Raw genomic sequence first — 70735 nt, 5'->3', positions numbered from 1 at the left:
CAGAGTGCAGATTCAGAGTGCAGATTCAGAGTGTAGAGTGCAAAGTGCAGAGTACAGAGTGCAGAATGCAGAGTTCAGATTCATAGTGCAGATTCAGAGTGCAGATTCAGAGTGCAGAGTGCAGATTCCGAGTGCAGATTCAGAGTGCAGATTCAGAGAGCAGATGCAGAGTCAGAGTTCAGAGTGCAGGTTCAGAGTGCAGAGTGCAGATTCCGAGTGCAGATTCAGAGTGCAGATTCAGAGTGCAGATGCAGAGTCAGAGTTCAGAGTGCAGATTCACAGTGCAGAGTGCAGATTCAGAGTGCAGTTTCAGAGTGCAGAGTGCAGATTCAGAGTGCAGAGTGCAAATTCAGAGTGCAGATTCAGGGTGCAGAGTGCAGATTCAGAGTGCAGATTCAGAGTGCAGAGTGCAGATTCAGAGTGCAGAGTGCAGGTTGCAGATTCAGAGTGCATATTCAGAGTGCATATTCAGAGTGCAGAGTGCAGATTCAGAGTGCAGAGTGCTGATTCAGAGTGCAGATTCAGAGTGCAGATTCAGAGTGCAGATTGCAGATTCAGAGTGCAGAGTGCAAATTCAGAGTGCAGATTCAGGGTGCAGAGTGCAGATTCAGAGTGCAGATTCAGAGTGCAGAGTGCAGATTCAGAGTGCAGAGTGCAGGTTGCAGATTCAGAGTGCAGATTCAGAGTGCAGATTCAGAGTGTGGAGTGCAAATTCAGAGTGCAGATTCAGAGTGTAGAGTGTAAAGTGCAGAGTACAGAGTGCAGAATGCAGAGTACAGATTCATAGTGCAGATTCAGAGTGCAGATTCAGAGTGCAGAGTGCAGATTCCGAGTGCAGATTCAGAGTGCAGATTCAGAGTGCAGATGCAGAGTCAGAGTTCAGAGTGCAGGTTCAGAGTGCAGAGTGCAGATTCAGAGTGCAGGGTGCAGATTCAGAGTGCAGATTCAGAGTGCAGAGTGCAGAGTGCATAGTGCAGATTCAGAGTGCAGATTCAGAGTGCAGAGTGCAGATTCAGAGTGCAGATTCAGAGTGCAGAGTGCAGATTCAGAGTGCAGATTCAGAGTGCAGATTCAGAGTGCAGATTCAGATTGCAGAGTGCAGAGTGCAGATTCAGAGTGCAGATTCACAGTGCAGAGTGCAGATTCAGAGTGCAGTTTCAGAGTGCAGAGTGCAGAGTGCAGATTCAGAGTGCAGATTCAGAGTGCATATTCAGAGTGCAGAGTGCAGATTCAGAGTGCAGAGTGCAGATTCAGAGTGCAGATTCAGAGTGCAGAGTGCAGATTCAGAGTCCAGATTCAGAGTGCAGATTCAGAGTGCAGATTCAGATTGCAGATTGCAGATTCAGAGTGCAGATTCACAGTGCAGAGTGCAGATTCAGAGTGCAGTTTCAGAGTGCAGAGTGCAGATTCAGAGTGCAGATTCAGAGTGCAGATTCAGAGTGCAGAGTGCAGATTCAGAGTGCAGAGTGCAGGTTGCAGATTCAGAGTGCAGATTCAGAGTGCAGATTCAGAGTGCAGAGTGCAGATTCAGAGTGCAGATTCAGAGTGTAGAGTGCAAAGTGCAGAGTACAGAGTGCAGAATGCAGAGTTCAGATTCATAGTGCAGATTCAGAGTGCAGATTCAGAGTGCAGAGTGCAGATTCCGAGTGCAGATTCAGAGTGCAGATTCAGAGTGCAGATGCAGAGTCAGAGTTCAGAGTGCAGGTTCAGAGTGCAGAGTGCAGATTCCGAGTGCAGATTCAGAGTGCAGATTCAGAGTGCAGATGCAGAGTCAGAGTTCAGAGTGCAGATTCACAGTGCAGAGTGCAGATTCAGAGTGCAGTTTCAGAGTGCAGAGTGCAGATTCAGAGTGCAGATTCAGAGTGCAGAGTGCAGATTCAGAGTGCAGAGTGCAGGGTGCAGATTCAGAGTGCAGATTCAGAGTGCAGATTCAGAGTGCAGAGTGCAGATTCAGAGTGCAGATTCAGAGTGTAGAGTGCAAAGTGCAGAGTACAGAGTGCAGAATGCAGAGTTCAGATTCATAGTGCAGATTCAGAGTGCAGATTCAGAGTGAAGAGTGCAGATTCAGAGTGCAGATTCAGAGTGCAGAGTGCAGATGTAGAGTGCAGATTCAGAGTGCAGATTCAGAGTGCAGATTAAGAGTGCAGATTCAGAGTGCAGAGTGCAGAGTGCAGATTCAGAGTGCAGAGTGCAGATTCAGAGTGCAGATTCAGAGTGCAGATTCAGAGTGCAGAGTGCAGATTCAGAGTGCAGTTTCAGAGTGCAGAGTGCAGATTCAGAGTGCAGATTCAGAGTGCAGAGTGCAGAGTGCTGATTCAGAGTGCAGATTCAGAGTGCAGAGTACAGATTCAGAGTGCAGAGTGCAGATTCAGAGTGAATATTCAGGGTGCAGAGTGCAGATTCAGAGTGCAGATTCAGAGTGCAGGGTGCAGATTCAGAGTGCAGATTCAGAGTGCAGAGTGCAGAGTGCATAGTGCAGATTCAGAGTGCAGATTGAGAGTGCAGAGTGCAGAGTGCAGATTCAGAGTGCAGATTCAGAGTGCAGAGTGCAGATTCAGAGTGCAGATTCAGAGTACAGAGTGCAGATTCAGAGTGCAGATTCAGAGTGCAGATTCAGAGTGCAGATTCCGATTGCAGAGTGCAGAGTGCAGATTCAGAGTGCAGATTCACAGTGCAGAGTGCAGATTCAGAGTGCAGTTTCAGAGTGCAGAGTGCAGATTCAGAGTGCAGATTCAGAGTGCAGATTCAGAGTGCAGATTCACAGTGCAGAGTGCAGATTCAGAGTGCAGTTTCAGAGTGCAGAGTGCAGATTCAGAGTGCAGATTCAGAGTGCATATTCAGAGTGCAGAGTGCAGATTCAGAGTGCAGAGTGCTGATGCAGAGTGCAGATTCAGAGTGCAGATTCAGAGTGCAGAGTGCAGATTCAGAGTGCAGATTCAGAGTGCAGATTCAGAGTGCAGATTCAGATTGCAGAGTGCAGAGTGCAGATTCAGAGTGCAGATTCACAGTGCAGAGTGCAGATTCAGAGTGCAGTTTCAGAGTGCAGAGTGCAGATTCAGAGTGCAGATTCAGAGTGCATATTCAGAGTGCAGAGTGCAGATTCAGAGTGCAGAGTGCAGGTTGCAGATTCAGAGTGCAGATTCAGAGTGCAGATTCAGAGTGCAGAGTGCAGATTCAGAGTGCAGATTCAGAGTGTAGAGTGCAAAGTGCAGAGTACAGAGTGCAGAATGCAGAGTTCAGATTCATAGTGCAGATTCAGAGTGCAGAGTGCAGATTCCGAGTGCAGATTCAGAGTGCAGATTCAGAGTGCAGATGCAGAGTCAGAGTTCAGAGTGCAGGTTCAGAGTGCAGAGTGCAGATTCAGAGTGCAGGGTGCAGATTCGGAGTGCAGATTCAGAGTGCAGAGTGCAGAGTGCAGATTCAGAGTGCAGATTCAGAGTGCAGAGTGCAGATTCAGAATGCAGATTCAGAGTGCAGATTCAGAGTGCAGAGTGCAGATTCAGAGTGCAGATTCAGAGTGCAGATTCAGAGTGCAGAGTGCAGATTCCGAGTGCAGATTCAGAGTGCAGATTCAGAGTGCAGATGCCGAGTCAGAGTTCAGAGTGCAGGTTCAGAGTGCAGAGTGCAGATTCAGAGTGCAGGGTGCAGATTCGGAGTGCAGATTCAGAGTGCAGAGTGCAGAGTGCAGATTCAGAGTGCAGATTCAGAGTGCAGAGTGCAGATTCAGAGTGCAGATTCAGAGTGCAGATTCAGAGTGCAGAGTGCAGAGTGCAGATTCAGAGTGCAGATTCAGAGTGCAGAGTGCAGATTCAGAGTGCAGATTCAGAGTGCAGATTCAGAGTGCAGAGTGCAGATTTAGAGTGCAGATTCAGAGTGTAGAGTGCAAAGTGCAGAGTACAGAGTGCAGAATGCAGAGTTCAGATTCATAGTGCAGATTCAGAGTGCAGATTCAGAGTGCAGAGTGCAGATTCGGAGTGCAGATTCAGAGTGCATATTCAGAGTGCAGAGTGCATATTCAGAGTGCAGAGTGCTGATTCAGAGTGCAGATTCAGAGTGCAGAGTGCAGATTCAGAGTACAGAGTGCAGAATGCAGAGTTCAGATTCATAGTGCAGATTCAGAGTGCAGATTCAGAGTGCAGAGTGCAGATTCAGAGTGCAGATTCAGAGTGCATATTCAGAGTGCAGAGTGCAGATTCAGAGTGCAGATTCAGAGTGCAGAGTGCAGATTCAGAGTGCAGAGTGCAGATTCAGAGTGCAGTTTCAGAGTGCAGAGTGCAGATTCAGAGTGCAGATTCAGAGTGCAGAGTGCAGAGTGCTGATTCAGAGTGCAGATTCAGAGTGCAGAGTACAGATTCAGAGTGCAGAGTGCAGATTCAGAGTGCATATTCAGGGTGCAGAGTGCAGATTCAGAGTGCAGATTCACAGTGCAGATTCAGAGTGCAGAGTGCAGATTCAGAGTGCAGATTCAGAGTGCAGATTCAGATTGCAGAGTGCAGAGTGCAGATTCAGAGTGCAGATTCACAGTGCAGAGTGCAGATTCAGAGTGCAGTTTCAGAGTGCAGAGTGCAGATTCAGAGTGCAGAGTGCAAATTCAGAGTGCAGATTCAGGGTGCAGAGTGCAGATTCAGAGTGCAGATTCAGAGTGCAGAGTGCAGATTCAGAGTGCAGAGTGCAGGTTGCAGATTCAGAGTGCATATTCAGAGTGCATATTCAGAGTGCAGAGTGCAGATTCAGAGTGCAGAGTGCTGATTCAGAGTGCAGATTCAGAGTGCAGATTCAGAGTGCAGATTGCAGATTCAGAGTGCAGAGTGCAAATTCAGAGTGCAGATTCAGGGTGCAGAGTGCAGATTCAGAGTGCAGATTCAGAGTGCAGAGTGCAGATTCAGAGTGCAGAGTGCAGGTTGCAGATTCAGAGTGCAGATGCAGAGTCAGAGTTCAGAGTGCAGGTTCAGAGTGCAGATTCAGAGTGTAGGGTGCAGATTCAGAGTGCAGATTCAGAGTGCAGAGTGCAGAGTGCATAGTGCAGATTCAGAGTGCAGATTCAGAGTGCAGAGTGCAGATTCAGAGTGCAGATTCAGAGTGCAGAGTGCAGATTCAGAGTGCAGATTCAGAGTGCAGATTCAGAGTGCAGATTCAGATTGCAGAGTGCAGAGTGCAGATTCAGAGTGCAGATTCACAGTGCAGAGTGCAGATTCAGAGTGCAGTTTCAGAGTGCAGAGTGCAGATTCAGAGTGCAGATTCAGAGTGCATATTCAGAGTGCAGAGTGCAGATTCAGAGTGCAGAGTGCTGATGCAGAGTGCAGATTCAGAGTGCAGATTCAGAGTGCAGAGTGCAGATTCAGAGTCCAGATTCAGAGTGCAGATTCAGATTGATGAGTGCAGATTGCAGATTCAGAGTGCAGATTCACAGTGCAGAGTGCAGATTCAGAGTGCAGTTTCAGAGTGCAGAGTGCAGATTCAGAGTGCAGATTCAGAGTGCAGATTCAGAGTGCAGAGTGCAGATTCAGAGTGCAGAGTGCAGGTTGCAGATTCAGAGTGCAGATTCAGAGTGCAGATTCAGAGTGCAGAGTGCAGATTCAGAGTGCAGATTCAGAGTGTAGAGTGCAAAGTGCAGAGTACAGAGTGCAGAATGCAGAGTTCAGATTCATAGTGCAGATTCAGAGTGCAGATTCAGAGTGCAGAGTGCAGATTCCGAGTGCAGATTCAGAGTGCAGATTCAGAGTGCAGATGCAGAGTCAGAGTTCAGAGTGCAGGTTCAGAGTGCAGAGTGCAGATTCCGAGTGCAGATTCAGAGTGCAGATTCAGAGTGCAGATGCAGAGTCAGAGTTCAGAGTGCAGATTCACAGTGCAGAGTGCAGATTCAGAGTGCAGTTTCAGAGTGCAGAGTGCAGATTCAGAGTGCAGTTTCAGAGTGCAGAGTGCAGATTCAGAGTGCAGATTCAGAGTGCATATTCAGAGTGCAGAGTGCAGATTCAGAGTGCAGAGTGCAGGGTGCAGATTCAGAGTGCAGATTCAGAGTGCAGATTCAGAGTGCAGACTGCAGATTCAGAGTGCAGATTCAGAGTGTAGAGTGCAAAGTGCAGAGTACAGAGTGCAGAATGCAGAGTTCAGATTCATAGTGCAGATTCAGAGTGCAGATTCAGAGTGAAGAGTGCAGATTCAGAGTGCAGATTCAGAGTGCAGAGTGCAGATGCAGAGTGCAGATTCAGAGTGCAGATTCAGAGTGCAGATTAAGAGTGCAGATTCAGAGTGCAGAGTGCAGAGTGCAGATTCAGAGTGCAGAGTGCAGATTCAGAGTGCAGATTCAGAGTGCAGATTCAGAGTGCAGAGTGCAGATTCAGAGTGCAGTTTCAGAGTGCAGAGTGCAGATTCAGAGTGCAGATTCAGAGTGCAGAGTGCAGAGTGCTGATTCAGAGTGCAGATTCAGAGTGCAGAGTACAGATTCAGAGTGCAGAGTGCAGATTCAGAGTGAATATTCAGGGTGCAGAGTGCAGATTCAGAGTGCAGATTCAGAGTGCAGAGTGCAGATTCAGAGTGCAGATTCAGAGTGCAGATTCAGAGTGCAGATTCAGAGTGCAGAGTGCAGATTCAGAGTGCAGATTCAGAGTGTAGAGTGCAAAGTGCAGAGTGCAGAGTGCTGATGCAGAGTGCAGATTCAGAGTGCAGATTCAGAGTGCAGAGTGCAGATTCAGAGTCCAGATTCAGAGTGCAGATTCAGAGTGCAGATTCAGATTGCAGAGTGCAGATTGCAGATTCAGAGTGCAGATTCACAGTGCAGAGTGCAGATTCAGAGTGCAGTTTCAGAGTGCAGAGTGCAGATTCAGAGTGCAGATTCAGAGTGCAGATTCAGAGTGCAGAGTGCAGATTCAGAGTGCAGAGTGCAGGTTGCAGATTCAGAGTGCAGATTCAGAGTGCAGATTCAGAGTGCAGAGTGCAGATTCAGAGTGCAGATTCAGAGTGTAGAGTGCAAAGTGCAGAGTACAGAGTGCAGAATGCAGAGTTCAGATTCATAGTGCAGATTCAGAGTGCAGATTCAGAGTGCAGAGTGCAGATTCCGAGTGCAGATTCAGAGTGCAGATTCAGAGTGCAGATGCAGAGTCAGAGTTCAGAGTGCAGGTTCAGAGTGCAGAGTGCAGATTCCGAGTGCAGATTCAGAGTGCAGATTCAGAGTGCAGATGCAGAGTCAGAGTTCAGAGTGCAGATTCAGAGTGCAGTTTCAGAGTGCAGAGTGCAGATTCAGAGTGCAGTTTCAGAGTGCAGAGTGCAGATTCAGAGTGCAGATTCAGAGTGCATATTCAGAGTGCAGAGTGCAGATTCAGAGTGCAGAGTGCAGGGTGCAGATTCAGAGTGCAGATTCAGAGTGCAGATTCAGAGTGCAGAGTGCAGATTCAGAGTGCAGATTCAGAGTGTAGAGTGCAAAGTGCAGAGTACAGAGTGCAGAATGCAGAGTTCAGATTCATAGTGCAGATTCAGAGTGCAGATTCAGAGTGAAGAGTGCAGATTCAGAGTGCAGATTCAGAGTGCAGAGTGCAGATGCAGAGTGCAGATTCAGAGTGCAGATTCAGAGTGCAGATTAAGAGTGCAGATTCAGAGTGCAGAGTGCAGAGTGCAGATTCAGAGTGCAGAGTGCAGATTCAGAGTGCAGATTCAGAGTGCAGATTCAGAGTGCAGAGTGCAGATTCAGAGTGCAGTTTCAGAGTGCAGAGTGCAGATTCAGAGTGCAGATTCAGAGTGCAGAGTGCAGAGTGCTGATTCAGAGTGCAGATTCAGAGTGCAGAGTACAGATTCAGAGTGCAGAGTGCAGATTCAGAGTGAATATTCAGGGTGCAGAGTGCAGATTCAGAGTGCAGATTCAGAGTGCAGAGTGCAGATTCAGAGTGCAGATTCAGATTGCAGAGTGCAGAGTGCAGATTCAGAGTGCAGATTCACAGTGTAGAGTGCAGATTCAGAGTGCAGTTTCAGAGTGCAGAGTGCAGATTCAGAGTGCATATTCAGAGTGCATATTCAGAGTGCAGAGTGCAGATTCAGAGTGCAGAGTGCTGATTCAGAGTGCAGATTCAGAGTGCAGATTCAGAGTGCAGATTGCAGATTCAGAGTGCAGAGTGCAAATTCAGAGTGCAGATTCAGGGTGCAGAGTGCAGATTCAGAGTGCAGATTCAGAGTGCAGAGTGCAGATTCAGAGTGCAGAGTGCAGGTTGCAGATTCAGAGTGCAGATTCAGAGTGCAGATTCAGAGTGCGGAGTGCAAATTCAGAGTGCAGATTCAGAGTGTAGAGTGCAAATTGCAGAGTACAGAGTGCAGAATGCAGAGTACAGATTCATAGTGCAGATTCAGAGTGCAGATTCAGAGTGCAGAGTGCAGATTCCGAGTGCAGATTCAGAGTGCAGATTCAGAGTGCAGATGCAGAGTCAGAGTTCAGAGTGCAGGTTCAGAGTGCAGAGTGCATATTCAGAGTGCAGGGTGCAGATTCAGAGTGCAGATTCAGAGTGTAGAGTGCAAAGTGCAGAGTACAGAGTGCAGAATGCAGAGTTCAGATTCATAGTGCAGATTCAGAGTGCAGATTCAGAGTGCAGAGTGCAGATTCCGAGTGCAGATTCAGAGTGCAGATTCAGAGTGCAGATGCAGAGTCAGAGTTCAGAGTGCAGGTTCAGAGTGCAGAGTGCAGATTCCGAGTGCAGATTCAGAGTGCAGATTCAGAGTGCAGATGCAGAGTCAGAGTTCAGAGTGCAGATTCACAGTGCAGAGTGCAGATTCAGAGTGCAGTTTCAGAGTGCAGAGTGCAGATTCAGAGTGCAGTTTCAGAGTGCAGAGTGCAGATTCAGAGTGCAGATTCAGAGTGCATATTCAGAGTGCAGAGTGCAGATTCAGAGTGCAGAGTGCAGGGTGCAGATTCAGAGTGCAGATTCAGAGTGCAGATTCAGAGTGCAGAGTGCAGATTCAGAGTGCAGATTCAGAGTGTAGAGTGCAAAGTGCAGAGTACAGAGTGCAGAATGCAGAGTTCAGATTCATAGTGCAGATTCAGAGTGCAGATTCAGAGTGAAGAGTGCAGATTCAGAGTGCAGATTCAGAGTGCAGAGTGCAGATGCAGAGTGCAGATTCAGAGTGCAGATTCAGAGTGCAGATTAAGAGTGCAGATTCAGAGTGCAGAGTGCAGAGTGCAGATTCAGAGTGCAGAGTGAGATTCAGAGTGCAGATTCAGAGTGCAGATTCAGAGTGCAGAGTGCAGATTCAGAGTGCAGTTTCAGAGTGCAGAGTGCAGATTCAGAGTGCAGATTCAGAGTGCAGAGTGCAGAGTGCTGATTCAGAGTGCAGATTCAGAGTGCAGAGTACAGATTCAGAGTGCAGAGTGCAGATTCAGAGTGAATATTCAGGGTGCAGAGTGCAGATTCAGAGTGCAGATTCAGAGTGCAGAGTGCAGATTCAGAGTGCAGATTCAGATTGCAGAGTGCAGAGTGCAGATTCAGAGTGCAGATTCACAGTGCAGAGTGCAGATTCAGAGTGCAGTTTCAGAGTGCAGAGTGCAGATTCAGAGTGCATATTCAGAGTGCATATTCAGAGTGCAGAGTGCAGATTCAGAGTGCAGAGTGCTGATTCAGAGTGCAGATTCAGAGTGCAGATTCAGAGTGCAGATTGCAGATTCAGAGTGCAGAGTGCAAATTCAGAGTGCAGATTCAGGGTGCAGAGTGCAGATTCAGAGTGCAGAGTGCAGATTCAGAGTGCAGAGTGCAGGTTGCAGATTCAGAGTGCAGATTCAGAGTGCAGATTCAGAGTGCGGAGTGCAAATTCAGAGTGCAGATTCAGAGTGTAGAGTGCAAATTGCAGAGTACAGAGTGCAGAATGCAGAGTACAGATTCATAGTGCAGATTCAGAGTGCAGATTCAGAGTGCAGAGTGCAGATTCCGAGTGCAGATTCAGAGTGCAGATTCAGAGTGCAGATGCAGAGTCAGAGTTCAGAGTGCAGGTTCAGAGTGCAGAGTGCATATTCAGAGTGCAGGGTGCAGATTCAGAGTGCAGATTCAGAGTGCAGAGTGCAGAGTGCATAGTGCAGATTCAGAGTGCAGATTGAGAGTGCAGAGTGCAGAGTGCAGATTCAGAGTGCAGATTCAGAGTGCAGAGTGCAGATTCAGAGTGCAGATTCAGAGTACAGAGTGCAGATTCAGAGTGCAGATTCAGAGTGCAGATTCAGAGTGCAGATTCCGATTGCAGAGTGCAGAGTGCAGATTCAGAGTGCAGATTCACAGTGCAGAGTGCAGATTCAGAGTGCAGTTTCAGAGTGCAGAGTGCAGATTCAGAGTGCAGATTCAGAGTGCATATTCAGAGTGCAGAGTGCAGATTCAGAGTGCAGAGTGCTGATGCAGAGTGCAGATTCAGAGTGCAGATTCAGAGTGCAGAGTGCAGATTCAGAGTGCAGATTCAGAGTGCAGATTCAGAGTGCAGATTCAGATTGCAGAGTGCAGAGTGCAGATTCAGAGTGCAGATTCACAGTGCAGAGTGCAGATTCAGAGTGCAGTTTCAGAGTGCAGAGTGCAGATTCAGAGTGCAGATTCAGAGTGCATATTCAGAGTGCAGAGTGCAGATTCAGAGTGCAGAGTGCAGGTTGCAGATTCAGAGTGCAGATTCAGAGTGCAGAGTGCAGATTCAGAGTGCAGATTCAGAGTGTAGAGTGCAAAGTGCAGAGTACAGAGTGCAGAATGCAGAGTTCAGATTCATAGTGCAGATTCAGAGTGCAGAGTGCAGATTCCGAGTGCAGATTCAGAGTGCAGATTCAGAGTGCAGATGCAGAGTCAGAGTTCAGAGTGCAGGTTCAGAGTGCAGAGTGCAGATTCAGAGTGCAGGGTGCAGATTCGGAGTGCAGATTCAGAGTGCAGAGTGCAGAGTGCAGATTCAGAGTGCAGATTCAGAGTGCAGAGTGCAGATTCAGAATGCAGATTCAGAGTGCAGATTCAGAGTGCAGAGTGCAGATTCAGAGTGCAGATTCAGAGTGCAGATTCAGAGTGCAGAGTGCAGATTCCGAGTGCAGATTCAGAGTGCAGATTCAGAGTGCAGATGCCGAGTCAGAGTTCAGAATGCAGGTTCAGAGTGCAGAGTGCAGATTCAGAGTGCAGGGTGCAGATTCGGAGTGCAGATTCAGAGTGCAGAGTGCAGAGTGCAGATTCAGAGTGCAGATTCAGAGTGCAGAGTGCAGATTCAGAGTGCAGATTCAGAGTGCAGATTCAGAGTGCAGAGTGCAGAGTGCAGATTCAGAGTGCAGATTCAGAGTGCAGAGTGCAGATTCAGAGTGCAGATTCAGAGTGCAGATTCAGAGTGCAGATTCAGAGTGCAGAGTGCAGATTTAGAGTGCAGATTCAGAGTGTAGAGTGCAAAGTGCAGAGTACAGAGTGCAGAATGCAGAGTTCAGATTCATAGTGCAGATTCAGAGTGCAGATTCAGAGTGCAGAGTGCAGATTCGGAGTGCAGATTCAGAGTGCATATTCAGAGTGCATATTCAGAGTGCAGAGTGCTGATTCAGAGTGCAGATTCAGAGTGCAGAGTGCAGATTCAGAGTACAGAGTGAAGAATGCAGAGTTCAGATTCATAGTGCAGATTCAGAGTGCAGATTCAGAGTGCAGAGTGCAGATTCAGAGTGCAGATTCAGAGTGCATATTCAGAGTGCAGAGTGCAGATTCAGAGTGCAGAGTGCTGATTCAGAGTGCAGATTCAGAGTGCAGATTCAGAGTGCAGAGTGCAGATTCAGAGTGCAGATTCAGAGTGCAGAGTGCAGATTCAGAGTGCAGAGTGCAGATTCAGAGTGCAGTTTCAGAGTGCAGAGTGCAGATTCAGAGTGCAGATTCAGAGTGCAGAGTGCAGAGTGCTGATTCAGAGTGCAGATTCAGAGTGCAGAGTACAGATTCAGAGTGCAGAGTGCAGATTCAGAGTGCATATTCAGGGTGCAGAGTGCAGATTCAGAGTGCAGATTCACAGTGCAGATTCAGAGTGCAGAGTGCAGATTCAGAGTGCAGATTCAGAGTGCAGATTCAGATTGCAGAGTGCAGAGTGCAGATTCAGAGTGCAGATTCACAGTGCAGAGTGCAGTTTCAGAGTGCAGAGTGCAGATTCAGAGTGCAGAGTGCAAATTCAGAGTGCAGATTCAGGGTGCAGAGTGCAGATTCAGAGTGCAGATTCAGAGTGCAGAGTGCAGATTCAGAGTGCAGAGTGCAGGTTGCAGATTCAGAGTGCATATTCAGAGTGCATATTCAGAGTGCAGAGTGCAGATTCAGAGTGCAGAGTGCTGATTCAGAGTGCAGATTCAGAGTGCAGATTCAGAGTGCAGATTGCAGATTCAGAGTGCAGAGTGCAAATTCAGAGTGCAGATTCAGGGTGCAGAGTGCAGATTCAGAGTGCAGATTCAGAGTGCAGAGTGCAGATTCAGAGTGCAGAGTGCAGGTTGCAGATTCAGAGTGCAGATTCAGAGTGCAGATTCAGAGTGTGGAGTGCAAATTCAGAGTGCAGATTCAGAGTGTAGAGTGCAAAGTGCAGAGTACAGAGTGCAGAATGCAGAGTACAGATTCATAGTGCAGATTCAGAGTGCAGATTCAGAGTGCAGAGTGCAGATTCCGAGTGCAGATTCAGAGTGCAGATTCAGAGTGCAGATGCAGAGTCAGAGTTCAGAGTGCAGGTTCAGAGTGCAGAGTGCAGATTCAGAGTGCAGGGTGCAGATTCAGAGTGCAGATTCAGAGTGCAGAGTGCAGAGTGCATAGTGCAGATTCAGAGTGCAGATTCAGAGTGCAGAGTGCAGATTCAGAGTGCAGATTCAGAGTGCAGAGTGCAGATTCAGAGTGCAGATTCAGAGTGCAGATTCAGAGTGCAGATTCAGATTGCAGAGTGCAGAGTGCAGATTCAGAGTGCAGATTCACAGTGCAGAGTGCAGATTCAGAGTGCAGTTTCAGAGTGCAGAGTGCAGATTCAGAGTGCAGATTCAGAGTGCATATTCAGAGTGCAGAGTGCAGATTCAGAGTGCAGAGTGCTGATGCAGAGTGCAGATTCAGAGTGCAGATTCAGAGTGCAGAGTGCAGATTCAGAGTCCAGATTCAGAGTGCAGATTCAGAGTGCAGATTCAGATTGCAGATTGCAGATTCAGAGTGCAGATTCACAGTGCAGAGTGCAGATTCAGAGTGCAGTTTCAGAGTGCAGAGTGCAGATTCAGAGTGCAGATTCAGAGTGCATATTCAGAGTGCAGAGTGCAGATTCAGAGTGCAGAGTGCAGGTTGCAGATTCAGAGTGCAGATTCAGAGTGCAGATTCAGAGTGCAGAGTGCAGATTCAGAGTGCAGATTCAGAGTGTAGAGTGCAAAGTGCAGAGTACAGAGTGCAGAATGCAGAGTTCAGATTCATAGTGCAGATTCAGAGTGCAGATTCAGAGTGCAGAGTGCAGATTCCGAGTGCAGATTCAGAGTGCAGATTCAGAGTGCAGATGCAGAGTCAGAGTTCAGAGTGCAGGTTCAGAGTGCAGAGTGCAGATTCCGAGTGCAGATTCAGAGTGCAGATTCAGAGTGCAGATGCAGAGTCAGAGTTCAGAGTGCAGATTCACAGTGCAGAGTGCAGATTCAGAGTGCAGTTTCAGAGTGCAGAGTGCAGATTCAGAGTGCAGATTCAGAGTGCAGAGTGCAGATTCAGAGTGCAGAGTGCAGGGTGCAGATTCAGAGTGCAGATTCAGAGTGCAGATTCAGAGTGCAGAGTGCAGATTCAGAGTGCAGATTCAGAGTGTAGAGTGCAAAGTGCAGAGTACAGAGTGCAGAATGCAGAGTTCAGATTCATAGTGCAGATTCAGAGTGCAGATTCAGAGTGAAGAGTGCAGATTCAGAGTGCAGATTCAGAGTGCAGAGTGCAGATGTAGAGTGCAGATTCAGAGTGCAGATTCAGAGTGCAGATTAAGAGTGCAGATTCAGAGTGCAGAGTGCAGAGTGCAGATTCAGAGTGCAGAGTGCAGATTCAGAGTGCAGATTCAGAGTGCAGATTCAGAGTGCAGAGTGCAGATTCAGAGTGCAGTTTCAGAGTGCAGAGTGCAGATTCAGAGTGCAGATTCAGAGTGCAGAGTGCAGAGTGCTGATTCAGAGTGCAGATTCAGAGTGCAGAGTACAGATTCAGAGTGCAGAGTGCAGATTCAGAGTGAATATTCAGGGTGCAGAGTGCAGATTCAGAGTGCAGATTCAGGGTGCAGGGTGCAGATTCAGAGTGCAGATTCAGAGTGCAGAGTGCAGAGTGCATAGTGCAGATTCAGAGTGCAGATTGAGAGTGCAGAGTGCAGAGTGCAGATTCAGAGTGCAGATTCAGAGTGCAGAGTGCAGATTCAGAGTGCAGATTCAGAGTACAGAGTGCAGATTCAGAGTGCAGATTCAGAGTGCAGATTCAGAGTGCAGATTCCGATTGCAGAGTGCAGAGTGCAGATTCAGAGTGCAGATTCACAGTGCAGAGTGCAGATTCAGAGTGCAGTTTCAGAGTGCAGAGTGCAGATTCAGAGTGCATATTCAGAGTGCAGAGTGCAGATTCAGAGTGCAGAGTGCTGATGCAGAGTGCAGATTCAGAGTGCAGATTCAGAGTGCAGAGTGCAGATTCAGAGTGCAGATTCAGAGTGCAGATTCAGAGTGCAGATTCAGATTGCAGAGTGCAGAGTGCAGATTCAGAGTGCAGATTCACAGTGCAGAGTGCAGATTCAGAGTGCAGTTTCAGAGTGCAGAGTGCAGATTCAGAGTGCAGATTCAGAGTGCATATTCAGAGTGCAGAGTGCAGATTCAGAGTGCAGAGTGCAGGTTGCAGATTCAGAGTGCAGATTCAGAGTGCAGATTCAGAGTGCAGAGTGCAGATTCAGAGTGCAGATTCAGAGTGTAGAGTGCAAAGTGCAGAGTACAGAGTGCAGAATGCAGAGTTCAGATTCATAGTGCAGATTCAGAGTGCAGAGTGCAGATTCCGAGTGCAGATTCAGAGTGCAGATTCAGAGTGCAGATGCAGAGTCAGAGTTCAGAGTGCAGGTTCAGAGTGCAGAGTGCAGATTCAGAGTGCAGGGTGCAGATTCGGAGTGCAGATTCAGAGTGCAGAGTGCAGAGTGCAGATTCAGAGTGCAGATTCAGAGTGCAGAGTGCAGATTCAGAATGCAGATTCAGAGTGCAGATTCTGAGTGCAGAGTGCAGATTCAGAGTGCAGATTCAGAGTGCAGATTCAGAGTGCAGAGTGCAGATTCCGAGTGCAGATTCAGAGTGCAGATTCAGAGTGCAGATGCCGAGTCAGAGTTCAGAGTGCAGGTTCAGAGTGCAGAGTGCAGATTCAGAGTGCAGGGTGCAGATTCGGAGTGCAGATTCAGAGTGCAGAGTGCAGAGTGCAGATTCAGAGTGCAGATTCAGAGTGCAGAGTGCAGATTCAGAGTGCAGATTCAGAGTGCAGATTCAGAGTGCAGAGTGCAGAGTGCAGATTCAGAGTGCAGATTCAGAGTGCAGAGTGCAGATTCAGAGTGCAGATTCAGAGTGCAGATTCAGAGTGCAGATTCAGAGTGCAGAGTGCAGATTTAGAGTGCAGATTCAGAGTGTAGAGTGCAAAGTGCAGAGTACAGAGTGCAGAATGCAGAGTTCAGATTCATAGTGCAGATTCAGAGTGCAGATTCAGAGTGCAGAGTGCAGATTCGGAGTGCAGATTCAGAGTGCATATTCAGAGTGCAGAGTGCATATTCAGAGTGCAGAGTGCTGATTCAGAGTGCAGATTCAGAGTGCAGAGTGCAGATTCAGAGTACAGAGTGCAGAATGCAGAGTTCAGATTCATAGTGCAGATTCAGAGTGCAGATTCAGAGTGCAGAGTGCAGATTCAGAGTGCAGATTCAGAGTGCATATTCAGAGTGCAGAGTGCAGATTCAGAGTGCAGAGTGCTGATTCAGAGTGCAGATTCAGAGTGCAGATTCAGAGTGCAGAGTGCAGATTCAGAGTGCAGATTCAGAGTGCAGAGTGCAGATTCAGAGTGCAGAGTGCAGATTCAGAGTGCAGTTTCAGAGTGCAGAGTGCAGATTCAGAGTGCAGATTCAGAGTGCAGAGTGCAGAGTGCTGATTCAGAGTGCAGATTCAGAGTGCAGAGTACAGATTCAGAGTGCAGAGTGCAGATTCAGAGTGCATATTCAGGGTGCAGAGTGCAGATTCAGAGTGCAGATTCACAGTGCAGATTCAGAGTGCAGAGTGCAGATTCAGAGTGCAGATTCAGAGTGCAGATTCAGATTGCAGAGTGCAGAGTGCAGATTCAGAGTGCAGATTCACAGTGCAGAGTGCAGATTCAGAGTGCAGTTTCAGAGTGCAGAGTGCAGATTCAGAGTGCAGAGTGCAAATTCAGAGTGCAGATTCAGGGTGCAGAGTGCAGATTCAGAGTGCAGATTCAGAGTGCAGAGTGCAGATTCAGAGTGCAGAGTGCAGGTTGCAGATTCAGAGTGCATATTCAGAGTGCATATTCAGAGTGCAGAGTGCAGATTCAGAGTGCAGAGTGCTGATTCAGAGTGCAGATTCAGAGTGCAGATTCAGAGTGCAGATTGCAGATTCAGAGTGCAGAGTGCAAATTCAGAGTGCAGATTCAGGGTGCAGAGTGCAGATTCAGAGTGCAGATTCAGAGTGCAGAGTGCAGATTCAGAGTGCAGAGTGCAGGTTGCAGATTCAGAGTGCAGATTCAGAGTGCAGATTCAGAGTGTGGAGTGCAAATTCAGAGTGCAGATTCAGAGTGTAGAGTGCAAAGTGCAGAGTACAGAGTGCAGAATGCAGAGTACAGATTCATAGTGCAGATTCAGAGTGCAGATTCAGAGTGCAGAGTGCAGATTCCGAGTGCAGATTCAGAGTGCAGATTCAGAGTGCAGATGCAGAGTCAGAGTTCAGAGTGCAGGTTCAGAGTGCAGAGTGCAGATTCAGAGTGCAGGGTGCAGATTCAGAGTGCAGATTCAGAGTGCAGAGTGCAGAGTGCATAGTGCAGATTCAGAGTGCAGATTCAGAGTGCAGAGTGCAGATTCAGAGTGCAGATTCAGAGTGCAGAGTGCAGATTCAGAGTGCAGATTCAGAGTGCAGATTCAGATTGCAGAGTGCAGAGTGCAGATTCAGAGTGCAGATTCACAGTGCAGAGTGCAGATTCAGAGTGCAGTTTCAGAGTGCAGAGTGCAGATTCAGAGTGCAGATTCAGAGTGCATATTCAGAGTGCAGAGTGCAGATTCAGAGTGCAGAGTGCTGATGCAGAGTGCAGATTCAGAGTGCAGATTCAGAGTGCAGAGTGCAGATTCAGAGTCCAGATTCAGAGTGCAGATTCAGAGTGCAGATTCAGATTGCAGATTGCAGATTCAGAGTGCAGATTCACAGTGCAGAGTGCAGATTCAGAGTGCAGTTTCAGAGTGCAGAGTGCAGATTCAGAGTGCAGATTCAGAGTGCATATTCAGAGTGCAGAGTGCAGATTCAGAGTGCAGAGTGCAGGTTGCAGATTCAGAGTGCAGATTCAGAGTGCAGATTCAGAGTGCAGAGTGCAGATTCAGAGTGCAGATTCAGAGTGTAGAGTGCAAAGTGCAGAGTACAGAGTGCAGAATGCAGAGTTCAGATTCATAGTGCAGATTCAGAGTGCAGATTCAGAGTGCAGAGTGCAGATTCCGAGTGCAGATTCAGAGTGCAGATTCAGAGTGCAGATGCAGAGTCAGAGTTCAGAGTGCAGGTTCAGAGTGCAGAGTGCAGATTCCGAGTGCAGATTCAGAGTGCAGATTCAGAGTGCAGATGCAGAGTCAGAGTTCAGAGTGCAGATTCACAGTGCAGAGTGCAGATTCAGAGTGCAGTTTCAGAGTGCAGAGTGCAGATTCAGAGTGCAGATTCAGAGTGCAGAGTGCAGATTCAGAGTGCAGAGTGCAGGGTGCAGATTCAGAGTGCAGATTCAGAGTGCAGATTCAGAGTGCAGAGTGCAGATTCAGAGTGCAGATTCAGAGTGTAGAGTGCAAAGTGCAGAGTACAGAGTGCAGAATGCAGAGTTCAGATTCATAGTGCAGATTCAGAGTGCAGATTCAGAGTGAAGAGTGCAGATTCAGAGTGCAGATTCAGAGTGCAGAGTGCAGATGCAGAGTGCAGATTCAGAGTGCAGATTCAGAGTGCAGATTAAGAGTGCAGATTCAGAGTGCAGAGTGCAGAGTGCAGATTCAGAGTGCAGAGTGCAGATTCAGAGTGCAGATTCAGAGTGCAGAGTGCAGATTCAGAGTGCAGTTTCAGAGTGCAGAGTGCAGATTCAGAGTGCAGATTCAGAGTGCAGAGTGCAGAGTGCTGATTCAGAGTGCAGATTCAGAGTGCAGAGTACAGATTCAGAGTGCAGAGTGCAGATTCAGAGTGAATATTCAGGGTGCAGAGTGCAGATTCAGAGTGCAGATTCAGAGTGCAGAGTGCAGATTCAGAGTGCAGATTCAGATTGCAGAGTGCAGAGTGCAGATTCAGAGTGCAGATTCAGAGTGCAGATTCACAGTGCAGAGTGCAGATTCAGAGTGCAGTTTCAGAGTGCAGAGTGCAGATTCAGAGTGCATATTCAGAGTGCATATTCAGAGTGCAGAGTGCAGATTCAGAGTGCAGAGTGCTGATTCAGAGTGCAGATTCAGAGTGCAGATTCAGAGTGCAGATTGCAGATTCAGAGTGCAGAGTGCAAATTCAGAGTGCAGATTCAGGGTGCAGAGTGCAGATTCAGAGTGCAGATTCAGAGTGCAGAGTGCAGATTCAGAGTGCAGAGTGCAGGTTGCAGATTCAGAGTGCAGATTCAGAGTGCAGATTCAGAGTGCGGAGTGCAAATTCAGAGTGCAGATTCAGAGTGTAGAGTGCAAATTGCAGTGTACAGAGTGCAGAATGCAGAGTACAGATTCATAGTGCAGATTCAGAGTGCAGATTCAGAGTGCAGAGTGCAGATTCCGAGTGCAGATTCAGAGTGCAGATTCAGAGTGCAGATGCAGAGTCAGAGTTCAGAGTGCAGGTTCAGAGTGCAGAGTGCATATTCAGAGTGCAGGGTGCAGATTCAGAGTGCAGATTCAGAGTGCAGAGTGCAGAGTGCATAGTGCAGATTCAGAGTGCAGATTCAGAGTGCAGAGTGCAGAGTGCAGATTCAGAGTGCAGATTCAAAGTGCAGATTCAGAGTGCAGAGTGCAGATTCAGAGTGCAGATTCAGAGTACAGAGTGCAGATTCAGAGTGCAGATTCAGAGTGCAGATTCCGATTGCAGAGTGCAGAGTGCAGATTCAGAGTGCAGATTTACAGTGCAGAGTGCAGATTCAGAGTGCAGTTTCAGAGTGCAGAGTGCAGATTCAGAGTGCAGATTCAGAGTGCATATTCAGAGTGCAGAGTGCAGATTCTGAGTGCAGAGTGCTGATGCAGAGTGCAGATTCAGAGTGCAGATTCAGAGTGCAGAGTGCAGATTCAGAGTGCAGATTCAGAGTGCAGATTCAGAGTGCAGATTCAGATTGCAGAGTGCAGAGTGCAGATTCAGAGTGCAGATTCACAGTGCAGAGTGCAGATTCAGAGTGCAGTTTCAGAGTGCAGAGTGCAGATTCAGAGTGCAGATTCAGAGTGCATATTCAGAGTGCAGAGTGCAGATTCAGAGTGCAGAGTGCAGGTTGCAGATTCAGAGTGCAGATTCAGAGTGCAGATTCAGAGTGCAGAGTGCAGATTCAGAGTGCAGATTCAGAGTGTAGAGTGCAAAGTGCAGAGTACAGAGTGCAGAATGCAGAGTTCAGATTCATAGTGCAGATTCAGAGTGCAGATTCAGAGTGCAGAGTGCAGATTCCGAGTGCAGATTCAGAGTGCAGATTCAGAGTGCAGATGCAGAGTCAGAGTTCAGAGTGCAGGTTCAGAGTGCAGAGTGCAGATTCAGAGTGCAGGGTGCAGATTCGGAGTGCAGATTCAGAGTGCAGAGTGCAGAGTGCAGATTCAGAGTGCAGATTCAGAGTGCAGAGTGCAGATTCAGAATGCAGATTCAGAGTGCAGATTCAGAGTGCAGAGTGCAGATTCAGAGTGCAGATTCAGAGTGCAGATTCAGAGTGCAGATGCAGAGTCAGAGTTCAGAGTGCAGGTTCAGAGTGCAGAGTGCAGATTCAGAGTGCAGGGTGCAGATTTGGAGTGCAGATTCAGAGTGCAGAGTGCAGAGTGCAGATTCAGAGTGCAGATTCAGAGTGCAGAGTGCAGATTCAGAGTGCAGATTCAGAGTGCAGATTCAGAGTGCAGAGTGCAGAGTGCAGATTCAGAGTGCAGATTCAGAGTGCAGAGTGCAGATTCAGAGTGCAGATTCAGAGTGCAGAGTGCAGATTCAGAGTGCAGATTCAGAGTGCAGATTCAGATTGCAGAGTGCAGAGTGCAGATTCAGAGTGCAGATTCACAGTGCAGAGTGCAGATTCACAGTGCAGTTTCAGAGTGCAGAGTGCAGATTCAGAGTGCATATTCAGAGTGCATATTCAGAGTGCAGAGTGCAGATTCAGAGTGCAGAGTGCTGATTCAGAGTGCAGATTCAGAGTGCAGATTCAGAGTGCAGAGTGCAGATTCAGAGTGCAGAGTGCAAATTCAGAGTGCAGATTCAGGGTGCAGAGTGCAGATTCAGAGTGCAGATTCAGAGTGCAGACTGCAGATTCAGAGTGCAGAGTGCAGATTGCAGATTCAGAGTGCAGATTCAGAGTGCAGAGTGCAGATTCAGAGTGCAGATTTAGAGTGTAGAGTGCAAAGTGCAGAGTACAGAGTGCAGAATGCAGAGTTCAGATTCATAGTGCAGATTCAGAGTGCAGATTCAGAGTGCAGAGTGCAGATTCGGAGTGCAGATTCAGAGTGCAGATTCAGAGTGCAGATGCAGAGTCAGAGTGCAGAGTGCAGGTTCAGAGTGCAGAGTGCAGATTCAGAGTGCAGGGTGCAGATTCAGAGTGCAGAGTGCAGAGTGCAGATTCAGAGTGCAGAGTGCAGATTCAGAGTGCAGATTCAGAGTGCAGAGTGCAGATTCAGAGTGCAGAGTGCAGATTCAGAGTGCAGTGTCAGAGTGCAGAGTGCAGATTCAGAGTGCAGATTCAGAGTGCAGAGTGCAGATTCAGAGTGCAGAGTGCTGATTCAGAGTGCAGATTCAGGGTGCAGAGTACAGATTCAGAGTACAGAGTGCAGATTCAGAGTGCATATTCAGGGTGCAGAGTGCAGATTCAGAGTGCAGATTCAGAGTGCAGAGTGCAGATTCAGAGTGCAGATTCAGAGTGTAGATTCAGATTCCAGAGTGCATAGTGCAGATTCACAATGCAGAGTGCAGATTCAGAGTGCAGTTTCAGAGTGCAGAGTGAAATGAAATGAAATGAAATGAAATGAAATGAAAAAGAAACTTATAAAGCGCTCTGTGGCCAAGCGGCTTCCTGGCGCTGAGGAACACATCAGTGTCTGCCTAACAGGTGCGGGAGAGTATTAGCCCGGGAAAGCCTGGAGGAAGAAAAAAGTTTTGAGGGCTTTCCGAAAGTGGGAAAAAATGGGAATGGAGCGGATAGGGAGGGGAAGAGAGTTCCAGATCTGCGGAGCGCGCACAGAGAAGCGGGTGCCCCCTGTGCGGGACTTACGGAAGCGGGGAACGTGAAGGAGAGAGAGGGAGGAAGATCGGAGGGAGCGGGGAGGGGCAAGGGAGGAGATCAGAGAGTTGATGAAGAGAGGAGCGGACCGGGCCTGTGCCCGAAAGGCCAGGCAGGCAAGTTTGAACTGGGACCTGAACTGAACGGGGAGCCAGTGAAGGGTTTTTAGGGCGGGAGTGATGTGAGAGAACTTCGGAAGACGAAGGACAAGACGGGCCGCCTGGTTCTGGATGGCCTGGAGACGACGGGTCTCGTAGGCAGGAATGCCTACATACAGGCCATTGCCATAATCCAGGCGGGATGTAATAAGGGCAGTGATGATAACTTTGAGGGCATCAACAGAAAAAAACCGGGAGATCTTACGGATGAGGCGGAGGGAAAGAAAACAAGAGGATACAACAGAACTAATGTGCGCGTGCATCGAGAGATCATTGCTGACCTTGATGCCCAAGGTCCGAACAGAGGGAACCGGGGAAGGTGGAGGACCAAAAGAAAGGGGCCAGTGGACAGAGGACCAAGGATTGGAGGGGCCACCAGTGAGGACAAGCTCTGTCTTGTCAGGGTTGAGCTTCAAGTGATTGAAGCTCATCCACTGAGAAATAAAGACAAGAGTCGACCTGAGCTTGGGAAGAGAGTGAGTGGGGGAAGATAGATCAAAGACGAGCTGGAGGTCATCAGCGTAATTATACACTGAGACCCCCAGCTCAAGAAGCGAGGAAATGAGGGGGCGGATATAGAGGTTGAAGAGAAGGGGGGAAAGAGAGGAGCCTTGGGGTACCCCACACATGACCGGAAGGGGAGGAGCAGAGAAGGAGGAGAGGTGGACTGCCTGTGAGCGTCCCTGCAGAAAGGACGCGATCCAAGAGAGGGCAACGCCCTGGATGCCCGCTGCACTGACACGGTCAAGAAGAATAGCATGATCGACCGTGTCAAACGCAGCGGACAGATCCAAAAGGATTAAGGCCTGAGGAAGGTTGCCATCGGCCTTGCCCTTCAGTTCGTCAAGGACCGCAAGGACCACGCCCTCAGTGGAATGGCCCGGTCGAAAGCCGGCCTGGCGGGAGGCCAAGATGTTGTTCTCCTCGATGTAAGAAGAGAGACAAGATGTTACATGGCTCTCCAGAATCTTCCCTAGATAGGGGAGGAGGGAGATCGGCCTGAAGTTCGATGGAAGGGAGGGGTCCAGGCCAGCTTTCTTCAGGATGGGAAGCACAATGGCAGACTTAAAGAAAGAAGGGACAGAACCCAGAGCCAAACAGGAGTTGAGAAAGGTTAGGGGGGGGGGGGTAGGACAGCTAGTGAATAAAGTTCTGAGGATACGAGCAGGTGCGCAGTCCACCGGGGAGCCGGACTTGACCTTAGCAAGGAGGTCGAGAAAAAGCTCGGGTGAGATGGGTGTGAAGTGATCAAAACCGGGGGAAGAGAGAGGAGGAAGGTCCGGTAAATCAAGGTGAGGAACAGTCGGGATGTTGGCCTTAATGGTGGTTATTTTGTTGATGAAATAGGTGTTCAGCGAGTGGCAGAGGGATTGCGAAGGAGCGGGGGAAAGACCAGCACGGTCAGAAGTGGCAAGGCTACGGACCAGAGAAAAGATCTCACGAGTTTTGTTAGCCGAAAGGGCAACACGGTCCGAGAAGTATTTGGATTTGGCTGCTAAAATAGCCGATTTGTAATTATTGAGAAGGGCCCTATATTTCAGGCGGAGAGTGGGGCAATAGGTGCGACGCCAGCGACGTTCCGACTGTCTGAGCTCGAGCTTCAGGGATCTAAGGTCATCGGAGAACCACCTGTGGGCGTCGTGAAGACGGGCCGATCGAATCTTTTTAAGAGGAGCGGCCTGATCGCAAGCCGAGGAAAGCCAGGTGTGAATGGCATCCGCCTGATTTTCCACAGAGAGGTCGGTCAGAGCAGGGGCCGATAGAGAAAGAGAGGAGGAAAGATCATCGAGATCAACCTTATTCCAGCACCGAGCCCAGATGTTCTTGGGCAAAGTAGCTTTCTCGGGCTGAGCTAAGGGGATGGAAAACATCACAGGATCACTCCCTGCCTTCCGCGGGAGCTTTTAGTTGCTAAATCTACCTCAGCCCTGATTATTTTGATTTCTCAGCGCCTGAGTGCGCTTTTTAAACCCACCCTCTCCTTACCTGCTCAGGGTCCTTGCCCTTGTTCTCTCCCTCCCGCGCAGCCGAGTTGGACGCTGCAGCGGTAGCCTTCCCACTCCCTTCCCGCCTTCAGCGGGCGCCCTCCCGGCCACGCCCACTTATTGGCCACGCCCCCCGGGACGCTATTTAGCAGCTGATTACGAGCTGTCTCATCACAGGATCACTCCCTGCCTTCCGCGGGAGCTTTTAGTTGCTAAATCTACCTCAGCCCTGATTATTTTGATTTCTCAGCGCCTGAGTGCGCTTTTTAAACCCACCCTCTCCTTACCTGCTCAGGGTCCTTGCCCTTGTTCTCTCCCTCCCACGCAGCCGAGTTGGACGATGCAGCGGTAGCCTTCCCACTCGCTTCCCGCCTTCAGTGGGCGCCCTCCCGGCCACGCCCACTTATTGGCCACGCCCCCTTGATCCCGCCTCCCCCCCTCACTACTTAACATGTGCCTTTACCGTTCGCGCAGCAGACGGGCGCAGCGGGCGCGCCGTTTGCGCGCCAAAGGCGCGCCTAAGGCAAGCCCGTCTGCGCCCGTCCGCGACCGACCGGGACCAGGGGCCATAGACTCTGCCCCTCGCCTGGCGTATTCTTCGGCCCAACTCTCATCATTCTCTGCCTCAATCCCTCTTTCCCCATCTGTAGCTCTACACTTATCCTCGCATGGTATCTACGTCCCCCCCCTCCCCGGTGTCGTCTTGCCTTCTTCTTCTTCTCCAATCTCTTCTCTGCCCTCTCCTCCTCGTGTGTCCCCCGGCTCCCTTGATGCCTCTGCCATTCTCTTGAATACACGCTCTGCCGTAAAAAATCAAACCGCCCTCTTCAACCTACTGGATACGGACCCCCCGGACTTTCTTTTCCTTACTGAGACCTGGTTTTCCTCCCATTCACTTCCTGACCTTCTTGCTATTCTCCCTGCAACTCACTACGCCCTCCGTGCCGACCGCCCAGATGGGGGTGGCGTGGCGATGATAGTCCGCCGATCCCTGCAATTCCAGCTTCTTTCGCATCCTGCCATTACCAATGTAGATTTTCTGGTGGCCCGCTCTCGCAACCTCCCGGTTCCCCTCACGGTGATTCTTTTGTACCGCCCCCCTCAGTACATGTCCTCTTTTGTGTCCTCTTTGCAGGATCTCTTGGCCACCCTGGCTGTTGATAATTCGTCGCTAATTCTGCTGGGGGATTTTAATTTCTGGCCGGGCGACCCGCAGGAGGACCCTCTCTCGAAAGACTTTTCCGCTACCCTCTGTTGTCTCAATTTTTCATCTCACGTCTCGACCCCTACCCACACTCATGGTCATATTCTTGACCAGATCTGGTCTCTCCGTTGCAATCCCCTGGTGTCTTCTATCTCCCCCTGTGGCTGGTCAGATCACTTCTTGATCTCCTTTTCCATCCCCTTAGCTCAACCAGAGTGCAGAGTGCAGATTAAGAGTGCATATTCAGAGTGCAGAGTGCAGATTCAGAGTGCAGAGTGCTGATTCAGAGTGCAGATTCAGAGTGCAGATTCAGAGTGCAGAGTGCAGAGTCAGAGTGCAGAGTGCAAATTCAGAGTGCAGATTCAGGGTGCAGAGTGCAGATTCAGAGTGCAGATTGCAGATTCAGAGTGCAGAGTGCAGGTTGCAGATTCAGAGTGCAGATTCAGAGTGCAGATTCAGAGTGCAGAGTGCAGATTCAGAGTGCAGATTCAGAGTGTAGAGTGCAAAGTGCAGAGTACAGAGTGCAGAATGCAGAGTTCAGATTCATAGTGCAGATTCAGAGTGCAGATTCAGAGTGCAGAGTGCAGATTCAGAGTGCAGATTCAGAGTGCAGATGCAGAGTCAGAGTTCAGAGTGCAGGTTCAGAGTGCAGAGTGCAGATTCAGAGTGCAGGGTGCAGATTCAGAGTGCAGATTCAGAGTGCAGAGTGCATAGTGCAGAGTGCAGATTCAGAGTGCAGATTCAGAGTGCAGAGTGCAGATTCAGAGTGCAGATTCAGAGTGCAGATTCAGAGTGCAGAGTGCAGATTCAGAGTGCAGATTCAGAGTGCAGAGTGCAGATTCAGAGTGCAGATTCAGATTGCAGAGTGCAGAGTGCAGATTCAGAGTGCAGATTCACAGTGCAGAGTGCAGATTCAGAGTGCAGTTTCAGAGTGCAGAGTGTAGATTCAGAGTGCATATTCAGAGTGCAGAGTGCAGATTCAGAGTGCAGAGTGCTGAATCAGAGTGCAGAGTGCAGATTCGGAGTGCAGATTCAGAGTGCAGATTCAGAGTGCAGATGCAGAGGCAGAGTGCAGGTTTAGAGTGCAGAGTGCAGATTCAGAGTGCAGGGTGCAGATTCAGAGTGCAGATTCAGAGTGCAGAGTGCAGATTCAGAGTGCAGATTCAGAGTGCAGATTCAGATTGCAGAGTGCAGAGTGCAGAGTGCAGATTCAGAGTGCAGATTCACAGTGCAGAGTGCAGATTCAGAGTGCAGTTTCAGAGTGCAGAGTGCAGATTCAGAGTGCATATTCAGAGTGCAGATTCAGAGTGCAGAGTGCTGATTCAGAGTGCAGAGGGCAAATTCGGAGTGCAGATTCAGAGTGCAGATTCAGAGTGCAGATGCAGAGTCAGAGTGCAGAGTGCAGGTTCAGAGTGCAGAGTGCAGATTCAGAGTGCAGGGTGCAGATTCAGAGTGCAGAGTGCAAATTCAGAGTGCAGAGTGCAGATTCAGAGTGCAGATTCAGAGTGCAGATTCATAGTGCAGAGTGCAGATTCAGAGTGCAGAGTGGTGATTCAGAGAGCAGATTCAGGGTGCAGAGTACAGATTCAGAGTACAGAGTGCAGATTCAGAGTGCATATTCAGGGTGCAGAGTGCAGATTCAGAGTGCAGATTCAGAGTGCAGAGTGCAGATTCAGAGTGCAGATTCACAGTGCAGATTCAGAGTGCAGATTCAGATTGCAGAGTGCATAGTGCAGATTCAGAGTGCAGATTCACAGTGCAGAGTGCAGATTCAGAGTGCAGTTTCAGAGTGCTGAGTGCAGATTCAGAGTGCATATTCAGAGTGCAGAGTGCAGATTCAGAGTGCAGAGTGCTGATTCAGAGTGCAGATTCAGAGTGCAGATTCAGAGTGCAGAGTGCAGAGTCAGAGTGCAGAGTGCAAATTCAGAGTGCAGATTCGGGGTGCAGAGTGCAGATTCAGAGTGCAGATTCAGAGTGCAGAGTGCAGGTTGCAGATTCAGAGTGCAGATTCAGAGTGCAGATTCAGAGTGCAGAGTGCAGATTCAGAGTGCAGATTCAGAGTGTAGAGTGCAAAGTGCAGAGTACAGAGTGCAGAATGCAGAGTTCAGATTCATAGTGCAGATTCAGAGTGCAGATTCAGAGTGCAGAGTGCAGATTCCGATTGCAGATTCAGAGTGCAGATTCAGAGTGCAGATGCAGAGTCAGAGTTCAGAGTGCAGGTTCAGAGTGCAGAGTGCAGATTCAGAGTGCAGGGTGCAGATTCAGAGTGCAGATTCAGAGTGCAGAGTGCATAGTGCAGAGTGCAGATTCAGAGTGCAGATTCAGAGTGCAGAGTGCAGAGTGCAGATTCAGAGTGCAGATTCAGAGTGCAGAGTGCAGATTCAGAGTGCAGATTCAGAGTGCAGATTCAGAGTGCAGATTCAGATTGCAGAGTGCAGAGTGCAGATTCAGAGTGCAGATTCACAGTGCAGAGTGCAGATTCAGAGTGCAGTTTCAGAGTGCAGAGTGCAGATTCAGAGTGCATATTCAGAGTGCAGATTCAGAGTGCAGAGTGCTGATTCAGAGTGCAGATTCAGAGTGCAGATTCAGAGTGCAGAGTGCAGATTCAGAGTGCAGAGTGCAAATTCAGAGTGCAGATTCAGGGTGCAGAGTGCAGATTCAGAGCGCAGATTCAGAGTGCAGAGTGCAGATTCAGAGTGCAGAGTGCAGATTGCAGATTCAGAGTGCAGATTCAGAGTGCAGATTCAGAGTGCAGAGTGCAGATTCAGAGTGCAGATTCAGAGTGTAGAGTGCAAAGTGCAGAGTACAGAGTGCAGAATGCAGAGTTCAGATTCAGAGTGCAGATTCAGAGTGCAGATTCAGAGTGCAGAGTGCAGATTCGGAGTGCAGATTCAGAGTGCAGATTCAGAGTGCAGACGCAGAGTCAGAGTGCAGAGTGCAGGTTCAGAGTGCAGAGTGCAGATTCAGAGTGCAGGGTGCAGATTCAGAGTGCAGATTCAGAGTGCAGAGTGCATAGTGCAGAGTGCAGATTCAGAGTGCAGATTCAGAGTGCAGAGTGCAGATTCAGAGTGCAGAGTGCAGATTCAGAGTGCAGAGTGCAGATTCAGAGTGCAGATTCAGAGTGCAGATTCAGAGTGCAGAGTGCAGATTCAGAGTGCAGAGTGCAGATTCAGAGTGCAGAGTGCAGATTCAGAGTGCAGATTCAGAGTGCAGAGTGCAGATTCAGAGTGCAGATTCAGAGTGTAGATTAAGAGTGCAGATTCAGAGTGCAGAGTGCAGAGTGCAGAGTGCAGATTCAGAGTGCAGAGTGCAGATTCAGAGTGCAGATTCAGAGTGCAGATTCAGAGTGCAGAGTGCAGATTCAGAGTGCAGAGTGCAGAGTGCAGATTCAGAGTGCAGTTTCAGAGTGCAGAGTGCAGATTCAGAGTGCAAATTCAGAGTGCAGAGTGCAGAGTGCTGATTCAGAGTGCAGATTCAGAGTGCAGAGTACAGATTCAGAGTGCAGAGAGCAGATTCAGAGTGCATATTCAGGGTGCAGAGTGCAGATTCAGAGTGCAGATTCAGAGTGCAGAGTGCAGATTCAGAGTGCAGATTCAGAGTGCAGATTCAGTGTGCAGATTCAGATTGCAGAGTGCAGAGTGCAGATTCAGAGTGCAGATTCACAGTGCAGAGTGCAGATTCAGAGTGCAGTTTCAGAGTGCAGAGTGCAGATTCAGAGTGCATATTCAGAGTGCATATTCAGAGTGCAGAGTGCAGATTCAGAGTGCAGAGTGCTGGTTCAGAGTGCAGATTCAGAGTGCAGATTCAGAGTGCAGATTGCAGATTCAGAGTGCAGAGTGCAAATTCAGAGTGCAGATTCAGGGTGCAGAGTGCAGATTCAGAGTGCAGATTCAGAGTGCAGAGTGCAGATTTAGAGTGCAGAGTGCAAGTTGCAGATTCAGAGTGCAGATTCAGAGTGCCGAGTGCAGATTCAGAGTGCAGATTCAGAGTGTAGAGTGCAAAGTGCAGAGTACAGAGTGCAGAATGCAGAGTTCAGATTCATAGTGCAGATTCAGAGTGCAGATTCAGAGTGCAGAGTGCAGATTCCGAGTGCAGATTCAGAGTGCAGGTTCAGAGTGCAGAGTGCAGATTCAGAGTGCAGGGTGCAGATTCAGAGTGCAGATTCAGAGTGCAGAGTGCATAGTGCAGAGTGCAGATTCAGAGTGCAGATTCAGAGTGCAGAGTGCAGAGTGCAGATTCAGAGTGCAGAGTGCAGATTCAGAGTGCAGATTCAGAGTGCAGAGTGCAGATTCAGAGTGCAGATTCAGAGTGCAGATTCAGAGTGCAGATTCAGATTGCAGAGTGCAGAGTGCAGATTCAGAGTGCAGATTCACAGTGCAGAGTGCAGATTCAGAGTGCAGTTTCAGAGTGCAGAGTGCAGATTCAGAGTGCATATTCAGAGTGCATATTCAGAGTGTAGAGTGCAGATTCAGAGTGCAGAGTGCTGATGCAGAGTGCAGATTCAGCGTGCAGATTCAGAGTGCAGAGTGCAGATTCAGAGTGCAGATTCACAGTGCAGATTCAGAGTGCAGATTCAGATTGCAGAGTGCAGAGTGCAGATTCAGAGTGCAGATTCACAGTGCAGAGTGCAGATTCAGAGTGCAGTTTCAGAGTGCAGAGTGCAGATTCAGAGTGCAGATTCAGAGTGCATATTCAGAGTGCAGAGTGCAGATTCAGAGTGCAGAGTGCAGGTTGCAGATTCAGAGTGCAGATTCAGAGTGCAGATTCAGAGTGCAGAGTGCAGATTCAGAGTGCAGATTCAGAGTGTAGAGTGCAAAGTGCAGAGTACAGAGTGCAGAATGCAGAGTTCAGATTCATAATGCAGATTCAGAGTGCAGATTCAGAGTGCAGAGTGCAGATTCCGAGTGCAGATTCAGAGTGCAGATTCAGAGTGCAGATTTAGAGTGCAGATGCAGAGTCAGAGTTCAGAGTGCAGGTTCAGAGTGCAGAGTGCAGATTCAGAGTGCAGGGTGCAGATTCAGAGTGCAGATTCAGAGTGCAGAGTGCAGATTCAGAGTGCAGATTCAGAGTGCAGAGTGCAGAGTGCAGATTCAGAGTGCAGATTCAGAGTGCAGAGTGCAGATTCAGAGTGCAGATTCAGAGTGCAGAGTGCAGATTCAGAGTGCAGATTCAGAGTGCAGATTCAGAGTGCAGATTCAGATTGCAGAGTGCAGAGTGCAGATTCAGAGTGCAGATTCACAGTGCAGAGTGCAGATTCAGAGTGCAGTTTCAGAGTGCAGAGTGCAGATTCAGAGTGCAGATTCAGAGTGCATATTCAGAGTGCAGAGTGCAGATTCAGAGTGCAGAGTGCTGATTCAGAGTGCAGATTCAGAGTGCAGATTCAGAGTGCAGAGTGCAGATTCAGAGTGCAGAGTGCAAATTCAGAGTGCAGATTCAGGGTGCAGAGTGCAGATTCAGAGTGCAGATTCAGAGTGCAGAGTGCAGATTCAGAGTGCAGAGTGCAGATTGCAGATTCAGAGTGCAGATTCAGAGTGCAGATTCAGAGTGCAGAGTGCAGATTCAGAGTGCAGATTCAGAGTGTAGAGTGCAAAGTGCAGAGTACAGAGTGCAGAATGCAGAGTTCAGATTCATAGTGCAGATTCAGAGTGCAGATTCAGAGTGCAGAGTGCAGATTCGGAGTGCAGATTCAGAGTTCAGATTCAGAGTGCAGATGCAGAGTCAGAGTGCAGAGTGCAGGTTCAGAGTGCAGAGTGCAGATTCAGAGTGCAGGGTGCACATTCAGAGTGCAGATTCAGAGTGCAGAGTGCAGATTCAGAGTGCAGAGTGCAGAGTGCAGAGTGCAGATTCAGAGTGCATATTCAGAGTGCAGAGTGCAGATTCAGAATGCAGAGTCAGAGTGCAGAGTGCAGATTCAGAGTGCAGAGTGCAGATTCAGAGTGCAGATTCAGAGTGCAGAGTACAGATTCAGAGTGCAGAGTGCAGATTCAGAGTCCAGATTCAGAGTGCAGATTCAGAGTGCAGATTCAGAGTGCAGATTCAGAGGGCAGATTCAGAGTGCAGATTCAGAGTGCAGATTCAGAGTGCAGAGTGCAGATCAGAGTGCAGATTTAGAGTGCAAATTCAGAGTGCAGAGTGCAGAGTGCAGATTCAGAGTGCAGAGTGCAGATTCAGAGTGCAGAGTGCAGGAGATTCAGAGTGCAGAGTGCAGATTGTGTGGGTGGCTCTGTATGTGTGTTTGGGTGGCTTTGAGTGTGTGGCTCTGTGTGAGTGTAAATGCAATAGGTCATGCATTTGCAAGCAATTAAGCTATTGGCATTGTAAATGACAATGCCATTTATTTAACGATTACACTATTGGCATTGTAAATGACAATGCCATTTATTTATGATTTTTTTTTTAAACACCCAAAAAAAAATGTCATGAGCAATGCCAATAGCTCTACCTTTAATAATGCCGAGACCATTGCATTGTAAATGCTTGTTTAAACTGTAGTAAGTAAGATGTCTGGGACCAAGAGGTGGGGACATAGGGTCACTTCTCAATGTCAGGGAATGTAAGATGATGTTCTTGCTGGACACCGTGAATAATGGACTAAATGAGTTGGAGGGCACAAATGCACAGCTAGCAAGTCTAACAATAGAGTGAGGCAATCACTCAATATTAACAATGTTTCCTTTGTCATTTATTTACAATGCTCTCTGTTGGATCTATTATTACCACGAACAACCATGTGGGGTATTGGGATATCGTACATAGATACCTTAAGATTATTGTAAATATCAAAGCCTAAAATTATGTGCCCCCTGAAACAGCGTCCATCTTATATATGCCTGAAGTTTTCCTGTTCGGCATTACATGTTATTCCTATGGTTTTTATGGAACTCATGCCAACTTAATGTGTTATGTGCATAAGTAACGGTGGATTGTATATCGTTATGTTTAATGTATGTTGATTATATCGGTGCAAAAATACAGCTTGTGCCACTTGGGAGTCACTCAGCATGCGTGCAAGGTTCAAACTACGATTGACATTAAGATACATCACGTGCCTCCTAGGTGCCAGAGTACACCATACATATGTATACAGATTTCCCGTCTAACGTTATATGTCAGATTTGTGATTTATATGAAAACATGCCCATATGTATAAACAACGACGGACGATCTAGATATCGCATCCTCATGTTTAGTTGATATTGTATATATCAGTGTAAACTTCGTAGATCCAATCATAATATGTTCTTCCAACCCATCCATGTCCTTAAACTAATATCGGTGCCACTACATCACATTGGTGTAAGCACAGTCCTTCATTTAACATATCAGTCCGACTCAGCTGACCCATTCCAACATACCAGCCGCAGTAGTGCCACCTAACTTGTGCTAGCTCTACCGTTGACTTTGAACGTTCAAGATGCTCTGACGGTACGACTGTTCTGTCTCTGCCACATCACCATGTCGTCATCACGAAACACGTTGCGACATCCTCGCACTCCGCGATTCTTCTTCTTTTAAGACAAGCACAGCCGCCCCATTCCAGTTCACTACATTGAAGGTGAAACTCTCCGGAGAGGTAAGCGGGCTGATACGGGGTCTCTGTAACTGGTTGTGACGGTGATTTTTTCACGATCGCTACACACAGGGAACACCTTTTAGGCTAGCCCCTGGATCGTTATTCACTGTAACATTGCTGATCTTGCCACTGCATACATATTCAGCAATTTACTATGTTTGATGAGCCGCTTGCCTCTGCATGACTGCACGATGATGCCTTAGTACGAGCACTGGTGTATTAGTCATTATTTCTCTAGGGCCTCATACCATGAGCCCGTGTTTCAACTGCCCCCTGGAGAACTCTGATTTCATTTGCCTGTAGTACCTTTTTGAAACCGCTTTGTAACACAGTTCAAATATACTGGTAGGCTAACTTTCCACACCGGGTGGTTGGCTCTTGGCTTTAGCATTGATGTACGATCATACTTTCTAAAAACTCCGCCTCTAGCAATTGACGGCCTTATACCATGAGCCTATGCATTTTCATGCATTCCCTTACCTACTTTTAGATATATGGGTTGGTATACCCTTCTGATGCCCCTTCTGAACATAGTCCAGTTATACTCTTACACCTATCTCTTTTTACAGAACATAAGGGATGACGACGCTGCACAACTACCTTAGATTTGCCTCCTACTCTCAATCTGACGCCCACTGGTCAGACACTCCAATTAAGTTGAAGTAAGTAATTAAGCCAGCTCCACCACGCTTTTGTGGAGATACTGTGATTCACACCCGGTGCTACATACTGTTTTCCCTCTCCCATTTGGAGCTTTCCAGCCCTACGCCCTTACTGAATAAGGCGGATTTGGTCCCCGGTCATCTTTATACATAGGTATTCATACCTGATCTATCTCTTAGCACACACACCTTTCTAAATACACCCCTTCACACCAGGTTTGTCTTCCACAGGTGCTCCCCCAGTCCTGATGAAGCCCCCACCTCAAGGACCACTATCCATCCTGAACTAAGGGGTCAAAACGTCGACTACATTTCTAATACAAACTTTAGTGACATCACATAAGATACTGTTTGGGTCCTGTTGAGTTATGTATTATATTGGGAACATTCTTAACATGTATGGAAACGTATACATCGAACAACGTTGATGTTTATATGTCACCACTACTTTTCCTTGTCCCCTATCCTCACTGGAACACTCTATACTTCCCCCTTTTTTTCGACGTCACCCAGAGCACTGTATAAATATTGCACTTTTATCGCATTGAGCAACTGTAAGGCTCATATCTGTGAAATGCTTTGAGTTGAACTGCATCAGATAACCTTGTATATTACAAAGACACAGAAGTGGATTAACTACCACATTTCTATTTGTGTTGTGCTTTTTTGTGCTATTATAATTTGAATGACAAGTTTAACGTGCTGCCGCGACCACATTTTTTGATTCTGTAAGTAAGATTTCAGCATCCAACCCACAAGCAAATTTGGATTGGGTTAGCTTCACCCAAGTCCTGTTTGGCAGAGCCCGGCCAATAGTTTGTACGAAAAACACAGATTACCTTTGTTTGCAGCACGATGTTCCATCTGAGCTCAGCATATGGAAAAATCAAGTCTATTAATGTGTCTCTACTTTTCTTCTGGTTCTTTTTCCCATCCAGGTGCTAGACGAAAGTGAGACATCCTTTGCGGTGAAGTCAAAGCAGGATTATCAAGGGAGTTGGCAAGACGGAGTCCTAGAAGGCGGGTAACAGGTAAGTGGCAGGAGAAGAGGCTATGCAAAGGGGAGGAGTATGGATGGTCTTTAAATAAGACTGCTTTAGAACGTTCCTAAAGGTCACATTCAAATTTTTTGTGATAAGGAAAAGGTGCAGATAATTAACTTGATGAGGCTTCCTTCATGAAGGTGCTTTAGAATGTACACAAAGGTGGTATTCTAGTTGCTTATAGCAAGGAACAGATGCAGATGACTTATTTGATGAGGCTGTCTTCTAGAAGGTGTTTTAGAATGTTCACATATGTTGCATTCTATTTGCTTATAGCAAGGAGCAGGTGCAGGGGATTCATTTGATCAAGGCTGTCTCCCGGAAGTTTCATGTTGAGGTCATCTATGTCAGTTGCTTGATGCTGATTCTGGTGGAATTTCTGGGTGTTTACTTGTCGCCTGAAAACTGACATTGCATATTCATGGTAAAACATTTGTAACAGCTAAAGAACCCTTTAAAACACAACAGGGATCACCAGTTGTAGCTACCTATTACCAACAGTAAGTAATATGGTCAAAAGTCAGGGTTCAAGATGTTTATTCATTCATATGTGTTGAAAAGCATGATATGAGTCATGCTGGTATATTGTGATAGTCAAGAGAGGTGAGCTGTGGCAGGAATCCTGATAGTTTGCCAACACAGGGCTGACTAACTCACACCATGTTGTGTGTGTATATGATGAATGGTGGAATTACCTTACATAATCTGAAAGGTACTTCCTAGGATGAAAGGGAACAATACTTTCACTACAAGATGGACCACCTGCAGATTCAGCACTTTTATGTACAGATACTGTTCTGACCAAATGCATAGTGCTGCCATGTCAATCAGACGGGCATCACTAGTCCAGCAACAAGAAATCCATGACAATGGAAGAGTGTGTGTTGGACCCGGCCTCATGGCATGGTCCTACTCCTTCCGCATGGCGAGCCCAGAACGACATCGGCCCTCCACCCAGCATCGGGCAGCCCTTTTGCCCGACACTGCACGCCCCCACATTGCTGGTCCGGCCACCATCCCGGACCCCCACTACCGACCTGGCCCCATCGTGGGCCCCTCACGACCTAAGCATGAGGCCGCGCCCGACTCCATCTTGGGCCCACCACGTCACGACCACGTGGCCTCTGCTCCGGCCCAGGCCCCAGCGAAGCCCAGACATCGAGGCACCAAGATCCACCCAGGTGGTCGAGTGGCCACTCGACAGATCCCGGAGAAAAGGGTGTTTCGATGGCCCTCCAGCCGTCCCCGGACGCCTGGTTTCGATCGCCCTCCGGCCTCCCTGGGCGCTGGCTCCACCCCCCTGCTGGGTGTCTGGACACCATCATCCCGGCCCTTCTGACCCCCAGGCGCGAGGGTCCGGACATCAAAGGACTCCAGTCCTATATCTGGCCAGCCCTGGATAAGGACGTCAGTTGTATCCTGGACTGGAAGCCCTGCTGACGCTGTCACGGTCGACACCAGACGAACTCATCCCTGGTAATCTGAACCATCTGAGAGCCTGCTGGCGCTGCCGCGGCCTACCTTGCTGAACCCTCTGAGAGCCTGCTGGTGCTGCCGCGTCCTACCTTGCTGAACCCTCTGAGAGCCTGCTGGCGCTGCCGCGGCCTACTTTGCTGAACCATCTGAGAGCCTGCTGGCGCTGCCGCGGCCTACCTTGCTGAACCATCTGAAAGCCTGCTGGCGCTGCCGCGGCTCGAACCCCTCGGAACCCCCCAGCTCGAGGATTGAGAGCTGTGCGTAGGGTATCCCTTCCTCCGCCCAGAGCTAGACTTTCCCGCTACCTACCCCCCTTTCCGAGACTTTACGGATCCTTCGATCCATCTGTATATACTGCCAAGAACCAGCAACCTTTTCTACTTATAAAAGCTTAAGAACTTGATCTCTTGTGTGGTGTCCGTTTGTAGTGTTGTGATTACTTGGCTGTACGATCCTTGGAGAGGGCCCTCATTCAGGAGGCCCCTCCGTAACGCTCGGCTACTTCTCAAAGGAGAGGTGGACATAGGGGTGGCCAGTCAGACCTCTTCTGCCTCCCCCGGGGTCGCCTTTCTAACATTGGTGGCAAGCGCCGGGATCCGAGCCCACGCAGATCGTACAGAGAGTAATTCACTCACTACCAAGAAAAACCCACTACGACCATGAACACAGAATTCCAGAAAGAGAAAATGGAAGACTACAGTCACAAGGAGCTAAAGCAATTCTGCAAAGAGCTAGGCATCGCTACCACTGGCTTAAGCACCAAAGAAGACTTTAAATCGGCCCTGCAGGCCTGGGTGGACGCCGGCGAGGCGCCACCCCCGAGTGAAGATAACCCGGGCCCGAACGGCGGCCCGGAGGCCGAGACGAACCCAGCGGGAGGGAGACCCGCAAACCCAGACACGGGCCTCTCCCACGAAGACGCCCGAGAACGAGAGAGGAACCGGCTCCACGAGTTGGATCTTGCTCGACTCAGACAAGAAGGAGAAATCCAACTGGCAGAAAGGAAGTTAGCCCTCGAGGAGAAAAAACTCATGCTCGAGCACGAGCGCGTCCTCAAAGAAATGGAACTTAAAGCCAAGGCAAACGAGTCTGCCATCGCCGGGGGTAAGACCTCACCCCCGCCGGTGGACACGAAGGTGCACATACCCAAGGATGTCGTCAAAGAGTACTATAAGAACGACGACATCCAACAGTGGTTCAAAGCCTACGAGGTCGCCATGGCCGCCCATCGAGTACCCCTCAAGGACTGGGGCACCGGCCTGTGGGGGAAATTCATCAACGAAGGAAGGGACGCCCTGCTGGAGCTCCCTGATACTGAGATGACCTCGTACGAGCACATGAAGACCGCCCTCCTCACTCGCTACGGACTCACCCCCGAGATGTACCGGCAGCGATTCAGAGACTGCAAGAAAATCCCCGGTACCACGTGGGTGGAGTACGTGAACTTTTACAGCAGAGCCTTCGAGGGGTGGGTCAGAGGCTGCCAGGCCACCACCTACCAGCAGTTGATCGACCTCATTCTATGGGAACATCTGTCCAATAACTGCTTCATCGAACTCCGGCAACACCTCCTCGACAGCAAATTGACTGAGCCACGAAAACTCGCTGTCGAGGCGGATAGATGGGTGAGCATCCGAGTTCCCCGGAGTCCACTGGGAGACTATGGCCGGGGATCCCCGGGGAACCACCGACCACAAGGCGGCGGAGTAGGCCAGAGCCGGGGTCGGGACGTCCCCCAGGGGTCCTCCCCCACCTCCACGTCGCCATCCCTGGGCCAGAGAGGGGGCCCCCAGCCAGACCGGGGCCCCGCCCGAACGTGACGTGCCACAGATGTCAGCGACTGGGTAATTATGCGAATGACCCCCTCTGCCCAATGAATCAGCGACCCGGCACCACCGGTCCCCCAACCCGCCAGATCGCAGCCGCTACCCTGGGTGAAGAAAGGAGTGAGGAGGAGGACGACAACCCCAAGCAAGCCGAGTGGGAGCCCGCCGCCATGACCTTAGCATGCCTGGGTACTCACGACCTGATCCCCCGAGGCCCGATCCCCGGCAACACCCAGAAATACCGCCAGTGGGTCACCATCAATGGACGCCGGACCGAAGCCCTCCGTGACACTGGGGCCAGCGTGACAGCGGTCCGCTGCCATCTGGTGACCCCGGAACAGATCCTTCCTAACGTCCTGTGTCCAGTCCGGTCCGCAGATAACTCAGAGACTTTGTGCCAGATGGCCTGCATCCCCTTCGAGTGGGGGGGAGTGTCAGGCGTGCTGAAAGTGACTGTCCGCGACGATGCCCCCGTGGACTGTCTCCTTGGGAACGACCTGGAAAGTTCCCCCTGGGCTAACGTCGAACGGAGAGAGCACCTGGGGATGCTAGGCCTTCCCGAGTGGGTCTGTGCGACCACCCGCTCCATGACCGCCCGAGCCTCCACCCCAGCGGGGGAAGCTCCCACCGAGGAGCCGGAGTGGCCCGCCCCTCCGCCGCCCGTCGTCCCCGAGGACGCCGACCCCGAACACGGCCCCCAAGGGCCCGACCAAGAAGATCTCACCGAGCTCGACCACCTCCCAGAACTCGCCCAATGGCGCCAAGAAGCTGGCCCCACCCGTGAACAGTTCCGGCAGGAACAGAAAACCTGCCCCTCCCTCGAAGGGATTCGACAGCAAGCCACTACCCAAGCAGCTGGAGAACCCGCGGGGTCCCACTGGATCTATTGGGACAACAACCTTCTCTACAGTGAGCAAAAGATTGCTGAACTAGGGGCCGGCCAGGTACTGGTCGTACCCCTCCGATTCAGAGACTTCCTCCTGAACTTAGCACATGATGTGCCCCTCGCCGGGCACCTGGGGCAGGACAAAACTTACAGCCGCCTGGTGACCCATTTCTTCTGGCCAAAAATGGGCACCGATGTGCTTAACCATTGCAGGACCTGCCCGACCTGTCAAGCCAGCGGGAAGAGCGGGGGGAAAGTCAAAGCCCCGCTCCAGCCATTCCCCGTGGTGACTACCCCCTTTGAGCGAGTGGGGATAGACATCGTAGGGCCCCTGGACCCTCGAACCTCGCAGGGGCACCGCTTCATCCTCGTCCTGGTTGACCATGCTACCTGCTATCCCGAAGCCATTCCCCTCCGAACCATCACAGCCCCCGTGGTGGGCCGAGCCCTCATGAGCATCTTCTCCCGAGTCGGCTTCCCCCGAGAAGTCGTGAGTGATCGAGGCTCCAACTTTATCTCGAAGCATATGCGGTCCCTATGGCAACAGTGCGGGGTCGCCTATAAATTCACCACCCCGTACCATCCCCAAGGAAATGGACTAGTGGAATGATTTAACAGAACATTGAAGGGGATGATCAAGGGCTTAGAAGAACCACTCCGGCGCAAATGGGATGTCCTGCTACCTTGCCTCCTGTTCGCCTACCGAGAGGTACCCCAGAAGTCCCTGGGGTTCAGCCCCTTTGAACTCTTGTACGGACACCCGGTCAGAGGCCCCCTCAGCCTGGTCAAGGAAGGCTGGGAGACAGCAGTTCGAGAGGCCCCACCCGATGTCTACCGGTACCTCCTGACCCTCCGCAATCAGACTCGGAAGTTCCGGGAACTTGCCGAGGCCAACCTGGAGGCTAGTCAGGAGGAGATGAAACGCTGGTATGACCAGAACGCCTCGTCCATCGAATTCGAGCCGGGCCAGCAGGTCTGGGTCATGTCCCCGGTCGAACCTTTTGCCCTCCAGGACAAATGGACGGGGCCCTTCAAAGTGGTGGAGCGCAAGAGCCCAGTCACCTATCTGGTGGACATGGAGTCCCCCCGGAACCCCCTCCGGGTTCTGCACGCTAACCGGCTCAAGCCGCACTTTGCACGCACTGAACTGAGCCTGCTGCTAGCGACCGATGATGGAGCTGAGGACGTCTCCGAACCCCTACCAGATCTCCTCAGCACCACCGAGAAAGACGGCTCCATCGAAGGGGTCACGCTCTCCTCTTCCCTGACCCCAGAGCAGCAACAGGACTGCCGGAAGCTGCTGGGGCAGTTTGCGGATCTGTTTTCCCTCACTCGGGGGTCACCCGGTGGTGTGTCCACGATGTAGACACAGGAGACAGAACGCCTGTAAAACACCGAGCTTTTCGAGTGCCCGACCGGGTCCGGGCCTGCATCCAATACGAAGTGGCCAAGATGTTAGCTCAGATGGTAGTCGAACCCTCCAACAGTCCCTGGGCCAGTCCCGTTGTCCTGGTCCCTAAAGCCGCCCCCCCCGGAGCCGCTCCGGAGCTCCGGTTCTGTGTTGACTACAGGGGACTGAATGCCGTCACCAGGACCGACGCCCATCCCATCCCCAGGGCGGATGAATTGATCGATCGCCTAGGGGCCGCCAAATATCTCAGCACCTTCGATCTCACGGCGGGGTATTGGCAGATTGGCCTTACCCCTGGTGCACAGGAGCGATCGGCCTTCTCGACACCAGATGGCCACTATCACTTCAAAGTGATGCCCTTCGGCATGAAGAACGCACCCGCAACCTTCCAGAGACTAGTGAACCAAGTGCTGGCCGGTCTAGAGGAGTACAGCGCCGCCTATCTCGACGACATTGCAGTGTACAGCCTCCACTGGGATGAGCACCTGACCCACCTCTGGACAGTCCTGACGGCCCTTCGGCGGGCCGGACTCACCATCAAAGCCAGTAAGTGCCAGATAGGCCAAGGGTCCGTGACCTATCTGGGACACCAAGTGGGGAGCGGCCAAGTGGCTCCCCTCCAACCAAAGATAGACACCATCCGGGCCTGGGAGCCCCCGGTCACCCAAACCGCCGTCCGCGCCTTCCTGGGGCTCACCGGATATTATCGGCGATTCATAAAGAACTACGGGAGCATTGTGGGGCCCCTCACAGAACTAACCTCAAAGAAACTACCACAGAAGGTGCACTGGACCCCCGAGTGCCAGGCAGCCTTTGAAACTCTGAAGACTGCCATGTGCACCGCCCCTGTGCTCCAGGCCCCCGATTACAGCAGAGAGTTTGTGGTCCAAACCGACGCCTCAGAGCACGGCATCGGGCGGTCCTGTCCCAAGTTAACTCCGAAGGCATCGACCAGCCTGTGGCCTTCATCAGCCGACGCCTACTGGCACGAGAGCAGCGATGGAGCACCATCGAGAGGGAAGCCTTCGCCGTGGTGTGGGCCCTCAAGAAGCTCCGGCCCTACCTCTTCGGCACCCACTTCCGAGTACAGACCGACCACCGGCCCCTGCGGTGGTTGATGCAGATGCGGGGGGAAAAACCCGAAACTGCTGCGCTGGTCCATTTCGCTGCAGGGGATGGACTTCACTGTGGAGCATCGCCCCGGCAACGACCACGCCAATGCTGACGGCCTGTCCCGATTCTTCCGCCTCGGCGAGGAGAATCCCCAAGAAGATGGGTGACTCTCCCCTGCCTTCAGCTGGGGGGGACGCGTGTTGGACCCGGCCTCATGGCATGGTCCTACTCCTTCCGCATGGCGAGCCCAGAACGACATCGGCCCTCCACCCAGCATCGGGCAGCCCTTTTGCCCGACACTGCACGCCCCCACATTGCTGGTCCGGCCACCATCCCGGACCCCCAATACCGACCTGGCCCCATCGTGGGCCCCTCACGACCTAAGCATGAGGCCGCGCCCGACTCCATCTTGGGCCCACCACGTCACGACCACGTGGCCTCTGCTCCGGCCCAGGCCCCAGCGAAGCCCAGACATCGAGGCACCAAGATCCACCCAGGTGGTCGAGTGGCCACTCGACAGATCCCGGAGAAAAGGGTGTTTCGATGGCCCTCCAGCCGTCCCCGGACGCCTGGTTTCGATCGCCCTCCGGCCTCTCTGGGCGCTGGCTCCACCCCCCTGCTGGGTGTCTGGACACCATCATCTCGGCCCTTCTGACCCCCAGGCGCGAGGGTCCGGACATCAAAGGACTCCAGTCCTATATCTGGGCCAGCCCTGGATTAGGACGGCAGTTGTATCCTGGACTGGAAGCCCTGCTGACGCTGTCACGGCCGACACCAGGCGAACTCATCCCCGGTAATCTGAACCATCTGAGAGCCTGCTGGCGCTGCCGCGGCCTACCTTGCTGAACCCTCTGAGAGCCTGCTGGCGCTGCCGCGGCCTACCTTGCTGAACCCTCTGAGAGCCTGCTGGCGCTGCCGCGGCCTACCTTGCTGAACCATCTGAAAGCCTGCTGGCGCTGCCGCGGCTCGAACCCCTCAGAACCCCCAGCTCGAGGATTGAGAGCTGTGCGTAGGGTATTCCTTCCTCCGCCCAGAGCTAGACTGTCCCGCTACCTACCCCCCTTTCCAAGACTTTACGGATCCTTCAATCCATCTGTATATACTGCTAAGAACCAGCAACCTTTTCTACTTATAAAAGCTTAAGAACTTGATCTCTTGTGTGGTGTCCGTTTGTAGTGTTGTGATCACTTGGCTGTACGATCCTTGGAGAGGGCCCTCATTCAGGAGGCCCCTCCGTAACGCTCGCCTACTTCTCGAAGGAGAGGTGGACCTAGGGGTGGCCAGTCAGACCTCTTCTGCCTCCCCTGGGGTCGCCTTTCTAACAGTGTGCCTGTGGAGAGTTGAATTGATAAACCACCAACAGATTGGAGCGGTTTATCCACCAGTGCAGGCCCAGATGGGCTGACTCATAAATCTGCACCTGAGAGACTCCCTTGATATTGGAGTCAGTGTGTTATCTATTACCAATGAAGGGTCCTCATCCACCGTCTGGTGTGTGGCACCAACAGAACGGGCAGAGATGTGAGGCCTAACAGACATAAGATGTTCAGAACCAGGATTTGTTTTGAGTCAGAAACATTGGACTCATCTCCTGAATATCTTTTATCCTCAGAGGAAGAGAGAAAGCCTTCAAGCAGGTACTGTCTAGCACTGCACCTTGAAGGTTAACCACTTCTTGGGAGTGATATGAGATTTCTTGAGTTGATACTAAAGTGCAAGTCATGGAGGAGAGTCATTGTACGCTGATGTTGTTTTTGACCATCAAAAGGGACTCAACTTTCTCCAGCCAGTCATCCAGGTACGGCAATACATGGGCTCCTCTCCAACATAGTGAACCCATCACAGATGATAGCACTTTCTTGAAGATAGGTGGTGCGACCATCAGTCCAAACGGTAGAACCAATCATTGATCCATGATAGCCTTCACGGATCTGTCATCCAAGTTTGATTGCTTTAATAGAGCTAAACTTTGGCAGACCATGTTGGCCATCAGGGTGGATGGCAATATTGTTTACATTTTAGAAGACCTCCACCAAGCAACAAAGGCTCAGGTCAGATTTTCTCAAGATCTCAGGGTGTAATCTAGCCCCTTTTTTGTTTAATTTGAATATCAACAATTTGAAAGGTTTTTGATGGCTAAGGTAGATTACCCCCAGGTAGGTCGGCGTGGCCTGCCAGTTTTATTATTTGAGGATGATGCGGTCCTCATGTCTAAGACCACTAGAGGGTTGCAAACATTCCAATTCCTTTTCCTCTTTTATGGTGGATTTGGACTTGTCAATAAATGATTCCAAATCATACGTGATGCAGGTGGGACCTCGCCCTAAAAAAGCACTACCAATTCATGGTTGGATCTGCTCAGGTTCCCCGCACAGATGCCTTTTTGTACCTAGGGGTCCTAATAGATGAGAAGATGAAATAGGGACCATTAGAAAAGAGTACGAGGGGAGACTTAGTGCGTGCAAAACAGCTGTTTTTAATTTTGCCTCCAGATTGGGTAGGAGACCGATTGAGGCACTCTTGCAGAAATATAAGGCTAAATGTGTCCCTGAAGCCTCCTATGGTAGCAAAATATGGAGTTATGTCACTGTGGATGAGTTACACATGTCTGAGAATACCTTATTTCAACTTCTTTTAGGTGTGCTTCAGGGAATGTCTAATATGGTGGTACATGAAGAACTGGGGGTTTCCTATCTCTCTGACCTGTTGGTCCTTCGTCCATTAACATTTTGGCTGAAGACCTGGATGAACGAAGGATCATCCTTGAGTAGAATGATTTTGAAGGAGTGTATGGCTCTTGATTATGCTAATCATATTCCTTGGCTTAGCTATATAAAGAGTAGCTTCAAAAGATTGGAAAGAGTTGAATTAGTCACAAATTCAGAATCAGTGACCAAGAAGGATTTGGGGTTGGCTAGGGAGTATTTTTGTAGCCAGAGGAGACTAGAGAGGGAAGAGCTTGAGTGGAGGAAAGCCAGTGTTTGTAATTTTTTTATTTCTGAAAACAACGCAATGAATAGAGCCATATCTCCTGGGGCCTTTAAGAAACTAAGAACGCTTGTTATTGTCCAGGTTCCATTTTGATCTTTTGCAACTCCTGTTGGCACAGCCACAGGGGTGTAGCAGAGGCCAGATTTAGAGCCCTGTGGCTGCGACGGTGAGCCTCCACAGGACATGCTTAATTTTTTAATATTTATGTACGCCCTGGAAAACTTTTATTATTCCTATTTTAAAGAGGTTAGCGTTCAGGCAGGTGCGACCAGCTCTTATTTATTTACAACTGCTCTATGGTTATTCTATTTTATTTGTTCTTAATTTTTTTAAATCAGCAGTGAAACTTAGAGCCTGTCGCAATTAATTGATAGTGATTTTTAAATGAAGGGATAGTCTTATATTAGGTGTCTTGATGCCTTATATAGTCTAGTTAAGGACCTCGGGCCAATTCTCCCTGCTGCTTTTTACTTCTAATGATTTATGGTATATGCACTTTATAATATAATTTATGCATTATATGAGATTTTTAGGTAAGATCTGTTTTTCTTGTGATGCTTGTATAAACACACTGTACTTTTTGTACTATGTATGGTTTTTAAAATACATTTATAGATTCATGTAGAAACCGAATAAGATGTGTTTGTTTAATTGATTGATTGATCGTAATGGACCTTCACTGTTAATCTCAGGTAAAGTCTGTTGATAGGGAAAAATGACTGATGGAAAAAGGTATCAAGGAGATGTAGGGATGCCAGCAGGACTTGGCAAGCAAGTAGTCCTGCCCGAATAAACAAGTTGAAGATACAAAGATCAAGAATGTTCTCAGATATAAGTTACTCTTGGGATCAGGAAGAAGGGGGACAAAAATCCTGTGCCCCTGTCTTCCAAAAGTATCACCTCTATGCCCCTTTGTTGAGAAGGGTGGCAGGTTCAACCATTAAAATTGAGATGTGCCAGCCAGCATGCCCTGGAAGAGGGAGGGTGGGCCACATGGCGGTAGGTGGGGGTGAGTCATGATGGTTTGAAGCAGCAGTGCTGGCAGAGAATGATAGGGACTGGATCGGCTGCCGTTGTTGGTGATGCCAAATTCACCCTAAAATTCACCTTTGCCCTGAAAGGTTTGGTAGATCTGTTGGAGGATTTGAAGCTGCTTCTAGTGTAGGTGTTTCCATGATGCTTGTGCCCTTGATTATCCTTAAAATGTCTTCTATTACTGGTGGAACTGCCTTGTTAGGGAGGTCAGGCCAGGTGAACAAGCCATAGCTTTATACACTTTTAGAAGGAAAGAGTCGCCCTTGTATTTGAATATTTGCTCGCCATTAAAGGACATGTCCATGAGGGTTGCTTTGACATCTCCTGAGAAGTCAGTCAAGTGGATCCAAGCATGCCAGTAAAACATTACTGCTGAATCCAACGATCAAGCTACAGTGTTCACAAAACCCAAACACTCTGCAAGATTTGTTGGCATCCACCATATTATTGACCAGATATGAAACCACTTCGTCATATGGTCTGAAAGGTTTTCATAGTACGAAGGGAGAGGCTGTCAGAGGTAAAGACTTTTTGTTTCATAGAGTCCATCTTTTTTTAACTCCCTCTTAGAAGGGGCAGAGAGAACAGCATACGGTTACAGCTTTGATGAATAATCTCTGACTACTAAATTCTCGGGCAAAGTGTGTGACACCAGAAATTGTGGTTCACCATCTGACTCAAAAATGGTTCCTCTAATGTCATAACAGGTTCCAAAAAGGCCTCATTGAAAGGGACCAACTTCCCCACAATTGTGGAAGATAGGTGTAAGATTTTAATCAAAATGTTATATTTTGCCTCCACAGAGGGTACAACTAACTTCAAAGCTTCTGTTGCTTTCCGTACCACTGAAGTGAAGGAAGAAACTTTTGAAAAAGGGCCATAGCAATAAGGGAATTCACCTTTTTGTTAAGTATCCAGGCCATCTGCATTTTGTAAATCAAAATATGAGTTAGAATCAGAAGGTACTAGGCGAAGAGCATCTCACCAAAATATGCTTTGACCTTATCACTACTTGGATGATTTCATCCAACTTGGAAGGCTTAGACGATGGCACTGGAGGTGCCTCCAACAGCAATGTATGTGTCAGGATCAAAGGTGGAATCAATCTAATGATTGACAGCCCCTTATAAAGCTTCAATTTTGTTAGGTCCTGGAGTTGGATACCATGGAAGTATAGAGTGCAGAAGCATTGGGGCTGTAGCTGCCCAAGTTGCCAAATCCAGACAACTGGGCTCTCCTTTCTGGATTAGAGCAGTGGGTCCTTGGGGCACCCTGAATAAATCCAGCATAAGTAGCTGGAAGATATAGATCTGAGTAGGGTCAGATGATAGTGGAAAGAACTCCTTCTTCATCTTCTCAAATGTTGCGATTGTTCTCTAATGATGAAGAAGAGTTCGGCTTCAGGGAACAGCACCTAGGTTCTGAAAGGTAAGTGAAGTTTGACTCATGTTGAGTTGCACCACTGAAAGATGTTGACGAGTGATTGTGAGGAAAAGATTTTGGACCAGAAGAATCTGCAGGAAGATGCATCCATCAGAAACAAAACCTTGTCAATACTTGTTTTGAACACTGAAATATCATCATCTAGGTATTAATGCACCTTTAAGCAGGGTTTTAACTTCCTATCCCCTACATTAAATTTCTGCGCACTGTAGTTAAATCGTTTTGCCAGAAAATAAAGCCAAGGCAGTAGTATTACTAACCAGATAATAATACACTTTATTGTACAGTTAATAAAAACCATTACAAAAATATGCAATACTTGAATGTCTGAAAATGTACAATTAACCACAATATGCTGGCTGTTAGACGGAGACCTGAAGGGTCGGCCGAGCACAGTGATCGCACAGACAGGTAACTTCCCCCCCACAGATGGACACCACACAAAGATCAGGGTAACACCTTTTATAGGCACTTCTGGTAGTAGAGTGGTACGATACAAGGCGATCAGGACACGATGATCCTCTCAATTCTAGTCTCTAGTAAGGGAAGGGGGTAGCGGGACAGTCTTGGTACCCACGGGTACGGAGGTGTAACGGTGATAGCTCACAATCCTCGAGCTCGGTGTTCGGATGGGTCAGACCGCGGCAGCGCCGGCAGGGCCCGAAGAGGTCGTAGGTGGCAACGGGCCGCGGCAGCGCCAGCAGGTCCCAACGAGGATGAAGGTTACAACGGGCCGCGGCAGCGCCAGCAGGTCCCACGAGAAGGCAGGTTGCAACGGGCCGCGGCAGCGCCAGCAGGTCCCACGAGGATGGAGGTTACTACGGGCCGCGGCAGCGCCAGCAGGTCCCACGAGGATGAAGGTTGCAGAGGGCCGCGGCAGCGCCAGCAGGTCCCACGAGGATGAAGGTTGCAGAGGGCCGCGGCAGCGCCAGCAGGTCCCACGAGGATGAAGGTTGCAGAGGGCCGCGGCAGCGCCAGCAGGCAGGACAATAGTTCACAAGGCAGGGCTGTGGCAGCGCCAGCAGTCCGTCAAGGATGAGTTCTTCTCGGTGTCTCTCGACTCCAGGATACAACTGCCTTCCTGTCCTGGGGCTGCCTCAGTTATAGGTCTGGCGCCCTTTGATGTCCGGACCCTCGCTCTTGGAGGTCGGGAGGTCTGGGATGAGGGAGTCCAGACACCCAGCAGGGGGGCGGAGCCAGCGCCCAAGGAGGTTGGGGGTGCTCGGCACCTGGCGGGGGAGAGCCATCGACACTTCGTACTCCCATTGACCTGCCAAGTGGGCCGTTCACCTCCTGGGTGGAGGGTGGTGCCGGGATGTCGGGGCCTGGCCAGGCCCAGGGTTGGGGTCGGGCTGAGGCCGCGCGGCCGCGTGGTGCCGTGTCCAAGATGGCGGCTGGGCCGGGCAATGGTGCTGACGGTGGCCCGGGCCCTGTCCTGCGGGGAGGGAGCGAGCCCTTCACGTGGCCTGTCCAACATGCGTCCCCCCCAGCTGAAGGCGGGGAGAGTCACCCATCTTCTTGGGGACTTTCCTCGTCGAGGCGGAAAAAGCGGGACAGGCCATCCGCGTTGGCGTGGTCTTGGCCAGGGCGATGTTCCACAGTGAAGTCCATCCCCTGCAGGGAGATGGACCATCGCAATAGTTTGGGGTTCTCCCCCCGCATCTGCATGAGCCATTGCAGGGGCCGATGGTCCGTCTGTACCCGGAAATGGGTTCCGAAGAGGTATGGCCGGAGCTTCTTGAGGGCCCATACCACCGCGAAGGCCTCTCGCTCAATGGTGCTCCAGCGCTGTTCTCGGGGCAGTAGGCGTCTGCTGATGAAGGCCACTGGTTGGTCCACTCCTTCGGGGTTCAGTTGGGAGAGGACGGCCCCAATACCATGGTCGGAGGCATCGGTCTGCACGATGAACTCGCGGCTGTAGTCGGGGGCCTGGAGCACAGGAGCGGTGCACATGGCGGCCTTCAGCGTCTCGAAGGCTGCTTGACAGTCGGGAGTCCTGTTGACTCTTTTTGGGTGGTTCTTAGACGTGAGCTCCGTGAGGGGCCCCACAATGCTGCCATAGTCCCTTACAAACCGCCGGTAGTATCCGGTGAGCCCCAGGAAGGCTCGGACCTCGGTTTGTGTCTCGGGGGGTTGCCAGGACTGAATGGCAGCCACCTTGAGTTGGAGGGGGGCCACCAGACCGCTCCCCACTTGGTGTCCGAGGTAGGTCACGGACCCCTGGCCGATTTGGCACTTGCTGGCCTTTATGGTGAGGCCGGCCTGTTGGAGGGCCTGCAGGACCTCTCTGAGGTGGTGGAGGTGATCCGCCCAGTGGCGGCTGTATACCGCGATGTCGTCCAGGTAGGCGGCGCTGAATTCTTCGAGGCCCGCCAATACCTGGTTCACCAGTCTTTGAAAAGTGGCTGGAGCGTTTTTCATGCCGAAGGGCATCACTCTGAAATGGTAGTGCCCATCCGGGGTGGAGAAAGCGGAACGTTCTTGGGCTCTGGGGGTGAGGCCGATCTGCCAGTAGCCCGCTGTCAGGTCGAAGATGCTTAGGTAGCGGGCTGCCCCCATGCGGTCGACTAGTTCATCTGCTCGGGGGATAGGGTGAGCGTCGGTTCGGGTGACCGCGTTCAGACCCCGATAGTCAATGCAGAACCGGAGTTCAGGGGTGGTGCCCGGGGCCGCGGCCTTGGGGACCAGGACGACCGGGCTGGCCCAGGGACTGTCCGAAGGTTCGATGACTCCGAGGGCGAGCATCTTGGAGACTTCTTCTTGGATGCATGTACGTACCCGATCCGGTACTCGGTACGGCCGGTGTCGAACAGGAGGACTGTCCCCCGTGTCCACGTCGTGCAGGCACCAGGAGGTGACTCCGGGTGCGAGAGAGAACAGGTTTGCGAACGGCAGCAGGAGGGCCCGGCAATCTTGACGCTGCTCTGGGGTCAGGGCCTCAGAGAGTCGGACCCCGTCCACCGAACCATCTCTTTCCCGGGTCCTCAGTAGGTCAGGGAGGGGCTCGGAGTCTCCTTCCGCGCCACTGTCGGTAGCCATCAGCAGGCTGAGCTCTGAGCGCACGAAGTGGGGTTTGAGTCGGTTGGCGTGGAGGACCCGGAGGGGGTTCCGGGGGGACTCCAGGTCGATGAGATAGGTGACGGGGCTCCTGCGCTCGATCACCTTGAAGGGCCCCGTCCATTTGTCCTGCAAGGCACATGGTTCGATGGGGGACATCACCCATACCTGCTGACCCGGTTCAAACTCGATGGAGGAGGCATGTTGGTCGTACCACTTCTTCATGTCCTCTTGACTGGCCTCCAGATTGGCTTTAGCGATCTCCCTGAATTTCCGGGTCTGATTACGGAGGGTCAGGAGGTATTTGTAGACGTCCGGAGGGGTCTTTAGGGGGGCCATCTCCCATTCCTCCTTCACTAGGCTGAGAGGCCCGCGAACGGGGTGTCCGTACAGGAGTTCGAAGGGGCTGAAGCCGAGGGACTTCTGGGGGACTTCTCGGTAGGCGAAGAGGAGGCACGGTTGTAGCACGTCCCACTGGCGGCGTAGGGGTTCTTCCAGCCCCATGATCATCCCCTTGAGGGTGCGGTTGAACCGCTCGACCAGTCCGTTCCCCTGGGGGTGATAGGGGGTGGTGAATCGGTAAGTGACTCCGCACTGCTGCCAGAGGGATTTCATATACTTTGAAATAAAGTTCGTACCCCTGTCGCTGACGACTTCCCGGGGGAAGCCCACTCGAGAGAAGATCCCCATCAAGGCTCGACCCACTACTGGGGCTGTTATCGTACGAAGGGGGACCGCCTCAGGATAGCGGGTAGCGTGATCCACCAGGACCAGGATGAAGCGATGTCCCTGTGCTGTTCGGGGGTCCAGGGGCCCCACAATGTCTATTCCCACCCTTTCGAACGGGGTGGTCACCACGGGGAATGGTTGTAGGGGTGCCTTGAGTTTGCGGCCGCTCTTCCCACTGGCCTGGCAGGTCGGGCAGGACCGGCAATGGTTGGATACGTCATTTCTCATTTTGGGCCAAAAAAAGTGAGTCACCAGGCGGTGGTAGGTCTTGTCTTGGCCCAGGTGCCCGGCCAGGGGGACATCATGGGCTAGGTTCAACAGGAAGTCTCTGAAGTGGAGGGGCACCACCAGCACTCGCCCGGCCCCCAGTTCTGCGATTTTCTGTTCGCTGTACAAGAGATCATTGTCCCAATAAACCCAGTGGGCCCCGGTGGTGTCTCCTTGGCTCTGGGCGAGCGCTTGCTGTCGCAATCCCTCGAGGGAGGGGCAGGTCTTTTGCTCCTGCCGGAATTGTTCCTGGGTGGGCCCCCCTTCTTGACGCCACTGAGCCAGGTCGGGAAGCTCGGGGGGCTGTGTGGACCCCTCTGGGGTGGGGTCCGGGTGGTCGGTCTGGAGGAAGTCTTCTTCTGGAGTGATCGAGGGCGGAGGTGCTGCCCATTCTGGTTCTTCTGGTCTAGGGATGGTGCGGGTGGCCATGGACCGGGTGGTTACGCACGCCCAGTCCGGGAGACCCAACATCCCCAGGTGCTCTCTTCTTTCCACAGCGGCCCACGGGGAGCTCTCGAGATCGTTCCCCAGGAGGCAGTCTACGGGGGCATCGTCACGGACAGTTACTTTCAGCATGCCGGACACTCCTCCCCATTCGAAGGGGACGCAGGCCATCCGACACAGGCTCTCTGAGTTATCTGCCGATCGGACGGGGCAAAGTACGTTTGGTAGGATTTGTTCCGGGGTTACCAGGTGACAGCGGACGGCCGTCACACTGGCCCCGGTGTCACGCAGGGCCTCGGCCTTGCGCCCATTGATGCTCACCCATTGGCTGTACTTCCGAGTGTTGGCGGGCAGGGGAGTCCGCAGGACCATGTCTCTTCCTCCTAGGCACGCCAGGGTCATGGCGGCGGGTTCCCACTGGAACTGCTCCGACTCATAGGTCTCCGTGTCTTCGGAGACTTGTTCTTCTCCCAGGGCGGCGGCCGCCATTTGGCGGGGCCCGGGGGCCTGGTTCTTCGGGCAGGTCGGGTCACTGGCATAGTGGCCGACTCGCTGGCATCGATGACACGTCACGTTAGCTCGGAACCCCGGGCGCATCGGGGGGTTTCCCCGGCCTGCTGGGGCCGGGGTGGCGTTAGTGGGTGCGGCCGGGGCGGCGTCTCTGCCCCGGCCCGGGCCTCCTCCTCCTCCTCGGGGACGATGGTGACCTTGGTTGGTTCTGTTCTGCTCATTCGGCCCACTCCGGGCCACTCGGGTGCTCTCCCACCGGTCAGCCTCGGTGGCGAGCTGCCGGGGTTCAGTCAATTTACTGTCGAGGAGGTGCTGCCTGAGCTCGACAAAGCAGTTGTTGGAGAGGTGCTCCCACACAATGAGATTGAAGAGTTGTTCGTAAGTGGTTACGTTGTTACCCTTGATCCACCCCTCGAAGGCTCGGCTGAAATAGTTCACGTATTCCAACCACGTCGTACCTGGGATCCGTGTGCAGTTGCGGAACCTCTGGCGGTACATTTCGGGTGTAAGTCCATATCGACTGAGGAGGGCGGCCTTCATGTGGTCATAGGACGTCATTTGATGGTCCGGAAGTTGCAGCAGGGCATCACGACCCTCGTTGACGAATCTCCCCCATAGACCGGCTCCCCAGTCACTTCGAGCGACTCGGTGGGCGGTCATGGCAATCTCATAGGCCTTGAACCACTGCTGTATGTCGTCGTTCCGGTGATATTCTCGGACCACATCCTTGGGGATGTGGACCTTCTGCTCGGTAGGACCCGGGGAGTGCGGTTGCTCGGGCACCCCTAGGTTTTTGTTCAGTTTGCGTATTTCTATCTCCGCTAGTTTGCACTCGTGCTCGTATGCCAGTCTTTTTTCTTCGAGGTCTCTCTGTCTCTGTTTTTCCTCTCGCTCTTCTCTGAGCCGTAAGTGTTCTAAGTTTATTTTTTGTTCCGCCAGTTTCAATTCTCCGTCTAATCTGAGTCGTGCCAAGTCTAACTCGTGTAATCTATTTTTTTCCCGCTCTTGGATCTCTTCATGGGAGGGGCCTGTTCTCCGTTCCTCCGTCCGGGTGGTGTTGACTTCCGGGGCTGCGGGGTCCCGGGGGGTTGCGGTATTTGTCTCTGTCCAGGCCTCTAGGGCGTTTTTGAAGTCTTCTTTTGTGCTTAGCCCGGTGGTAGCAATGCCTAAGTCCATGCAAAATTGTTTGAGCTCTCGGTGGTTGTATTCTTCCAGCTTTTCCATCTGGAACTTCTCCGCCGATCCGCTCTCTTTGGTCGTCATTGTGGTTTTAGTCGTAGGGTGAGTTACTGTCTGTACGGTACGCGTTGGTTCGGATCGCGCCGCTAGCCACCAATGTTAGACGGAGACCTGAAGGGTCGGCCGAGCACAGTGATCGCACAGACAGGTAACTTCCCCCCCACAGATGGACACCACACAAAGATCAGGGTAACACCTTTTATAGGCACTTCTGGTAGTAGAGTGGTACGATACAAGGCGATCAGGACACGATGATCCTCTCAATTCTAGTCTCTAGTAAGGGAAGGGGGTAGCGGGACAGTCTTGGTACCCACGGGTACGGAGGTGTAACGGTGATAGCTCACAATCCTCGAGCTCGGTGTTCGGATGGGTCAGACCGCGGCAGCGCCGGCAGGGCCCGAAGAGGTCGTAGGTGGCAACGGGCCGCGGCAGCGCCAGCAGGTCCCAACGAGGATGAAGGTTACAACGGGCCGCGGCAGCACCAGCAGGTCCCACGAGAAGGCAGGTTGCAACGGGCCGCGGCAGCGCCAGCAGGTCCCACGAGGATGGAGGTTACTACGGGCCGCGGCAGCGCCAGCAGGTCCCACGAGGATGAAGGTTGCAGAGGGCCGCGGCAGCGCCAGCAGGTCCCACGAGGATGAAGGTTGCAGAGGGCCGCGGCAGCGCCAGCAGGCAGGACAATAGTTCACAAGGCAGGGCTGTGGCAGCGCCAGCAGTCCGTCAAGGATGAGTTCTTCTCGGTGTCTCTCGACTCCAGGATACAACTGCCTTCCTGTCCTGGGGCTGCCTCAGTTATAGGTCTGGCGCCCTTTGATGTCCGGACCCTCGCTCTTGGAGGTCGGGAGGTCTGGGATGAGGGAGTCCAGACACCCAGCAGGGGGGCGGAGCCAGCGCCCAAGGAGGTTGGGGGTGCTCGGCACCTGGCGGGGGAGAGCCATCGACACTTCGTACTCCCATTGACCTGCCAAGTGGGCCGTTCACCTCCTGGGTGGAGGGTGGTGCCGGGATGTCGGGGCCTGGCCAGGCCCAGGGTTGGGGTCGGGCTGAGGCCGCGCGGCCGCGTGGTGCCGTGTCCAAGATGGCGGCTGGGCCGGGCAATGGTGCTGACGGTGGCCCGGGCCCTGTCCTGCGGGGAGGGAGCGAGCCCTTCACGTGGCCTGTCCAACACTGGCGATAAGTCTTAAGATTTGTAAAAAATTGTTCTTTTAAAGAATGCCGTGACTAAAATATGGTATACTTCGTGCTATGTCTACAAGTTCCTGTTTTCTATTAAGACTTTATCATAATTCCTCTCTTTTTCTCAAAATTGATTATGAATTGGACTGCACCGCAAATAAGTTGAGGATCCACAGAACTCAGTGTTTGTATGATTGCAGACCGACAGGTGCGTGCTCCAATTTCATTAAACTTTGCCTTTAGTCTACTCCGGCGTTCCGAATTCATGGCTGGACAGATACAGATCAGGTGAATTAGGTCTTGTTTTCTTGCTCCACATAATTCGCACCCTTTATTTTCTTGCATCCTCCATTTCGGTTGATCAAAGTTTGTCGGGAGGTTACCCAGCCTTAATTTTAGGTATCTATGTTTGATATACGCTGAGAAGGCACGTTGTAGATATGCTGCCGGAGCCGGGTTTTTATATGATTGTATTGTCATCCAAGCGTGTTCGCGATGACTTAGGGATGACTTATGGTTGAGTAACGAATGCCTGCTGGCCGCTTTTTTTACTGTTTGTTTGAACAACGGTACTGGAAGCCTGGTTTCCCAGAGTTGTTGTTAACTGCCTCCCACATGGCGCGATAAATTTCTACTTTCTGGTTCATCCAGACGTCGTACCAAAATTTGACAAACTCGTATTGTTTTAGCAGAACTTGGGATTGCAGGCCAAATTCTAATCGTACTTGCGCAGGTGATGCATCAATTGGCAAACCAAATACACATTTATAGATTCTTGTTTGTATTTTCTCTATTAACTGCGCACTCCTCCCGTGATGTAGTACGCTCCCGTAAGATATTGTTGGCAGTCATTTGGCTTTCATTACGTTTAGGAGCGGGTTGAACATGGGACCTCTAAGTTTGATTGCTAAGTTGTTAAAGGCGTGTAACAAGGCAATCCCCTTCTTTTCAATTGCTTTGAAATGTGTTGCAAAGTTAAGGCGTTTGTCTACTTGTATTCCCAGATACTTATAACTGTCAACCACTTCCAATTTGCTGTTCTCTATTGCAAATGCCGATGACACTTTATGGCGACGAGTTATGACCATGATCTTGGTCTTCTTACTGTTTATTTCTAGTAAGTTTGATTTTGTGTATCTGGTCAGTGCTTGTAGTAGGCGTTGCAGGCCGATTTTCGTATGGCTCAGTAAAACCACGTCATTTGCGTAGGATAGGTGTGTAACACGCAGGTGACCAAGCCGTGGTGGATGAGCGTTGGTCTGATCTAAATTTGATGTTAAGTCGGCCATGAATAAATTAAAAAGATGAGGTGCCAACACGCAGCCTTGTTTTAGACCGTCGAAGGTGCAGCTCCTTCGGGTTAGCCGCTGTCCATTGTCGATCTTTACCTGCATCCAGGTGTCGGTGTGTAGATCGATGATTGGAGTTAAGATTGAATCTGGCAGGCCCAGCTGTTTCAGTTTGGTCCAAAGTTAATGCCTACTGACACGATCAAAGGCCGCCTTGAAGTCCACGAAACATGCATATAATGTTTGGTGATGTTGTAAGCTTTTTTCCGCGATTAGACTTAAGGCCATTATGTTTGCCATCGTGCCTGTTCCGCGGCGAAACCCTGTCTGATTTACCGGTATTTTGTTGTTGGTATCAGACCATTTTGCGAGATCCGCTAGTACCAGAGATGCATAATATTTAGCTTCGTCGTCGATGAGGGCAATGAGACGATAATTGGCCGGATTTTTGCGGTCACCGCCTTTGTAAATTGGATTGATGATTGCTCCTCTCCAACTTTCTGGGAGCTGACGTGTGTTATTTACGGATCTAAACAGTTGGTTAAATTTACTGGCCCAGTAATTAGGGTCCTCCTTGTATATTGCTTGCGGAATGCCATTTGGTCCAGGCGCACTGTCTTGCCTACTCTTATTATTTGTGTTATTTGAAGTTCATCGCTAATCTGCAACGATTGATCTATACTTGCCTGTTGGGTTCTGGACGTGTTTTGCCGATCATGACACTTTCCTTTCGAAGCCGCGGTACTTGAAGTTGTTACTGACAGCTGAAAAGCGGGTCTTATTGAGAAGGTGTCGGCTATGTGTTTGGACCATGCGCTTCCGGTTATGCAGGTCATACTTATGACTTGTGACGGTCTGCTCAGGGAATTTACTTGCTACCAAAAGGCCTGGCTATTGGATTTTTTTATGTTATACAACATTTTGGTCCAGAAATCGTTTGCTTGATTTTTTTTCTCCCTCCAGATTAGTTTCTTGTAGAGTTTTCTTATTATTCGAACTTCTTGCCAAGCACTTGAATTGGCAGTATGGCCTTGGGCTCGTCTTGTAAGTTTCCGCAAGCGTTTTCTCAGGGTGAGTGCTGCCTTAGAAAAAGCAGTACTACTTGGTGAATTGGTGTTCTTTTTGATATTGGTATTTTTCCTGGATAACCTGTTTAGATAGTAAGTCCAGGTCTCGGAGCACAGATTTTTATCTTGGATCAAGGATTGAAGTTCGTTCTTGGCACCCAGCGCTATTTGTGGCAGGGTGGAGCTTGTCCACCTCAATCGCTTCAAATTGATTGTAGATACTTCGCCTACCATTGTTCGTGCTTGCTTGTGCCTTGGTAAAGTCAGGTTCATTCCGATGTGCTGCATTGAATGGTCACTATCTATTGAACTGATTATTTGAAAGTTTTTTATCAGTCTTAACAAGGGTAATGTGACTATCGTGTAGTCTAAGATTGTGCTTGTGCCTTGACCTGTGTAGGTTGTAGTTGGTGGTTTATCTTGCTTGCATCTACCATTTATCACCCTTAGCCCAAGATTCTCGAGATCCCACATCAATTGCCTGCCAGCTGAATAGGTCTTCTTTGCGGGTGGGATTTCCTGGGGATCAACGCCCCACTGCTCATTTGCTATAATGATGTTATCCTCTTCTTCCAGCCAATGCAGGAGATTGGCATTGAAATCGCCTGTCAGTATGATGTCCCATCTTGGGTGTTCGAGCTGAAAGTCTACCAGGTACATCGATTGGCTCCGTTAACCATGTTTCCTGGAGGGCTATAATGTCATACGTGCTCCAAGTGTCTGTTTTCTAGAGTCATTTAAAATGTCTTTTGCTCCGGCGATGTTCCAGGAGAGAAGTTTAATTGTGTCTCCCTCTAGTCTGCCTGTTACATGACTGGTTCAATCATTGTTGGAGTGCTATATTAATCTTGGGCTGTCATAGTTGTCATTATCTGCTCCCCTAGCGCCATGTAGTACGGTGTACGTGGTTTGACTTGTCCGTGTATGATATCCTCTTTTGGTCTGCTTCCTTAAAAGGGGAGTTGGATATCCTGGTTTTGCCTCTTCTTTCAGACTGATTCCCCACTCCTCAAATTTAGTATTTTCGGCAAGAATGCTCTTGACGATTCCCTCATTCCTCCATGTAGCCAATGTGCCTTCCTTTGCTGCATTATCTCCAAGGGAGATAAATTCTATTGACAGTAGGTCGGCTGTTGTTATTCGGCTCAGGCTTGTAATTGTAGATATTAGATGAAGAATGTTTCCTCGATTTAAGTAGTCTTGCTTACCGTGTACTTTATAATTAGGAATGAAGAGTAGCCTTCCAACTGTTGGGGTATTCAAATTTGGTGATAAGACTCTGGTGGAACGTACGTTGTCATTTGGTCCTGTCCATCTTGTTTGGATACTTCCGTGAACCCAAGAATCAACACACGGAGACTGTTCCATTGACGTTCTGTCTTTCGTAGTTCCTATCCTACAATCTCTTTTTGGGCTGCCTTTTTGTATGTGCCGTCCATTTTCCCTGGCAACTGACGTGGAACTTGATCTATGTTTTACCACATTTTTTAAAACGATGTTTTGTAGTAGTTCTGTATTGCCTGTGTTTGTTATTACTTGCTTTTCATCGTAGCGACCCCTATCGACCTTGGCTGTAAATGATCTAATGATTTTATTATCACTTTTGCCTGGTCTGGAATCGGCGTTTGGTACAGTGATCTGGATGGATGGTACCTTCTTGTTGTTTACTGGACCTTTAATAGCTGTCCTTTGGCATCCCTGATTGGTGTCTTCACGCTTATTTTGGGCATGCTCATTAAGATTGTGGTTTTTGCTCTTCGGTGGGGTGCATGCTTTTTTGTTGCAAATTATCGCCTTGTATTGCGGGTTACTTTGCGGACTTGCTGCTGATTCTTCCAGTTGTGCTGCGTCGCTGTCCACTTGTACCATGCTCCAGTCCACCTCACCTAGGGTGGATGATAGGGTCGTAGTGTCATTATTGGTTCTGCTACCAACACCTAAAGTGTGTGGGTGTGTAATCTCCTCAGAGTGCGTAAGTGTTTTAGAAGACAGTCTGTGCTTCTGGTCAATTGCTTTTATGGACATGCATTTGGTTCTCTCTTTTTGAGGTATGAACTTCAAATCTTTATGTTCTTCCGTTATCCTTGTGGGTGATGGTTGCACCCTTAGATTATGGTCAACTTCTGATTTTTTTTGAGTGTTTACACGGGTAAAAATGGGATAGCTAATCAGCGCCTGCTTCTCGGCCAGCTGATTTCTGTTCTTTCTAGCTCGTTTTTTTTGCCGCTTTGTTAGACCTTTTTTGATTTATTTGATTTCTTTCCCATCCGACTCAGGTTTATCTTTCTCAGTTGGTGTGAGATAGTCCTTTTTGGGTGTATTGTTATCAGTAGATTTATAATTATTGGAGTGTCCCACAAAGAAATTGGTTCGTGAAGTTTTGGTGTCCTCTGATGGAGCGTCATTAAGCTTTATTAATTCGTCCTGCCTGGTTTTATGATCCAGTATTTGTTGTGCTGACACTTCTGTTTTGTTTTCATGGCTCTTTTTGGAGGTGACTGTGTCTTTGATTGGAGTGTTTGTACACTGCACAAAAGAGATAAGATCGCTTCCATTTGGTGTGGTAATGTTTCTCTGGTTAACTAGCTTGCATTCATGCAAAATATCTTTTAGTATGATTGGCAGATCTTTCAATTTTTCCAATATAGGGTTACAACTACATATATTGGTTGGTCGCCACAGTCGGGTTTGCTCCTGGAACGTATCTAATGTGCTGACCATGGTGTCTAGTTTTTTGTTTATGCCGGATATGTATCCGGCCACGGTGCTCATTAGTTGTATTTGTATGTCTAGTTTGTCAGACTGCATATTTAAGGTTTTAATTGAGGTTTCCAGTATGCTCCCCAGTGCACTATGTAATGCAATTATTGATTCCAGATTTGAATTTAGTTCTTGCCTTTGGTCTTGCTGATGTTACTTTAGTTTGTTCTTAGTTGCGTCAGTTTTCCGATATGCATGCTTTTTGGGGGTCTTGACTACATGCAGCTCTTTATCTTTTTTATGTGATTTGCCCGGACTTTTTGTTGTTGAAAGGCCAATCCCCACTGACACACTTGAAATTTCAATTACTGATGTTTCTTTAGGACCCTTTTCACTGCGGCCTACAGGCGGGTGTGAGGTTACGTCCGTGTCCCCAATGTCTGCACAATGATTCAGCCTGCTGGATATCTCGATTATGTTTGAGTTTACAGTATCCATGGTTATTGTGTTGTTTATGTTTTTCAAAATTACTTCTTGGGGCTCCACGTTCGTCCCTTGTGATATTTTTTATTTTTTTTATTTTTTATTGTGTAAGATGTTATTGCACTTTTCACACTTTACAGGATATGTAATACATTTTCTACATCTTCAACCCGAAGAGGCCGGTTGGATATATACATGTTGTAGATATCACGTCATGCGTTGTACACAGCCCATCAGCCGACATCATAAAGACCAGCGGCGTTGCATGGAGAAGCATTTGCGTTACATATCAGTGTCATTATTGCTATTAAACATGTTGAGATTCTTACATTTTATGCTTACATCAACCATCAACTAAACCAAATACAAAAACCCTCATATAACTCAGGTCACTGTGGCACAGCATTCTCCCCCCCATTATAAATCGTTTATCCGTACACATCACCATTTGTTACTCCGTGACCTATCCCGTTACTGTGACTCATGTGGCGTCGCTGCATGTGTCAGTAGATATTGCCGGAGATACACCCAATAGTCCCTTGGGTGCGAGCCAGCCGGCAATTCCTCCTCATAAGTGTTAAGTGTGTCACAGCAATACGTTAAATCTTCTAGCCAGTTCTTCATCTGTGGTCTCATTGTACTGTTCCAATGTAGTGACACTCTCCGCTTTGCCATTAACAGCGCTATCATACAGAATTTATGTCTCTGCACTCTTAGGTGGGGTACAATACCCAACAAACATACCTTGGCTTTGCAGTCAATGGATGCCCCTAGCATGTCATTCAGGGCTTGAGTTACTTGTTCCCAGAATCTCGCCACTGGGCGACAGTGCCACGCTAGATGCATGAAGTCTGCGTTCTCTTGCCTGCAGCGGACACATTTAGAGTCATCTCTCAGTCCGTACCTGTGCAGCCTCATAGGCGTATAGTACATTTGATGTAGGTATTTGTAGTGGATGATTCTCAGGTTTCCATTAGATGTTAGCATGCCGGTGAGCAGGCAAGTGGATTCCCATTCCTCCTCTGACAGTGTATCATCTAGCACTTCGCCCCATTTACCCCTCGCCTTAGCGGCGTTCCCTCCAATGTCAGCTTGCGCGCTCGTGTACAGCTTAGATACCAAGTGTGAGGCCGTGTGTGTCGTGAGTATCATCTGTAGGGGCGCCAGTGTACGCGGTTCCTCCGGAAAGTCAGGAAAGTGGTCTTTCACCGCCCTCTGCAGTAGATAATAGGTAAACCTAAATAGCAGTGTGGGATTACTGATATAGTCTAGGTCGCCTAATGTTTGAAAGCTCCCCTCTTTGTATAGGTCACCCATCTTGTCAATACCTACGTTTTTCAAGATGTCCATCCCCACCTGGTCCTGCGTCACTGAAAGTGCTGGATGGTGAGCTAGTGGGAGTGCGGGTGCATACAGTGGGAGGCTATTCGTTAACTTGCCCATTAATCTCCACGCTTCCGCAGTGGTGTTAACCGTGTTAATGTCCTGGTCATGTAATTTCATCCGTTTATATGGTAGCATGCTTGTCAATGGAATCGGGTCCGTGTCTCCCGCTTCCACCGCCACATGTGTCTGAAAAGGTACTTCGTGGAACCAGTTGTGTGCAAATTGTGCCTGAGCGCATAAGTAGTATAGATATAGATCTGGGACCTTGAAACCACCTTTAGCATACGGGAGTTGCAGTGTTTTCAGCTCCAACCTGGCTTGCTTTCCTGCCCATAACAGATTTAGCACTAATTTATTTATATTACGGAATACCTCCGCAGGAGGCTTGATCGGTATATTATTGAACAGGTAGAGAAACTTGGGTAAAAGCACCATTTTTATGATGGCAGCCCTATCCGCCAGTGATAACGGTAGTTTATTCCATCTCTTAACTTTCTCTTCCAGTGTCGATATCACTCTACCGTAGTTAGTGCGGATAACTAATTCTGGATCCCTGTGGAACCACACTCCCAGGTACCTCGTTGGTTCATCCTGCCATTCTAGGGGATAGTCTAGTGTCGTCGGGCTCGTGCTATCCGTCAGTGCCAGAACAAGGGACTTGGCCCAGTTGATCTGCAGCCCAGAGTGTTGGCCAAATTTCAAATACTCGCGCAGTAGTGGGTTGAGGTTAAGCATGGGCGTAAAATCCGCTCCGCTCGCGGATTTTTCAGATTTTCGGCAAATCCGCAATCCGCGAACGCTCGCGAATTTGTCGAAAATCCGTGAATCCGCTCGCGGCGGATTTTTTGCTTGGTTGCGGCGCGCGGCGTGGTGCACGGCGTTCACTTTCCGTCATTTTAGCGTTTGCCGAGTTGTTTTTCTTTGCGAGTGACGCGCCATTTTAGATCTTGCTGCGTGTTCCCGCGGGAGTTTGTCGCCCGCGAATACGTACTCGCGGCTTGCCACCTTGCACAGCACACCTCGCGAGAGTTCGCAATTGCGAACACGTAGTTGCGGCGGAAAGGAACAATCTCGCACTTGCGAAATAGAGATTTTGCAATTTCGCACAAGAAAATCACCAGCAAACAGGATAAACCTTCAGAAAATTATGATTTTTATCAGAATCACTCCTCAGGTTGACATTTGCATGGCCTTTTTTTTTTGCAAGGAGTCCATTTTGGGGGGGGGGAGGAAGGAAGTGCCCCACAGTCTCCAACTTCCTGTTCCTGTCCAGCAGGCTCCTCCCAGTGCTTTGTCCATCTCCTGGTCACTTTCATTTGGATCTGGAGCTGGAAGGATTACTTTTTGTGGGTGCTGCTGGATATTTGGATTTGAGGCCTTTTTGACTGTCTTTGGATCACTTTTGGATTAGAAATCAACTTTCACAAGTAAGTTTGTTTGGGGCATTACAGTTGCTGCAAGTAAAATTTTGGAACTTTTTCAGAACATTAAATAAATTATATTGTGGGTAGCCACAGTATCCAGTAGGACCAGGGTTGGTTAGGGGTGCATGATACAACTGTTTTGTTGAATTTAAACACCATTTAGGCCATGGATGGGCTGGGATTGTGCTGATTTTTGTACTTTTTTTGGGACTGCTGGTGGGGCCCTTTGCCCAGGGGTGGTGAGTGTTTCATGGGCCTAGTCTTTCTGTGGGGTGTCTTCTTGAATTTAAACATAATTCATGTCATGGATTGGCTGGGATTGTGCTTATTTTATTGTTTTTTGTCGTTTTTGGGGGGCTGCTGGTGTGGCCTTTTGCCCAGGGGTGGTGGGTGGTGCATGGACTGAGTGTGCCTGTGGTGTGGTCTCACTCTCTTTAATGTAAACATCATGGATGGCATTGGATTGTGGTGATTTCTGGCTGTTTTTCTGTTTTTTGGGGGTGTACTGTTGATGTGGACTGGCCATGTGGGTGGTGGTGGTGGGTGGCCATCTTGAGTGCTGGCTGCTACAGGCAACATGTGCTTGGGGTGTAAGGGGCCATTTTGAGGAGAGGCAGTGTCTGAGGCCTGCACCTATTTTGCCTACTTTTCATCCATTATGCCCAGGGGTAGTGAGTGTTGCATGGGCCTAGTGTGTTTTTGAGGGGTGTCTTCTTGAATTTAAACACCATTGAGGCCATGGATGGGCTGGGATTGTGCTGATTTTATTGTTTTTTGTCGTTTTTTTGGGCCTGCTGGTGGGGCCCTTTGCCCAGGGGTGGTGAGTGTTGCATGGGCCTAGTCTTTCTGTGGGGTGTCTTCTTGAATTTAAACATAATAGAGGCCATGGATGGGCTGGGATTGTGCTTATTTTATTGTTTTTTGTCGTTTTTGGGGGGCTGCTGGTGTGGCCTTTTGCCCAGGGGTGGTGGGTGGTGCATGGACTGAGTGTGCCTGTGGTGTGGTCTCACTCTCTTTAATGTAAACATCATGGATGGCATTGGATTGTGGTGATTTCTGGCTGTTTTTCTGTTTTTTGGGGGTGTACTGTTGATGTGGACTGGTCATGTGGGTGGTGGTGGTGGCCATCTTGAGTGCTGGCTGCTACAGGCAACATGTGCTTGGGGTGTAAGAAGGGGCCATTTTGAGGAGAGGCAGTGTCTGAGGCCTGCACTTATTTTGCCTACTTTTCATCCATTATGCCCAGGGGTAGTGAGTGTTGCATGGGCCTAGTGTTTCTGAGGGGTGTCTTCTTGAATTTAAACACCATTGAGGCCATGGATGGGCTGGGATTGTGCTGATTTTATTGTTTTTTGTCGTTTTTTTGGGCCTGCTGGTGGGGCCCTTTGCCCAGGGGTGGTGAGTGTTGCATGGGCCTAGTCTTTCTGTGGGGTGTCTTCTTGAATTTAAACATAATAGAGGCCATGGATGGGCTGGGATTGTGCTTATTTTATTGTTTTTTGTCGTTTTTGGGGGGCTGCTGGTGTGGCCTTTTGCCCAGGGGTGGTGGGTGGTGCATGGACTGAGTGTGCCTGTGGTGTGGTCTCACTCTCTTTAATGTAAACATCATGGATGGCATTGGATTGTGGTGATTTCTGGCTGTTTTTCTGTTTTTTGGGGGTGTACTGTTGATGTGGACTGGTCATGTGGGTGGTGGTGGTGGCCATCTTGAGTGCTGGCTGCTACAGGCAACATGTGCTTGGGGTGTAAGAAGGGGCCATTTTGAGGAGAGGCAGTGTCTGAGGCCTGCACTTATTTTGCCTACTTTTCATCCATTATGCCCAGGGGTAGTGAGTGTTGCATGGGCCTAGTGTTTCTGAGGGGTGTCTTCTTGAATTTAAACACCATTGAGGCCATGGATGGGCTGGGATTGTGCTGATTTTATTGTTTTTTGTCGTTTTTTTGGGCCTGCTGGTGGGGCCCTTTGCCCAGGGGTGGTGAGTGTTGCATGGGCCTAGTCTTTCTGTGGGGTGTCTTCTTGAATTTAAACATAATTGAGGCCATGGATGGGCTGGGATTGTGCTTATTTTATTGTTTTTTGTCGTTTTTGGGGGGCTGCTGGTGTGGCCTTTTGCCCAGGGGTGGTGGGTGGTGCATGGACTGAGTGTGCCTGTGGTGTGGTCTCACTCTCTTTAATGTAAACATCATGGATGGCGTTGGATTGTGGTGATTTCTGGCTGTTTTTCTGTTTTTTGGGGGTGTACTGTTGATGTGGACTGGCCATGTGGGTGGTGGTGGTGGCCATCTTGAGTGCTGGCTGGTACAGGCAACATGTGCCTGGGGTGTAAGGGGCCATTTTGAGGAGAGGCAGTGTCTGAGGCCTGCACTTATTTTGCCTACTTTTGATCCATTATGCCCAGGGGTAGTGAGTGTTGCATGGGCCTAGTGTTTCTGAGGGGTGTCTTCTTGAATTTAAACACCATTGAGGCCATGGATGGGCTGGGATTGTGCTGATTTTATTGTTTTTTGTCGTTTTTTTGGGCCTGCTGGTGGGGCCCTTTGCCCAGGGGTGGTGAGTGTTGCATGGGCCTAGTCTTTCTGTGGGGTGTCTTCTTGAATTTAAACATAATTGAGGCCATGGATGGGCTGGGATTGGGCTTATTTTATTGTTTTTTGTCGTTTTTGGGGGGCTGCTGGTGTGGCCTTTTGCCCAGGGGTGGTGGGTGGTGCATGGACTGAGTGTGCCTGTGGTGTGGTCTCACTCTCTTTAATGTAAACATCATGGATGGCGTTGGATTGTGGTGATTTCTGGCTGTTTTTCTGTTTTTTGGGGGTGTACTGTTGATGTGGACTGGCCATGTGGGTGGTGGTGGTGGCCATCTTGAGTGCTGGCTGGTACAGGCAACATGTGCCTGGGGTGTAAGGGGCCATTTTGAGGAGAGGCAGTGTCTGAGGCCTGCACTTATTTTGCCTACTTTTCATCCATTATGCCCAGGGGTAGTGAGTGTTGCATACTTGCATGTCCATAGTCTTTCTGTGGGGTGTCTTCAATGTAAACATCAAGGATGGCATGGGATTGTGCTCATTTTTCTGTGTTTTGTCGAATTTTTGGGGTGTATAACTGAACTGATGTTCCTCTGTCTTCCATTGCTTTTAGGTGCACAAGAAGACTCAAGAGAACCACCAGTGCCAGGAAGAAGTCCTGCAGCGGTGTGTGCAGCATAACGTCACGCGACGTCACGTCTGGACACAGAACCCTCTGCAACTCGTGCAACTGCTGCCTGCTGACCTGCTCTGAAGAGGATGGCCCCAAAAAAAGTAACCCGTAGCTCCTCTAGCAAGAAAGGTGCCAGTAAGGAGCAGAAGAAGCAAGTTACCAAGGAGACTGGTGTGCCGCCCGCCCCTTTTTTTGGGAGTAAAAAAAAAAGTATGCCTGCAGCAGCAGCAGCGGGATCTGCTGGGGACCAAGCTGGCAGCACCCCCCCCCGCTCCATTGGGCTCAGTGCCACCACCACCACCACGCCAACTTAAGTCCAAGCCCTTGAGTGCTGCAGAGGCAGCCAGTATAGTTGTTCAATCACCATCGACCAGTGATGTTGGCTCATCGCAAGAAAGCAGCAGCAATGTCCCTCAATCAACACAGGTTGTTGTAGCTCATCTGACGAGTGTTGAACAACCACAGCCGCAACAACAATCACATGTGCAAGTACAAGCCCAAGTACATGTGGAAGGAGAGGCAGCGCAAGGAGATGCGCAAGCAGAGGTGCATGGAGGGTCACAAGTGCCCACAATAGTTGTTCCTCCCGAAGTAGGGGCACATCAGGAAATCGACAATCAAGGCGAGGTATCATTTGAGGAAGCCACTCCTCCTGCTGATCCTTCATTGTCTTCCACAACCCTAGCAAGGAAGAGATCAAGGGTGGTGTCTACATCCTCTTCAAGCACACCTCCTTCTGATGATACGGATCAAACTTGGGAACCAGCACCACAGCCGTCTGAGAGTGAGGCACACCATGATCCAACAAAGGTACTTAAGCGTAAAAGGAAGCTCGTCCAAAGTCTCAGACTTATGGAGTGTGATGAGGCTCAACAAGAAGTGGCGGATACTGCTGCTGATGAAGACTCTGCCAACGACGACCCAGTCATCATAAAGGTCACTGCAGCCCCAGCGGGCATGCAGCAAACAGACATTTTGACCCTAGCCCGAAGAGCTGCTGCGCGTGATGATGATGATGATGATGTTGTCGATGAGGAGGCAGTGGAAACACCACAATCATTGGAGTTAAGTAGTACACCAACTCGTCCCGCTTCCATATTTCTTTCTGGCAAGAAGAGACCTCCGTCAACCTCGACCTTAATTAGTGGCGGTGAAAGTGGAAAACGTACAAAAGTTGGGCAATCCAGATCCTCCACTTCATCTGGCATTAGCTTCATGACCACCACCACCAGTATCGCCGCCTCCTCCAGGTCCCACAGACACTTCAAGTCCCCAGTTTGGGACTTCTTTACTGTTTGTCTTAAAAATCCAAAGTTTGCCATTTGTACCCTTTGTAAGCTTGCAGTTAGTCGTGGTAAGTCAGGTACCAACTATGGTACCGGCGGCCAGAGTGGTCATCTTGAGAGAAAGCACGCTGTCAAATGGTTTGCGCACCTAGCTGCGATCAAGAAAGGCCAAAATCAAGGAAACGTTGATGTTTCATCTGATGTTGACGAGCAGGAAGAAGACGTGTCAAACACTTCCCTTACACCCAGTACCCCTGTCAGCAGCACACCCAATGTGAGGCACACTAAGAGTGTTGGAGCGAGTGAGACACCAACGCACAAAAGTTCACCAGCGAGCAAAATTGGGTCAACGAAGTCATTATCAGCCCGTAAATGCTTGGTCCAGGGCAACATTAGAACAATGCTTACTTCAGACGTGCCATATGAACGCAACCACCCACTGACGCGTCTGTATAACACTAAGCTGGCTAAAATGCTAGCTGTGGACCTTCTACCTTTTTCTTTTGTAGAAGCGGTAGGTTTTCTTGAATTAGTTGCAACGCTCTGCCCTAAATGGAAGGTTCCGAGCCGGTTCTATTTTGCCAGAGTTGCGGTTCCAGCACTACATGAAGATGTGCTGCAGGCGATTGGGGCAGCTTTGCAGAAGAGTGCTGTTCACACAATACATCTGACAACAGACATGTGGACCAGTGGCCCAGGCGATGATTACATGTGCATCACTGCACACTGGGTCTCTTTTTCAGGTGTTAAAGCAAAGCTAAACGCAGGTGTTGACCCGGACCAAGTTTTCAAAGCTGCTCGGAAACATGCAACACTAGCCATGTTTGGCTTGGAGAAAAGTCACACAGCAGAAAACCTTTTGGAAGAGTTTGACAAAAAGGTCTTGACAATGCTATCCCCCCTAAAACGCAAGATTGGTTATGTTTCCACGGATAATGGCGCCAATGTAGTTAAGGCCATGTTCCTTGGTGACCATGTTAGAGTGCCGTGTTTGGCGCACTGTATCAACCTGGTAGTTCAAAAATTCTTGAGTGATAAAGAGAGTCCAGCGTTCGAGGTAATGGCCACCTGCCGCAAAATGTGCAACCATTTCAGCCATTCTTTTAAGGCCCGGAAGCATCTGCGGAGACTGCTACTTCAACGTGGAATGCCAGTGAAAGCACTCATCCAGGAGGTGGCAACACGTTGGAACTCAACCTTCTACATGCTTGAGCGTCTGCATGAGCAGTATACGGTACTCGATCACTATTTCTTGACAGAGGCTACATCTCAGAAGGAGGACCTGCGGATGAGTAAGGCGCAATGGGACATAGTTAAAAGCCTGACAGACATGCTTCGTCCTTTTGAGTTCTTCACGCGTGCAGTCAGCCAGGAGGACTGTAATTTGGGAAAAGCTATCCCATTGTTGTGCATACTGGAGCACCAACTGATGGCGGTTTCTTCTGAGTTTGAAAAAGATGAAAAAAAAAAAAAAACATTTCATTTTGTCTGAGAAATTATTACATCGCCTACGTGGTGATGAACGTCTTCAAAACATCAACTCAGATCAGCATTACATTTGTGCTACTATTCTGGATCCACGCTACAAAAAGGCGCTGGCAGACAACGCATTCTTTCCTTTCGCTGATGCAGATGTTCAAAAGTACAAACATTGGTTAGCCTGGTCAGCCAAGAGGTTTGAAAAAGAACGGCAGGTTATTGAAGGAGAAGCCAGTACATCAGCATCAGCATCAGCAGGCCATCCGCAGTCACAAGAATCCACTTCTGCACCTGTGGCTGGGGCACAAGTGACCTCTCAGCCGTTAAAGACACCGGCAACTGGATCATCTGCACCACACACAATGACAACACTAACAGTGGCTGGGGAGGAGGATTGGCTAAGTTTGATGGGGTATGGTTCTCGAAAAAATGTCACAGGCACAGCAAAAAGTAAGCAAAGTGGAGGAACAGTTGATGACCTTGAGTCGATGGTGCAGGACTATCTGAATGACTCAACAGAGGTCTTCCTTAATGATGAGCCATTGCAGTATTGGCATGGCAAAAAACAATTGTGGCCACAGCTCTTCAACCTGGCTATAAACTATTTGTCTTGCCCACTCGCAAGTGTGTCTTCTGAACGTGTTTTCAGTGCTGCTGGTGGCATTGTAACTCCCAAACGGAGCCGCCTCTCGCCCAAAAATGTGGAGCGGCTGACAATGATCAAGATGAATCAGCACCTCATACCACCAGATTACAAAGTACGAGAAAGCACGCCGCATGAAGACGAGGAGGACAGCAACGTAGATGAGGGGATTTTTTCTCTGTTCGGTGCCACTGACCTCATCCAGCCTGAATTCGCAGAGTATGATGACGAAATCTTGTTCTTATTCCCTGACACCGAGCCCTGAAAATGAGACAATCAATCAAGAACTTTCTTTTTCGTCCTTATTCACTTTTATTCCTGTGTGCTTTGTGTCTCTCTTTCTTTGTTTTGCACAGTTAATTTAATTCAAACTTTAATCACCTAATCCCAAAAACAAGACCATCATCAGAACTGTCTTCACTTGTTTGCTTATTGATTTGAAGGTGCCGCAGTCTACATTCCTCAGGTTCACAAGTTCTGAAGAACATGCTCCTCTATCCTCCTCCTCCAGACTGCGATTTCCCTCCAAGCAGAGTGCTGGATTACGCACAATGAAGAAAGACTCAGCACTTGTGGGGGTGTTGTACTTCTTTGCGGGTGAGTTGACGGTTTTGGGCCCATTGCTGTGAAGCTCTAATAATGGACAAAAGTGTTTTGGACCAAATATGAGGTGGAAATTTCTTGCCGTTTTTGCTGACTTGCTTGCCTTTGAGGTGCTCTTTGGCGGGGTTCCGGGGGTTTGTGTGTAATTTTTGGTGTCTGTCGAAGCACTGCTGCGACAGTCTAATCTTGATTGCATTTGCTTTTCAGGAAATCCGTGGTGGAAAACAGGAGTTATGATGATTGATGATGATGACCTAGCTGAACAGCGCCGCATTTGGAACGAAGGCCGAGAGATATTGTAAGTATGAGATTTAGCTTTTTCGCTGTTTGGGGGTGTTGTCGGGTGTTTTTTTGCGGGTGGGTTGGCGCCGGCGGGTCTTGCCTGGGGCATTCCTGGGAAGGTCTAATACCGGATAGAAGTGTTTTGGACAAAATCCATAAGGAACAGCCTTTTTTTTGCCATTTCTTCAGACATCTTGCTCAATGTAGCGTTTTGGGGGGCTTCCTGCTGTTCGTGGGTGGGTTGCGGCCGGGGTCTCTGTCGAAGCACTGCTGCGACAGTCTAATCTTGATTGCATTTCCTTTTCAGGAAATCCGTGGTGGAAAACAGGAGTTATGATGATTGATGATGATGACGACCTAGCTGCACAGCGCCGCGTTTGGACCGAAGGCCGAGAGACATTGTAAGTATGAGATTTAGCTTTTTCGCTGTTTGGGGGTGTTGTGTCGGGTGTTTTTTTGCGGGTGGGTTGGCGGGTCTTGCCTGGGGCATTCCTGGGAAGGTCTAATACCGGATACAAGTGTTTTGGACAAAATCCATAAGGAACAGCCTTTTTTTTGCCATTTCTTCAGACATCTTGCTCAATGTAGCGTTTTGGGGGGCTTCCTGCTGTTCGTGGGTGGGTTGCGGCCGGGGTCTCTGTCGAAGCACTGCTGCGACAGTCTAATCTTGATTGCATTTGCTTTTCAGGAAATCCGTGGTGGAAAACAGGAGTTATGATGATTGATGATGATGACGACCTAGCTGCACAGCGCCGCGTTTGGACCGAAGGCCGAGAGACATTGTAAGTATGAGATTTAGCTTTTTCGCTGTTTGGGGGTGTTGTGTCGGGTGTTTTTTTGCGGGTGGGTTGGCGGGTCTTGCCTGGGGCATTCCTGGGAAGGTCTAATACCGGCTAGAAGTTTGTTGGACAAAATCCATAAGGAAACACCAGTTTTGGCACTTTTTGTAAGTTAGGGTTCGTTAGGGTTAGCCCTAGCAGCAGGATTGCATGTGTTTAGGGGGGTTCTATTGCAACGCGGTTCTGTTGTTGTAGAGCACTGTTGGAGCGATGCTGGCTATGGATACTTTTGCTTGCAGGCAAGTGGTTTGAATACAA

This window comes from Lissotriton helveticus, chromosome 6, assembly GCF_964261635.1.
Source record: "Lissotriton helveticus chromosome 6, aLisHel1.1, whole genome shotgun sequence".
In the NCBI taxonomy this organism is placed as follows: Eukaryota; Metazoa; Chordata; class Amphibia; order Caudata; family Salamandridae; genus Lissotriton; species Lissotriton helveticus.
Note: the sequence above shows the minus strand (reverse complement) of the source record.